Below are 56707 nucleotides of genomic sequence, written 5' to 3' on the forward strand. Positions count from 1 at the left end.
CACAAGGTTAGGCAAGTCACTTACCACGAATCAAGCTCAATCAATCAGTCACAATGCCTTTCCCACGAATATCCGGCTCCGAATGGCCCAAATCTAGCCAAAAGCAATTACATATCATAAATACAACCATAATTGATTCATCTAATTAATGAAATCAATACTTTAACAAAAATTCCGAAATTCGCCCTAAAACGTCGACCCGAGCCCACGTCTCGGAATCAGGCAAAAACTACAAAATCCGTAAGCCCATTCACTCATGAGTCCAACCATACCACATTTATCAAAATCCGACCTCAAATGACCACTCAACCCCAAATCAAACTCTTCAAATCCCTAGCCTCCAACTACCAATTTCCACCTTAAATACATACTAACTTGATGGGAAAATAAATGGGGAAGCAAGATTATTGATAAAAAATAAGCACAAGGGACTTACCTCAAGAAACCCCTCAAAATGCTCCCAATAAATCGCCAAACCCGAGTTCAAAATGTTGAAAATGAGCAAAAATCGCGAACCTTTGCATTTAAGTATTCTGTCCAGAAATCTCGCACCTGCGGACTCTCTGTCCCATCTGCAACGCCGCATCTACGACGCCGCACCTGCAGAAATGCCATCGCAGGTGTGGATTCCACTTAGAATCCCAGGTTCCGCTCCTGCGGCTATGCGACCGCATCTGCGACTATCGCAGGTGCGAAAATGCATCGCACCTGCGGTTCCTACCCAGCTTCTTCTTGGCCGCATCTGCGGCTCCTCCTTCGCACATGTGATCCCGCACCTGCGCTCTCCCCTCTGCAGGTTTGAAAATACCAGAAACAAGAAAATCTTCAACAACCAGCCTAAGTCCAAATTCAATCCGTTAAGCAACCGAAACACACCCGAGGCCCGCGGGACCTCAACCAAACATAAAAATAAGTCCTAAAATACCATACAAACTTAGTCGAGCCCTCAAATCACATCAAACAATGTTAAAAACACAAATCACCCTCTGATTCAAACTTAATGAACTTGAAACTTTAAACTTCTACAAATGATGTCGAAACTTATCAAATCACGTCCGATTGATCCCAAATTTTGCACACAAGTCGTATTCAACATTACGGACCTACTCCAACTTTCGGAATCGGAATCCGACCCTGGTATCAAAAAGTCCACTACCGGTCAAAATCTCCAAAAATTCAACTTTCGCCATTTCAAGCCTAAATGAGCTACATTCCTCCAAAACACAATCCGGACATGCCCCTAAGTCCAAAATCACCCAACGGAGCTAACAGAACTGATGAAACTCCATTCCGAAGTTGTCTTCACACAGTTCTAACTACGGTCAAAATCTTAAGACCGGCCGGGACTAAGCCCCGACTAAGCTTCCGTTTTAGGGACTAAGTTTCCCAAAACACTCAGAAACCAAAAATAAAATCTCCCGGCAAGTCACTTACGCAGAAAAAGAAACGGGGGAAATAGTAAATAGGGAATTGGGGCTATTACTCTCAAAATAACCGGCCGGGTCATTACACAAAAGCGAGAGCCCATCCGCAGAAGTGAAAAGAGGTGGCCTGGGCAAGGACCGCACCTCCGTGGATTCTTTCGCACAAGCGAAGCCGCATGCGCAACTGCAGTTGCGGATATTGCTGGGGTAGTGAGGGCTTTTATTACGGGATTTAGGCCTTTTTCCACACATTTGCATTTAGTCTTGGGAGATTTTGAGAGCTCATTGGAGGAGGATTTTCATCAATATCCTAATGTAAGTAACTCGCATCCATTTTTGAGTTAATTATGCGAGTGTTAGCTAGATTAAACATGGAAAGATTGTGAAAACTTGTGGAAATTATTAAGAACCTAGGGTTTTGATAAAAATAAGATTAAACCACGAAAATGATTATGGGATTAAGTAAAAATTATATATTTGGGTTTGTGAGGTTATGGATAACATTTATCTTCGAAAATTTTCGAAATCCGAGCACGTGGGCCTAGGGGTGAATTTTAGAAATCTTTCAATTTGGGTTGGGTAATCACTCTAATAGCTAAATTATGAACTTGTGAGTGTATATTGATTGATTTAAATAATATTTCGCTAGCTTCGGATTGTTTGGCAGCAAGTTGAGGCCTTAGAGTGAATTTGTGGGCCGAAAAGTGAGCTTCGAGATGAGGTAAGTCTCTTTCCTAACCTTGTAAGAGGGAATTTACCCCATAGGTGTTTTAAACTACTATCTGCTTCTAATTTTGGGGGCTACGTATGCACGAGGTGATGAGAGTCCGTGCGTAGCTACAAATCATGCTTAAGACCAGGTAGTTTTATGACCCAAATCATGAAGTACTTGTATTGTTTGCACTCTACTTGTAATTTAAGTGCCTAAATTATATTGAAACTTGATAAAGGATTCGTAAAGACCGAATTTTACTTACTTTGAGTTTTGGCGGGTTACTTGACCGTTAATAAAAATTGTGCCTCCTTGTGATTACTCTTGTGATAGCTCTTAAATCGGGTATTCATAGAGTATTCTCTCTTCTTGTGGAGCCGGCCGAATTCCTCGGCCGTATAATAGATGCATCTATGGTTCGTGTCGTTCGACCTTCGGTGGTGTACACATTATTCTGGATCGGGCCATACGACCTCGGAGCCCGATTACACTTGATATTATATTTTTGACTCGAGAGGTTATAAATTATTTATTGGACCAAAATTGTTGGATTTAGTACGTATCAGTTGGAGATATTTAAATTGACTATAAGTGAAAAAATCATTTATTCACTTCTTGCTATTGTGTTATTTTTATTATTTACATATTTCATGCCAATTTAGAACTTCTGTATTTTATTTGTTGGCCCATAGTAAGTGTCGATGTCGACCCCTCGTCACTACGTCTTCGAGGTTAGACTGAATACTTACTGGGTACATGTTGTTTATGTACTCAAGCTACACTTCTGCACTAATCGTGCAGGATCTGAGGCAGGTTCATCTGGTATTCATTCAGGCGCGCACCCCCATTACCCTGAGGCATAGTGGTGAGTTGCTCTCCGAGTCCGTTATGCAGCACCCACTGTCTTTCTCTTTTGAATTTACTTTCTGTCTATCTTATTTCAGATAGTAGCATAGGTTTTTTGTATATTCTACTAGTTGCTCATACACTTGTGACATCGGGTCTTGAAAATATGTTAGTAGACACTTTATGGTTTTGGGTATTTATTTCACCGTATCTTGCTCTTTCATTGGTTCACGCTTTACTTTACTATAATTTTCTACTTATCATTTACTTAATAAATAAAAATCAACTACTTTAAAATTATTAAAAAGAATAAATACATGGCTAGTTCCCCGTTGACTTGCCTAGCGACGACGTTGGGCACCATCACGGCCTATAGGGAAAATTGAGCCATGACACCTAATGCTTGCTACAAATATGGTAGAATAGGACATTATGCCAAAGATTGCAGAGTCAAGGATAAGATTATGAACCTTGACATAGATGATAATATTAAGGATTCTTTATATAAGATTTTGTTAAATTTGTCTCTTGATAATTCTACTCTAGAGATTAGTGATAGCGAGGATTCATCAACTGATGAAGACTCAAAGGTTTTACACGAGGAAAATTATATTTTCTCAAGTGATGAATGTGGACCCTGTAAATAAAATCAATGTTTGTAATAACAGCACAGATGATGAGTTTTATAATATTTATTCTCAGTTTAAGGACTTAGATATCAACGTCCTGACCAATGATAACTTATTAGAATTACTCAGAGTTATTAAAGACTCAGAGTTAAGGTCCCAGATTATTTATAAAATGGAAAGATTATCCACAAGTCCAGAGATTGAAGAAATTCCTTCTCAAAGAGGCCACATACAATGTCAGAAGTCAAACGAATTTGAAAGAAAAGACTCAGGCCATTGATACGCCAACAACTATTCAGGACTTGAATGATGAGATTAATAATCTCAAAAAAGAGATCTTCAGACTCAAGGCATCAAATGCAACCTTGGATAAAAGAATCTCTAAATTGGAAGATCCTAATATCCTTCAAGAATTCATTATTGATATTACTGAGACCAGTGCTTCTAATAATATTGCAAAAATAATTTTTTAAAAAGAATTGGTTTTGCAGATGATGAATTTTTACAAAAACTTGAATTAATTACTAACCCATTATAGGTCGTGATGGATTGATTATAATTTCAAAAAAGAGTTTACTGCTTTTGTCACGATCGAAAACCCATTATAGGTCGTGATGGAACCCAACGTCGCCATTAGGCAAGACAACGGTAAACTAATAACTTAATTATTCATTTTATTATTTTTGAAATCGTAAATCTTGATAGGTGGAGACATAAATGTCTTAAATTTGTAGATTAATATAATTTAAATATTATACGAGTAAAAGTGTATCGAGGTTAAAAAAACCATAAACAAACTCTAGATTCATCCCAAAACCCGGTGTCACAAGTGCATGAGCATTTACTAAGGAGTCTATAATAATACAACATCTGTCCGGAATATAAATAAGAGAGGATAAAGTAAATAGTACGATGGAGACTCTGTGGGCTGCGGTACGTAGCCTGGAATGCAGCTCAACATAAAGTCTTCTCAGCAGCTGCACCTACGCGCCAAGATGACCACCAATTAAACCTGTCAGATCTTGCACATTTAGTGCAGAAGTGCATCATGAGTACGTAAATCAACGCGTACCCAGTAAGTATCTAGCCTAACCCCGACGAAGTAGTGATGAGGGGTCGACATCGACACTTACTAGAGGTCCAATAAAGCAATATGATAAATCATAAGCAGATATGAAGCACAACAACAAAAATGGGGTAAAAATGTAAGTTACATAACTTTCCAAAAATTTCTTTTAAAGATATAAATTTCTTAGTCTCGTATTCTATCTCAATAGCTCAGATGTATCAAGTGCCAGTATCAAAAGGATAAGCAATACGATATAAATTGCCAAGCTTTAGTGGAAGGATAATCTCGTGAATATTCGGACGGCTAGCGATATAACGCACGATTATGCCGAGGTCATACGGCCCAATCTAGAATAATGTGTATACTGCCGAGGGTCGAACAGCACGAACCATAGATGCATCTATTATACTGCCGAGGCATTCAGCCCTCTCCACAAGAAAGGAAGAAACTTATTGAATTACGAGTCACATGCTTACAACATAGATACAAGGGCATAGTAGTGAATACACCCCTTTACGTTTATCAAATATCTTGGCAACAACTCAAAGTGGTAAAGCTCGGCCTAATATAAATATGTTTCTCAATCAATTTCAATTAATTCTAATTAATTAAGCTAGCAAAATGAGTCCAAACAATTAAAATATTATATGATAAAGTCCTAAGTCTACCCGAATATAAACATGCTTCAGCTACGTATAGACTTTTGTTACCTCGTGCGTACGTAGCACCCATATCTAGTAGCATACAACAATTACATCACCTAAAGGGTAGTTTGCCCCTCACAAGGTTAGACAGGTGACTTACCTCGCTCTGAAGTTTCAAAACCGGCTGCAATGCCTCTCTAACACCTCAAACCAATGCCCATCGATCCGAAACTAGTCAAACAAGGTGCAAATCGATCAAAATTTACTCCAATTCGTATAATTTAACAATTTATAATAATTCTCAACTCCGCTCGAAAAGTCAACAAAGTCAACCCTCAGGCCCACATGCCCGGATTCTGAAAATGCTTGAAGATAATCACTACCCATAGCACCACGAACTCGAATATATAGTTTATTCCTAATTCCATGTCCAATTTCGTGGTCAAAATCCAAAAATACTAAATTCCAGGGTTTCTTCCAAATCCCACAAATTTCCACAAATTTCATGTTAAATCCATATATGAACCATGTGTTTAACTCACAATGTGTAGGAATCTTTTACCTAACGATTGATGATGAAAATGGCTCTTCCAAATCGCCTCAAAAATTACCCAAGCAAGAGAGTAAAGAGTGAAATGAGCAAAAACAATCCCGATTTAAAACAATTCTGCCCAGGCCCGTCCTTCATCAAGTTCGCGTGCCTATGGTCGCATTCGAGAAAGCCTGACAGTCCACAATATCACGTTCGCGTCCAAGCCCACGCATTTGCGATGTCCAACTTGCCCCCAGCCTGGAAATCCTCCTTCACGTTTGCGGTTGTTCTTCTTCATTCGCGAAGGGAACACTACAAGCCCAGCAACTCACCGCATTCGCGACTACCTTATCGTGTTTGCGTAGGGTAATGTCCCCCTGACCCCCAGCTATCCTTCACGTTCGCGAGTCCTCCTTCTTCGCGTTCGCGTAGGGTAAGGAAGCCACCAATTTTCCTTCTTCGCGAATGCGTGACTCCCTTCGGTTTTGCGAAGAACAAAACCAGAACCAGCGACAACAGCAGCAAAACGAGGAGAAATGACTCGAAACCATCCCGAAACACACCCGAGGCCCCCATGACCCCGTCCAATCACACCAACAAGTCCCAAAATATAACACAAACCTGCTCGAGGCCTCAAATCGCACTGAACAACATCAAAACTACGAATCGACAATCAAAACCTTCATTCAACTTTCAAACATTCAAACTTGGACGAACGCGTCCGATTCATACTCAAACATTCTGGAATAACGCCAAACTTTACGTACAAGTTATAATTCATGATACAAACCTATTCCAAGGCTCGGAACCTCAAACGAATATCGATAACACAAAATTCCACTTCAAATCAAACTTAAGAAATTCTTAAACTTTCAAAATGCTAAATTTCCATAATAAGCGCCGGAATGCTCCCGGACCACTCGAGTCTTAACCCGAACAAATGCCCAAGTCTGAAATCATCATACCAACCTATTGAAACCTTCAAATCCTAATTTGGAGGTCATTTACTCAAAAGTCAAACCTTAGTCAACTCTTCCAACTTAAAGCTTCTGAATTTAGAATTTTCATTTCGAAACAACTCTGAACTTCCCGAAATTCAATTCCGACCACACGTACAAGTCATAAAACATGAAGTGAAGCTACTCACGGCCTCAAACCGCTAAACGACACACTAGAGGTCAAAATGACTGATCGTGTCATTATATTCTCCCCTACTTAATCATATGTTCGTCCTCGAACGTGTTAAGAACCGTTTTGGAGTTGTCCAAAATCACTGTTCAACACCTCGCGCACCTACCCGTGCCACCACAACCCATGTGACCACATTAGCTCGATCTAGACTTAAGATCCTCCCTATAACCTTAGCTAACAAGCCTTAGAACTTAATTCCAACATCCGGAATTCTTCATGAGACCCGGTTTTTAATATACGAACACTGCATCAATCACTACACACAGTACCAAATAATGATCATGAACATATGTTGAAATCACACCATGCACCACATAACCATAATAACATCCTTCGACAACAATAGCTGCAATTTTACAAATCTGATGCCTGCAATACACCTCATAACACATATAAGCCCTGTTCCAACTCTCGCAATACTTCCACGACGAAAGAGATGTTTAGAAACTCGTAAATACCTAACCAAATCAATAAATCACAGAGTACCTTTACCTGACAAGAACCATTACCTCATTCTAAAATGAATAACGATATTTTCTCTCTAATATACCCTACATAAATCCGATCGCACTGATCTCAGATCCAATAACCTCGTCTCACATAGTACAAGCTACTCAGGCAATAAGCCACCTCAAACAGCATCTAGAATCTCATACAGCGCCATCAAAGTGCCAACAAGCTACAACTCGAATATGATCCATAGGGAAGAAAGAACTCTGGCAAAGAACCATCCAGCCCGCGTAATGAATAAAACAACCAAACCGATATTATGGCTCTATCTACGAGAGGGGAAACAAGGTACTCAAAATAATTATAAGAAAATTTACTTACCACCTCATTGTTACAGCGTGCAACCTGATCCAAACATGGCACTGTTGCGGCCTGCAACCCAATCCAAACAAGGCACTGTTGCGGCGTGCAACCCGATCCGAACATGGCACTGTTGCGGCATGCAACCCGGTCCAAACATGGCACTGTTGCGGTGTGAAACCCGATCCAGACATGGCACTGTTGCGGCGTGTAACCCGATCCACACAACATACATGTGGCACCGCGCCACCAGATCCATACAACGTATCCGTGGCAGCGTACCACCCGATCCACACATAACAATCAATAAGGAAATACCCATCAAGCCGTAACGCTTATACTTACGAAATTCCCGAATATTGACCACAAGCACGGCAAATGCATAATACAATCCCTGGGGAGATGGATAGCATCATACGCTACAAAACCCAAGAACGACCAAGGTACAATAAATGACTTGTATCTCGAGAGCCATCTTGCTCATATAACACTACAAACTACATGGGATCCCAACACATGTGCAAATAATCAAGCCGTCTCACAACCCACCTGGCACAATATAGTATTACATGGAATAGATGATGACTGGAATAACATCCATTGCCCGAAGACTCCTCCGTAAGCAATGCTATGCCGAATGAACACATTTGACCTGATGTAGAGCACTCATTCACATTAGACCCACCAACGGAGCTCAAGCCGATTCTGATCATACCATACTGGTCCAACAACCTTTCAAGGATCCACAATAGCCCTATTCATGACACACACGAGCAACCGTCCAATCCGAAACAAACTACCACAGTCCACAACCAAATTAATAGAGCGCTTTTCAGGCATAAACTCTCACATTAGCGATAGTACTAGAATCTCCATACTTGGTTTCAATCCTTAACAATCAAGTGACTAACATGTCATGCTCATACGATATTCTAGTGGGTTATACTCCCACGACCTTTTCCATCAGGTAGAAAATTCTACACATCCATACCTCCAACCATACAAATTCTATAAAGCAAATCTAGGATCCGCAAATCAATACACAATGCCTACCATTCTCAGGCAACACTAAGATAATGCCAGCTTACTCTAAACATCTGAATTCTTCCCTGTTCATCCAAGTTCGTGATATTCTTATCAACACTGAGCAACAACCTTGATCCTCAACATCCAATTCCCATGGCGCTCACTGCACCTATCATGCCGCTATGCAAGAGTACAAGAATTCATCTTAACCACTAAACTATTAGTAGAATAAACACTTCATTGGCTAGAAACTTTTCACTTAACTCATTTAAGAAGAACCATCGCAACACGCAACTAAATTCCCATAACTGTAGAAAATACAAACCTCCAGTCATGGTCTAAACCGCCAAATCTTTCGGGATCCATTTACACATAACAAGGCCATTTGAATCAAATACCCCCCAAATTAATCAAACTATGGTGTCTGTCAAGCCCACACGTACCACCACAAACCACTTGTATAACTTAACACGCCGAAGAGACTAATCATTGCCACAATCATGCTGATATAAACCATTACTAATCGACCCCACTTATTCCAATTTACTCTTCACTTGCCTTAGAAATAATAATAGCTCCATTCAAAAACATAATGAAACTCAACCAACACTCATCCCGAGTGACCCAAAACACGAGATTACATCGTCTCAATACCCATGAACCATCTCATACCCTCCTCATGCGCACAATGGCATCTCCAATTGGTACACTTATTCTAAAAGACGTTTCGCGAATTTGAAGTTGTTTCTCCCATTTCTCCAATACCGTCCTGCAGACCCGACGATAACATAGAAAAATCCCCAAGTATTCTTCACACTCTGCTGCAAAATCCTGGTCTGTAGTCATATAACAAACCCAAAAATTCTTAGACACCACGCTTGCATTCTTGAACCCATTAGAACCACTGTTGAGAGTCACTCACCATGACCTGGTCCCGAATATAACAAAACTTCAATGCTCTGTTAGCACATGAACACTCCCAAGGAAGCAACCGGATGGATTCGTTTCCTTGTACATCACATTCACAAGAAGCATAAACTCTGAGTCTTCCAAAAACCTGCACATGAATCAATAAGGCAAAATAGAGCACACATTCATCAGGTTCTTTGCTCGAATTACCCCTGATGTTTTCATTTCTCAAACATAATAATCTACCAATGCACCGATAATTAGAAACCATACAAGCAGACAACCACGTGATTCAATCATAGACGGTGCCCCCCCACCATTTTGCTTTAAGATACAAGCACATAAAACTTGAACCTACAAATATTCCAACTTCTTAATCACCACGATCTCGCACTGTTAACCAGCTAAATTTCTCGTAATCTCTTGTTTAAATTTTCAGGAGCATTCCGAATTATCAGCCACAATCGCATATTCGACCTCCTACTGGGTAGTAAGTAGAATACTTCATAGAAATTTCATCAAGAATCACGCAACAACTAACTTGCTCACAGGAGATAGCCCACCTATGGAATCCCATACCAACATCTTCCAATGACGCTGCACTAGGTACAACTACTACGAAATCAGTAAACCCTCCTAATCCCATGCTCGTCCACCCATTGTAAAAGTCTGTTCATTCCCCATTGACATCAACTAAAAGTCCGACAATACGTTTCAAAATTGAAGTCACATTGCATCCAAAAATGATTATCAAGTTTTCACGCCCCTCTTTATTTCAAGCAAACTCCTCTCTGCCATATTCAATCTTCGTCATTACAGTAGCCACTATCCCAAATAAAATCCATAGACCTAGTCACTTTATACCATGAATCCTAAATCGCTCTAAACCTTTTCAAGGCACGTGGGTATCCTACCACAAAATCCATACGCTACTCTGCCACTCCCACTTCGATTAAACCATCTTTTTAAGCAACTTCTCGACCTCTACTGTTCATACTTGAATTGCTAGCAATTCAATCACCGCGAGACACCTCCCATCATGTCATTCCTCCTCCTTTGCTGCCAAAATACTACCTCAAATCATAATCTTTCTTTGTAGCACCCGAACTGATAAATTGCAACCAACTCTAATCCTCCCCAAAGATCATCTTTCTCGAGCCATCAACACTAGAAACAATGATTCGACCCTGAAGCCACCTCACACTGCCATATCTAATAATCACTGCTCAGGCACCATCCCACAACACCCTGCCCCGAAGGCAATTCAAAGGAGACCATAACACTGAGGAACCTCAATGCATTCCAACAAGGACGACTACACCACGTCACAAATGAGAATTTCCACCAAATTTTTAAATATCTGATCTCGCTACTCCCTCAACCTATTCCTGAACATCCATAGTCCAATTGCCTCTCCTCTGCTGGAGTTAAATGTCGAACCTCTAAACCATGAACCGAGTAGTCCTCCTTTCAAGTTATTCATTGTCGCGGTACATAAATAAGCACCTTACCATTTACACAAACACCGCACGGTAAACAATCATGAATATCATAATGCACCACACATAGCCGTGAAACCGTAGGCAACACTAATATTGCACTGAAATGATAGAACATCCCTGCACGAGGCGACGACAATAGCCCAATCAAATAGGAAAGGAGAAATATCCTGCACCACATCTGCAGTACCATTGCAACTCCTCGATGCCCAATTGGTAACAAGCGCTCCACATTGAATAAGATTGTGTAGGAAGGAAATGAAGGCATAAGCTTCAATGGAATCAAATCGCACGACGAGGAATCAAGAAGGGAAGTTCTCCTAAATGACCTGTAGCCTCTCGAAGATAAGTACAGACGTCTCCGTACCAATACGCAAGACTCTACTAGACTTGCTCATGACTCGTGAGACCCAAATGAACCTAGGGCTCAATTACCAGGCTATCACGACCGAAAACCCATTATAGGTCGTGATGGAATCCAACGTCGCCATTAGGCAAGACAATGGTGAACTAATAACTTAATTATTCATTTTATTATTTTTGAAATCGTAAATCTTGATAGGTGGAGACCTAAATGTCTTAAATTCGTAGATTAATACAATTTAAATATTATACAAGTAAAAGTGTATCGAGGTTAAAAAACCATAAACAAACTCTAAATTCATCCCAAAACCTAGTGTCACAAGTGCATGAGCATTTACTAAGGAGTACAATAATAATACAACATCTGTCCGGAATGTAAATAAGAGAGGATAAAGTAAATAGTACGATGGAGACTCTGTGGGCTGCGGTACGTAGCCTGGAATGCAGCTCAACATAAAGTCTCCTCAGCAGCTGTGCCTACGCGCCAAGATGACCACTAATTAAACCTGTCAGATCATGCACATTTAGTGCAGAAGTAAATTATTAGTACGTAAATCAACGCATACCCAGTAAGTATCTAGCCTAACCCCGGAAAAATAGTGACGAGGGGTCGACATCGACACTTACTGGAGGTCCAATAAAGCAATATGATAAATCATAAGCAGATATGAAGCACGACAATAATAATGGGGTAAATCTGTATGTTACATAACCTTCCAAAAATTTCTTTTAAAGATATAAAATTCTCAGGCTCTTATTCTATCTCAGTAGCTAAGATATATCATGTGCCAGTATCAAATGGATAAGGAATACCATACAAAATGCCAAGCTTCAGTGAAAGGATAATCTCGTAAATATTCTGATGGTTAGCGATATAACGCACGATTATGCTGAGGTCGTACGACCCGATCTAGAATAATGTGTATACTGCTGAGGGTCGAGCGGCACGAACCATAAATGCATCTATTATACTGCCGAGACATTCGATCCGGTCTATAAGAAAGGAAGAAACTTATCGAATTACGAGTCACATGCTTACAACACAGATACAGGTTCATAGTAGTGAATACACCCCTTTACGTTTATCAAATATCTTGGCAACAACTCAAGGTGATAAAGCTTGGCCTAATATAAATATGTTTCTAAATCAATTTCAATTAATTCCAATTAATTAAGCTAGCAAAATGAGTCCAAATAATTCAAAATATTACATAATAAAGTCCTAAGTCTACCCGGACATAAACATACTTCAGCTACGTACGGACTCTCGTCACCTAGTGTGTACATAGCACTCACAACTAGTAGCACACAACAATTACATCACCTAGAGGGTAGTTTCCCCCTCACAAGGTTAGACATGAGACTTATCTTGCTCTGAAGTTCCATAACCTGCTCCAACGCCTCTCTAACACCTCAAACCAATGGCCATCGATCCGAAACTAGTCAAGGAAGGTGCAAATCGATCCAACTATACTCCAATGCGTATAATTTAACAATTTAAAATAATTCTCAACTCCGCTCGAATTTCAAAAATAATTTAAAATAATTTAACAATTTAAAATAATTCTATACCTAATTCAATGTCCAATTTCGTGGTCATAATTCAAAAATACTAAATTCTAGGGTTTCCTCCAAATCCTTCAAATTTCATGTTTAAATCCATATTGAACCATGTATTTAACTCACAAAGTATAGGAATCGCTTACCTCAAGATTGATGATGAAAATGGCTCCTCCAAATAGCCTCAAAAATTGCCCAAGCAAGAGAGGAATGAGTGAAATAAGTAAAAAAAATCCGATTTAAAACAACTCTGCCAGGCCCGTCCTTCATCGCGTTCGCGTGCCCATGGCCGCGAACACGCGAAAGCCTGACAGTCAACAGCATCACGTTTGCGTCCAAGCCCATGTGTTCGCAATGGCCAACTTGCCCCCATCATGGAAATCCTCCTTCGGTTTCGCGGTTTTCCTTCCGCGTTCGCGAAGGGAACACTGCAAGCCTAGCAACTCACCGCGTTCGCGACTACCTTGTCGTGTTCGTGTAGGGTAAAGTTCCCCTGACCCCCAGCTCTCCTTCGTGTTTGTGAGTCTTCCTTCGCATTCGCGAAGCACAAAAAGGCAGCCATAAATATTTCTTCTTCGAATGCGTGACTCCCTTCACATTCACGAAGAACAAAACCGGAACCAACAACAACAGCAAAACAGGGAGAAATAACTCGAAACCATCCCGACCCGAGGCCCCCGAGACCCCGTCCAATCACACCAACAAGTCCCAAAATATAAAACGAACCTGCTCGAGGCCTCAAATAGCACCGAACAACATCACAACTATGAATCGATGATTGAAACCTTATTTCAACTTTCAAACATTCAAACTTCGAAGAACGCATCTGATTCATACTCAAACATTCCGGAATAACGCCAAACTTTACGTACAAGTTATAAATCACTATACGAACCTATTCCAAGGCTCGAAACCTCAAACAGACATCGATAACACCAAATTCCACTTCAAATCAAACTTAAGAAATTCTTAAACTTTCAAAATGCCAAATATACATAATAAGCGCTGAAATGCTCCCGGACCATCCGATACTCAGCCCGAACATACGCCCAAGTCCTAAATCATCATACGAACCTATTGGAACCTTCAAATCCCAATTTTGAGGTCGTTTACTCAAAAGTCAAACCTTAGTTAACTCTTCCAACTTAAAGCTTCCGACTTTAGAATTTTCGTTCCGAAAAAACTTCGAACTTCCCGAAATTCAATTTTGACCACAAGTAAAAGTCATAAAAGATGAAGTGAAGCTACTCAAGGCCTCAAACTACCGAACGACGTGCTAGAGCTCAAAATAACCGATCAGGTCATTACAAGTTTAGTATATAGTGGTGCAGATTTAAACTATACAAGAGAAGAAATAATACCTTCGAGATATTTTCATAAAACTACTTATAGTTTTAGAAATGTCAATGGGCAACAAATGAGTATTTCTTATAAATTACCAAAAGCATATATTTGCCAAAATAAAGTTTGCATGCCTGAAATATTTTGTTTTGGTAAAAGATATTTCTAATGACATTATTTTAGGTGTTCCATTTTTTCATCATATAATTCCATTCACCATGTGGGATGTAATGGTTTTGCAGGAACATTCAATAAAAAAAATTAGTTTTGAGTTTATAACTCAACCATTCCAAAAGTTTTAAATGAAATTTCTGCTAATATTGCTGCAAAAAGTAGACAAGTTGATTTTTTGAAAAATAAAATTTATAGTCTTACTATATAAGAGATTTACAAAATCTAAAACTTATAGATAAAATTGGTTTTATAAAAAATTAGTTTTCTTTGCAGATATGAGGTGATCACCCAAACCAATTTTGGGATAGAAAGAAGCACATTGTAAGTCTTTCTTATGAAGAAGATTTTTTGAAAGATAATATTCCGACCTTGCCAGATAAACTCTGAATATTTAAAATTATGCAAAAAAGAAATTGATTCTTTGCTGCATAAAGGTCTTATAAGACCTTCTAAGTTCAAATGGTGTTGTACAACTTTTTATGTTAATAAATATGTCGAACAGGAAAGTGGTAAGGTTAGTTATTAATCATAAACCTCTTAATAAAGTCTTTAAATGGATTAGATATCCAATTCCCAATAAAAAGGATTTATTGGACATACTTCATGATGTCAATATATTTTCAAAATTTGATCTAAAATCTGGTTATAGGCAGATTCAAATCTCTGAAGATAATAAGTATTAATCTACTTTTAGTGTTCCAATGGGTCAATATGAATGGAATATTATGCCTTTTGGTTTGAAAAATGCCCCTTCTGAATTTCAGAAAATTATGAATGATATTTTTATACCTTACACTCATTTCATAATTGGTTATATTGATGACATTATAGTTTTTTCAAAAATATATAGAGATACATTTTAGACATCTAGATCTTTTTAAAAAGATTATTATTCAAAATGGTCTAGTAAATTCTAAACCTAAGATGTCTCTCTTTCAAATTAATACAAGATATTTAGGTCATAATATTTAAAAAGGAAATATTGTTCCTATTTAGAGAAGCATTGAATTTGCTTCTTAGTTTCCTGATGTTATAAGTGATAAGACTTAACTTCAAATATTTTTAGGAAGCTTGAATTATATTTCTCCTTTTATAAAGGATCTAGCCAAAGATACCTCGATTATTTATGAAAGGTTAAAGAAGAATCCAAAAGCTTGGACTGATGAGCATAGTAAATTAGTCAAACGTATTAAAGAGAAGGTTAATAACCTTCCTTGTCTCACACTTGCCAATCCAAATTGGGCAAAAGTTTGAAACTGATGCCTTAGATATTGGATATGGAGGAATATTAAAGCAATATTCCCCAAAAGAATAACAAGAATATCTTGTTCAATTCTATTCGAAAAAATAGAATGATTCCAAAAAGAATTATGCTACTATACCTAAGGAAATTCTTGCTATAGTAAAATGCGTGCTAAAATTTCAAATTGATTTATATAATTAGAAATTTATAATAAAAACTGACTGTCAAGCGGCAAAGTTTATCTTTAATAAATATTGTAAGCATGGCGTTTCTAAATAGATGTTTGCAACATGGCAAGCTTTATTAGCTCCATTTGATTTTGAAATAATATACAAAAAGGGATATGATAATAGTCTTCCTAATTTTCTTACTAGAGAATTCCTAAATTTAATAATTTCCTTATTTTATAACAGGATATGAGACCGGATTTCAGAAACTCTCGAGGGAGGGGACGAGGAAGGAAATCAAAACCTTCATATGGCAGAGGAAATATCCTAGCCCAGATAGGAAATTAGCAGCTAATAACTGCCAATATTGCAGGGACATCTGGTCTTAATACAGATCACCCAATGTATAAAGAATTTTTTGATTTTTTAAAATCCAAATAAGATATAGATAATAATCCTCCATCATACTCTTCAGTTTTGGCAGATGATAGCCATGATAACCTTGAGGTTTATAATCAGAAGGAAACAAAAGAATTAATAATTCTTTTGGAATCATTTGATATGAAGTTGAAGGATAATCCCAGGCAAATTTTGACAAGGTATTTTGATATAGCATCATATGCTACTCCTGCATACAAATACAGAATGCATTATGAGTTAATTCTCTCATCCACTGGTTCAGCTGAAATTCAGCATTTTTATCCAGCAAATACGAAGAGAGTTTATAACATCTCTAAAATCATTATGAAGGTCTTGGCCTTGGATGAATGGGGGCTTAGTACATTAAAGGAAAGGAAATATACCCATCCAGAACCGAAGGTCTCAGTTAAATTCAATTACTGGGATTATATTGATATCTTTAATAAATCTTTATTATATGAGAACCCTAAAAAAAATCTTGGTTCATAAACTTATGTTCCAACATGTTTAATCAACAGATCCCAAATTGGTTATGCAAATGGTGGATGTCATATGGTCCCTCTCTGAAAATTCTACCTGAACAATTTAAAGAATTATATGCAGAATTCTATTGGAAACAACCTCTCTATCCTCACAAAGTAGGGGTAAGGTTTGCGTACACACTATCCTCCCCAGACCTCACGGTGTGGGATAATACTGGGTATGTTGTTGTTGTTGTATATGCAAAATGGGTAGATATATCTCCCAAAATTATCAGCATTCAAAAGGAAGATATCTTTTTGTCACGACCCAAAATCCCAAGTATCGTGATGGCGCCTATCATGATACTAGGTAAGCCAACAACTCACACATACCAACATCTTGAAATTTAAAATATACAAAAATAAGCTTTAAGTAAGTAAAAGTCTCGTAAAATTGGATGAAAACGTCACAGCTCAATACAATATTTCCCAAAACCCGGATGTCACTGAGTACATGAGCATCTATTACAATAACATAGTCTGATATATTATCTCAGAAAGTTTTGAGCATTTGCACTTTGCTCAGTAGTTTGAGGGCATAAGTCACTCCGTATGATGTATTATGACTTATGCGAATCGTCGGTTTTTGTTTTCAGGTTATTCGGAATCAATTTGTAAGAATGAATTTCATTGTTGAAGTTTTAAGTTGGAAGAGTTGATCAAGTTTGACTTTTGTGAATTTAACCTCGGAACAGAGTTTTGATGGTTCCGTTAGGTCCGGATTATGATTTTGGACTCGGTCGTATGCTTGGATTTGCATTTGGATATTTCTAGAAGGATTCATCAATAAATGGCAAAAGTTAGAAATTTAAAGGTTTGGAAAGTTCATAAGTTTAACCGGAAGTTGACTTTGAGGATATCGGATTCAGATTTTGGTTCCGGAAATTTGAATAGCTTCGTTATGTCATTTGGGACTTGTGTACAAAATTTGAGTTCATTCCGAGTTGATTTGATATGTTTCGGCATGAGTTTTGGAGGTTGAAAGTTCATCGTTCATTCTAGTTCGAATTGAGGTGCGATTCATCTTTTCGATGTTGTCAGGTGTGATTTGAGGACTCGAGTAAGTCCATGTTATGTTATGCGACTTATTGTATATTCGGACGAGGTCCCAAGGGGATCGGGTGAGTTTCGGACGGGGTTCCGATCGATTGAAGCCTCATTGAAGCTGCTGGAAATTTTGGGTTGCTGGTACAACCACTTCTCTGGAAGCGTGGTTGACGAAGAGAGCAACCCATCAGAGAAGCAGAAAGGGTTACATTTGGAACTATCGCAGATGTGAAGTTTTTGGCCGCATCTGCATTATCGGAGAAGTGATGGATGGGGCACAGGAGCGGCCGTCTGCGCAGATGCGCGTTTCTTATCGTAGTTGCCGTTGCGCAGAAGCGGATGGAGATTCACAGGTGCGAGGGGTCAGCTGGCTAGTGGAGTCTACAGAAGGGAGCTTGTGTCGCTGAAGCGACGCCGCATAAGCGGCTCATATGTCCGCAAAAGTAGAAATGGCTGGGAAGAATCCTTTAAATCGAGAGTTTGGTCATTTTGTTCATATTTTGAGATGTGGGACTCGTTTGAGGTGATTTTGGAGGAAATTTCAACAAAAAGATTGGGGTAAGTGTTCTACACTCGGTTTTGATTATATTCCGCGATTTTATTTTCATTTTTGGTAATTGGATTATGAGTTTTAAAGAGCAAATTGGGGATTTTAGCATAAAGCTTCATAGAGTGAGTTTTTGAGTTTTGAATGTCGATTTGGAGTCGGATTTGAGTGAAACTAGTATGGTTGGGCTCGTAATTGAATGGGTTATCTGATTTTGTAAGTTTCATGGAGTTCTGAGGTGCGGGCCTGGGTTAGACCTTTTGGTTGATTTTGGGATTTTGATTAAAGATTCAATATTTGTCAATTGGTTTTGTCTCCTTTGGCATTAATTGATGTATTTGAGTTGCTTTTGGCAAGTTTCGAGCCGTTCAGAGGTCGGTACACACGTGACGGCATTCTTGGAGCACCGCTTGGCTTGCTCTGTATTGGATTTGGCTTGTTCGAGGTAAGTAACACTTCTAAACTTTATGCTGAGGGTATGAAACCCAAAATTACATGATATGAGCTTGGTGTTAAGGTGACGCACGTGCTAGGTGACAAGCATGTGGGCGTGCACCGTTTGAATTGTGACTCCATTATTTCTGTGGTATTGTGTAGTTATCTGATCTTATCTGTAACCATGAAATCTCTACGTACTAGAGTTGTTGAGCTGTGATCCATGTTAGAAACCATGACTAGCTACATGCGTATTATGTTGGGACCCGCTGAGGTCATTCTTGCTGTTGAGTTGGTTGTTTACATTGTAATTTCATACTCAGTCATGTTTATTTATTGCATATCATATCTCAGTCTCTGTTGTTATGACACATCGTATCACTATTTTGGGCTAGTTTCATGGCAGTGTGAGCCTGAGAGACTGGAGAGATTGATGACCGAGTGAGGCCGAAGGCCTGATTATGAGTGATATTATGGGATCGGGCTGCACGCCACAACATGTTATATTAATTTATGCATGGATCTGGCTTATTATGGCACTTGGGGTGAAAGGGCCCCTCCGGAGTCTGTACACACCCCCAGTGAGTGCAGTTGATTATATTGAGGGATGGATCTTCCCTAGGCATGGATCTTGCCCGAAGCATTCATATTTGGGGATAGATCTTCCTCGGGCTGGATTGGCCCTATAGAGTACTGAGTGACCCGTGTCTAGTCATTGAGCATGATGAGTGAAAAGTGTGAGACAGTGAGATTGAGTACTCTGAGAGTGTGAGTACATGAGCTCATCACTGAGATACATTGCATTTGGCATGCATACTTGAGATACATCCACAGAGATGCATTTCTTTCGGCTACTCCGGTTTTGGTGTCATTCATGATTTCACCTGCATATTGACATGTAGGCATAGAGATGTATTTTTCCTCATTTCATTTCATAATGAAACATCTTATTTCTTGTTGAAAAGCTTTTTGAAAAAATCATGGATTTTAAACTTACTCATATATTTGGTGATTTCGGTAAAGAATTGGGTTTTCATTAATCTACGTGAAAAGCAGGCCTCTTTTTCTGAAACTGTGAACAAGTTGAGCGTTTTATCTCTGAGTTACTTCTTTTATTACTTTTATTATGTTGTTAGGAACTGTTGTTGGCTATGGGTTTTGGACCCCGACCCGTGTTCCAGCTCGTCACTACTTTCAACCTAAGGTTAAGTTTGTTACTTATTAAGTACATAGGGTCAGTTGTACTCATACTACACTTCTGCACCTTGCGTGCATATATTGGATGTTGATGTTGCTGTGATCGACGAGAGCGGGATTTGAAGATGTCCCTGCGTTCCGGTTGTAGTTGCCTCTTGTTCATGGTAGTCTTAGATTTATAAAAATATGTTTATGTACATTTCGAACAGATGACATATTTATTTCATACCAGCTTTGTAAATTCTAATCTTAGAAGCTCATGATTTGTACTACCAGTCCTTGGGGAATGTATAAGTTTCAGAAATTTTCTTTCACTTAATTGCCTTATTAAATTTCATTGAAATTGGATAGTTGTTAATTGGCTTACCTAGCGGGTTGGGTTAGGTGCCATCACGACTAGTTGGAATTTGGGTCGTGATAAGGTGTTATCAGAGCTCTAGGTTTATAGGTTCTACAAGTCAAGAGCAAGTGTCTAGTAGAGTCTTGCGGATCGGTATGATGACATCCATACCTATCTTCGAGGGGCTACATGGCATTTAGGATAAACTTCCCATCTGTCTTTCCTTATCGTGCGATATTGATTCAGCTTGAAACACAACTCTTTGAATTCCCTCCACGCATTCGTGTATGCATGTGCACGCTCAGTATCAGTTGTCCATCGCAGGCTTGTGATTCCATGGGTAAGGTGTGGGATGTGATTTCAGTGAGTTGATGATGGGCCAGTTTGGAGGACTTGGGGCAGGGGTTTGGCCGTAGCTTGGGTACGGGGATTTCGGTTATGCAAGCACGTTATTTTGGAATTATATGTCCGGTAGTGTCCCTATTAGTGGAAATTATGGCTCGATGAGTGGCCAGATGGCTATATGAAGAGTATGATATGACTGTGAGATGTGTTCAGATGGGTTGAATGTGACGAGATGCATTTTCTTGGGATATGAGAAGGACTATTGGGGGCCTGATTTCTGTCTTGATGTGACGAATAGTCTCGAGTTATGAGTGTGTTGAAAGATTTTCATGTTGTTTAATTATGGAACGAATTAGATTCTCATGTCTTGTTGATGAGTTCAGACTCAGGAAGGTTAAGTGATGGCGTAGTAGTTGTGGCTATGAAATGTTATAGAGAGATGTCGGTTTGAAGCTAAGTAGGTGGGGTTATAACCTGCAAGGTAATCTACGGATGTGTGAACCTTATGATGCAGTGTGAAGAGCTTCTTTCTTTTAGCAGATTATATGTGTTGAGGTTTTAATTTGAACTTGGTCGAGAAAGTTGACCTGATCGTCATGTGGATGTGTGCGAGCATAGTAGATGATTTGAGGTGCCATATGGTTCATTCTATGTAAGCTTATGAAGGATTTAGTTGAATCACCCTATGGTATTATGGCAGTACTAGAGTATGGGCATTGTGAGTTATCGATTGTTTTGATCTATATCTTCGAGCCAAGTGGGGGAGTCTGCCATCGACGATTTGATTGCATGGTTACGTGTTGTACTGATTTTGGTTTGAGGCATACTTGTGAAGATATGACTAGCAGAGGTGGAGATCAAGGATGACTCGAGAAAAGGAATTTCTGGATACAGGTTATTTACACTTCACGGGTATATGGGTATCATTGGAAGATTGAGTTACTATTCTTGAAGGATGTAGTGCGCATGGAGTAAGAAATTGCTCGGTTGCTTAAAGGTGTGGATTACTTCTTTGGGTGTTGTTGTGCTGATAGGGCACAAGATGTTTGCCCAGTTTAGGCGACGCAATTGAGATTTGAGCAGAATGGATGACTCTCGAGAAGGATCTAATGGAGTCAAGAATTATATATAGTAATTGAGAATCTTCCGGACTTATATATGGTTAGAATCTGAGATTTGCATCGGATAATATCGGAACTCGCAGTATTTTTATGTCATTTTCGGTATCAGGAAGGGGAAAGAAACTGTTTTAGATTCGCATAAGGTCCCTTCAGAGTAGGTATCTCGGTTGTGGTGCTTTGGTGTACTTAAGAGAGAATTCAGTGGCTTATGGGCCTTAGGGCGGTGTGGTTCTATGCTAGAGTTCATGGGGTGAGTTTTGGATTAGGGTTGTGGTGTTCTAGCAAGGAGAAGTGTCAGTTTGATGGCGAATCGGAAGGAACTCGGAGAAATAGGACAGCTAGGTATCAGTTCTTTGGGACCTTATGATGTGGTGAGGCTCTACAAGTGTTTTGGTGTAAATACTGTTGGGTTTGACAACCTGTGTGGCTTGGTTGAGTTAGAGAAACTCAGTTCTGATGGTTTGGTTATGGGCAAATGGATTTCAAAGTGATCTCAATGGTTTCTACCACGGTTCGAGGTGTATATTTCCTGTTGGCATGGGGAGCATGTTACGTGTTGTGAGTTTCTCCTGGATGAGATCAAATGGAAGGTTCCTGGATAATTGAGTATGTATTTCTGTTGGACTAAGAGTTGATTATGAGATTCTCATACTTTTCATATGATGGCATGATAATGGTGGTGTGTTGTGTGGGAGTGAGGACTGCATGTGCAAGGTCACAGTCAGTTTTGAAGTGAAGATCATAAATTCTTAGACGACATGGACGGTTTCCGATGTTTAGATGGATGCTATAACTATTTGGTAATTCATGAGAAGGGTGCGCATTTTAGAAGGCGCACTATGTGTTGACTTACAGATGCTTCATTTGGTGTTGCGGTACTCGCCTGATTGATCGACTGCTGATATTCAGATTTTGCTATGTGGCACGGAAGAATTATAGAAGTATTCCTCGTGGAATGATCGTGTATGAGAGATGTGTTAGAGATTTGGGAGGTGGAGTTGAAATCAGATATGGTGATTCATGTGTTCTACAGATTCGGAGACCCGAAGTTCTCAAAAGTATATTGTTTCGTGGGTGTGGACAGTGAAAATGTGTCCAAAGCTAGCCAGATGATAGTATATATTATTGTTAGGTCATTGTGGAATTTTGGAGGATTATTTATCTTTGTGGATGACCAGAGTTAATTTGGGTCCCATTGGTAAGCCCAATGAGGATGCGTATTCTACACCAGGTCGGATTGGTCGACTCCGTACTGCTATTATTGGCGGATGTGCCATTCGGTTAGAGTGGATCTTATTTGTGCTCTGATATGATCTATGTGTTACTCCTCTACGCTACGAGGGGTTGTGATTTGTTGGTTATAAGCACACATGGTGCAGATCTGTTTGGGGCCTTATAACGAAATTTGATCAAGATTATTATTGGGATGTGGAATGGTTGATTGTGCCTTGGTTAAGGCATTTTTCGGTTGTGGTATATTGTGTTATTTGCTTCTCCGGGGTTATGGTCATGCACCCTAGGCACTTGATGTCAAATTGCACGTGGTTGTTGATTTTGAGCATGGTAGATGGAGGTATTTCATATGGACCAGTGTTTGGATTGGGTCACGCATTGCAACTGGGATACGTCGGGATATGATCCTTTGTTTTAGATTCGTGTGTTTTGGTTATACTATGTATGATGGGTTTGTAGCATTGCGGCTGTGGTGGTACTTGTTGAAGTTGTGGGATGGTCCCCTCATTTAAGTCATTAGCCATGATTAAGTACATTGAGTTGTTGCTTATTGGTGCACGGATTGCACGAGTTATGATTCTAGGTAGCATTGGTGTGGCATGTCAATATGATAGATGGACTTGATAAAGTAAGTTCATTGGACCTAGAATGGGTGCTATCGGATCTGTTGCGGTATATTTGGAAAGATAATTTGTTGATCGGCTTAGAAATAGGCTATAATACTTGTCGAAGGAGAGGGAGCTCCATGGTTGGTTGATCTGATAAGTGAATATTAGTTTCTACGTGTTTCTTTCATCATTGGCAGTGTATGAAGGTTTTAAAATGAGGTTTTATTTGAAATGAGGATCATTACCGGTATTGGGTATGTTCTGAGTAGCTGCTGTGGTCAAAAGTTATTACTGTAAGCATCTGAGTTATGTGGTACATCATGTGATTACATCTTAGGTTATGTTTATGGCTCGATACAACTTGTTCACACTTATACAATGTATAGGTGCGAGATTCAGATCTTATAAGAAATTTCGGATGTTAGAAATTGGATTATGTGGTTTACGGGCTTAGGTTAAAGTAATGATCTTCAGTATGTTGTGTTGGCGAGCCTATATGGAATAGGGTGATGTGGGATCACCCCCGGGTATGTGCATGGTAAGGTTACACGGCAGTTTGATGGCTTTGGAACAACTCTTGGCATGTTCGAGGATAAACGTATTTTTAAGTGGGGGAGGATGTAACGACCCGACCGGTCGTTTCGAGCATTTGTACTTCGTTCGGTAGTTTGAGGGCATGAGTCGGTCCGTATGATGTATTATAACTTATGCAAATCATCTATTTTGATTTTCAGGTTATTCGGAATCGATTTGGAATAATGATTTCAATGTTGAAGCTTTAAGTTGGAAGAGTTTACCAAGTTTGACTTTTGTGAATTTAACCTTGGAACAGAGTTTTGATTCTGTTAGGTCCGGATGGCGATTTTGGACTCGGGGGTATTCCTTGATTTTCATTTGGATATTTCTTGAAGGATTCAACAGTAAATGGCGAAAGTCAGAAATTTGAAGGTTTGGAAAGTTCATAAGTTTAACCGGAACTTGACTTTGAGGATATCGGATTGGATTTTGGTTTCGAGAATTTGATTAGCTTCGTTATGTCATTTGGGACTTGTATGCAAAATTTGGATTCATTCTGGGTTGATTTGATATGTTTCGACGTGAGTTTTGGAAGTTGAATATTCAAAGTTCATTCTAGTTTGAATTGAGGTGTGATTCGTCATTTCTATGTTGTTACGTGTGATTTGAGGACTCGAGTAGGTCCATGTTATGCTATGTGGCTTATTAGTATATTCGGACGAGGTCTCGAGTGGCTCGGGTGAGTTTCGGACGGGGTTCGGATCGATTGAAGCCTTATTGAAGATGCTGGAAATTTTGGGTTGTTGATGCAACCTTTTCTGCCGAAGCTTGGTCGCAGAAGAGACTCCGCAAAAGAGAGCAGCCCATCGCAGAAGTGGAAAGGGCTACGTTTGGAAGAATCACAGATGCAAAGTTTTTGGCCGCATCTGCATTATCGTAGAAGCGATGGATGGGGCGCAGGAGCGGATGTCTGCGTAGATGCACGTTTCTTATCGCACCTGCGGTTGCGCAGAAGCGGGTGGATATCTGCATGTGCGAGGGGTCAGCTGGCTAGTGGAGTCTGTAAAAGCAGAGTTTGTGTCGCAAAAGTGACGCTGTACAAACGACTCATATGTCCGCAAAAGCGGAAATAGCTGGGCAGAAGCCTTTAGATCGAGAGTTTGGTCGTTTTGTTCATATTTTAAGATGTGGGACTCAGATTGAGACAATTTTGGAGGCAAATTGCATCACAAGGATTAGGGTAAGTGTTCTACACTAGGTTTTGATTATATTCTGCGATTGTATCTTCATTTTTTTGTAATTGGATTATGAGTTTTAAAGAGAAAATTGGGGATTTTAGCCTAAAGCTTCATAGAGTGAGTTTTTGAGTTTTGAATATTGATTCGGAGTCGGATTTGAGTGAAACTAGTATGGTTGGGCTAGTAATTGAATGGGTTGTCGGATTTTGTAAGTTTCATCGAGTTCTGAGATGTGGGCCCGGGTTGGACTTTTTGGTTAATTTTGGGCTTTTGATTAAAGATTCAATCTTTATCGATTGGGTTTGTCTCCTTTGGCATTAATTAATGTATTTGAGTTGCTTTTGGCTATTTTCGAGCAGTTTGGAGGTTGGTACGCGCGTGATGGCATTCTTGGAGCACCGCTTGGATTACTCGGTATTGGATTTGGTTTGTTCGAGGTAAGTAACACTTCTAAACTTGGTGCTGAGGGTATGAAACCCCATATTACATGTTATGTGGTTGGTGTTGATGTGACGGGCATGTGGGCGTGCACCGTGTGAATTGTGACTCCGTTATTTCTGTGGTACTATGTAGTTATCAAATCTTATCTGTAACCATGAAATCTCTATGTACTAGAGCTGTTGAGCTGTGATCCATGTTAGAAACCATGTCTAGCTACATGCATTCTCTATTGGGACCCACTGAGGTCATTATTGTTGTTGAGTTGTTTGTTTACATTGCAATTTCATACTCAGTCATGTTCATTTATTGCATATCATATCTCAGTCTCTGTTGCTATATATTGACACATCATAAAATCATTTTTGGGCTAGTTTCATGGCATTGTGAGCCCGAGAGACTGGAGAGATTGATGACTGAGTGAGGCTGAGGGCCTGATTGTGACTGATATTATATGATCGGGCAGTACGCCGCATCATGTTATATTGATTTATACCTGGATCTAGCTTATTATGGCGCTTGGGCTGAAGGAGCTCCTCCGGAGTCTGTACACACCCCCAGTGAGCGCAGTTGATTATATTGAGGGATGGAGCTTCCCTGGGCATGGATCTTGCCTGAAGCATTTATATTTAGGGAGGATCTTCCCCGAGATGGATTGGCCCTATACATTACTGAGAGACTGACTGTCAGTTGATATATATATATATTTGGAACGGATCTTCCCTGGGATGAATTGGCCATATATAGTACTGAGTGACTGAGCGTGTCGAGTGATTGAGCATGATGAGTGGAACGTGTGAGACATTGAGATTGAGTACTCTGAGAGTGTGAGTACTTGAGCTCATCACTGAGATACATTGTATTTGGCATGCATACTTGAGATACACGCATAGAGATGCATTTCTTTCTGCCACTCCGGTTTTGGTGTCATTCATGATTTCACCTGCATATTGACATGTAGGCATAGATATGTATTTTTCCTCATTCCATTTGATAATGAAACCTCTTATTTGTTGTTGAAAAGGTTTTGGGAAAAATCACAGTTTTCAAACTTACTCATATATTTAGTGATATCGGTAAAGGATTTGGGTTTTCATTGATCTACTTGAAAAGTAGGCCTATTTTTCTAGAACTGTGAACGAGTTGAACATTTTATCTCTGAGTTACTTCTTTTATTACTTCCATTATGTTGTTATAAACTGTTGTTGGCTATGGGTGTTGGACCCCGACCTGTGTTCTAGCTCGTCACTACTTTTAACCTAAGGTTAGGTTTGTTACTTATTGAGTACATGGGTTGGTTGTACTCATACTATACTTCTGCACTTTGCGTGCAGATATTAGATGTTGATGTTGATGTGATCGGCGAGAGTGGGATTTGAAGACGTACCTGTGTTCTGGTTGTAGCTGCCTCTTGTTCATGGTGGCCTTAGATTTATAAAAATCTGTTTATGTAAATTTCGAATAGATGATGTATTTATTTCATACCAAATTTATAAATTCTAAGCTTAGAAGCTCATGATTTGTACTACCAATCCTTGGGGAATGTATAAGATTCAGAATGATGGAGGCTGGAGTCTCCCAAATCTCTCTAGTCTATTCTTCTCCTCATCACTCATAACAGGACCCACCTGGGCCTGAGCAACTGCAACTTGTTGGGCTGGTAGTACCCCCTGTGTCTGAAGTCCCTGTACCACTTGCTCTAGAGTACGGGCGGCGGGAGTCTTAGTACCTCCCCCGGCCTGAGAAGTGGCTGGCGTGGTCTGAATAGAAACTGCCTGAGCAATGCTAGTACAAATAGTCATTATCTGGGCTAAAGCCTCCTGAAGGTCTGGAATCACAATGGGCACAGCTGGTGCCTGAGCTGGCCCCACTAGCTCAAACACATATGGAACCTGCTCCTTAGCTAGAGCAACTAGTGGATCTGCATATGCTGCTCTAGCTGATGTACGAGCTGCACCTTGGCCCCTACAGTAGCCCCGACCTCTCATGGCCCTAGCTGGTGGTACTGGTGGCCATTTGCCCCGTCTGGTAGCACGTTTTCTCACCATCTGTGACAGAACAGAATAATAGAAGTTTAGTTCCCGGAATCAACAAATCTGCACGACAAGAATTCAAGAAAGTGAAGTGTTTACTAAGGGTTCGGCGGCCTCTTGAAGATAAGTATAGATGTCTCCGTACCGATCCACAAGACTCTACTAAACCTGCTCATGACTCGTGAGACCTATGTAACCTAGGCTCTGATACCAACTTGTCACGACCAAAAATCCCAAGTGTCGTGATGGCGCCTATCATGATACTAGGCAAGCCGACAACTCACATATACCAACATCTTGAAATTTAAAATATACAGAAATAAGCTTAAGTAAGTAAATCTCATAAAACTAAATGAAAACGTCACAACTCAATAAAGAATTTCCCAAAACCCGGGTGTCACTGAGTATATGAGCATCTATACAATAACATAATCTGATACGATGTCTAAGAATAGTAGAACAGAATAAGTAAAACTGAGAGATAGGGGAGGAGAGTCAAGGTCTGCGGACGCCAAAACAGCTACCTCGATAATCTCCGAACACCAAAACTCCGAGATCAGAAACCACCATGCCCAAAAACACCTAGATCTGCACACAAAGTGTAGGGTGTAGTGTGAGTACAACCAACTCAATAAGTAATAAGTCTAACCTTTAGACTGAACGCAGTGACGAGTCCAAACAACGCGGTCCAAATACAGAATTTAAACAGTACAAAATTTTATAGAACTGATGGTAGGCTATAATCATGTATTAGTTGCTTATTGCACTCTAATTCACTGCACCTTACTTGTTTTGAGCTTTAATTGGTAGTGTTTTCCACTTATTGTGTATTTTATGCCTTGTAGGAGTGATTCCGAGTGATGTAGATGTTGTGGAGATAATTCGAGCAATTTGGAGCTTTGAAGTCTGAGTAAAAGCCAAAAGGATTAAGCCAAGATCGTGTTCGGGGGTCTAGGACCAAGTCTAGATGTCCAAAATAAAAGTTTAAGCCATACTCTGAGAATTTCCCACTGCCGCGACGCGTGGGGCGTCGCGGTTGTGTTTTGGATGATTTAATTGTTGCATCTATAAACACTTGTTTATGTAATTGAGAGAGGCATAACTTGTGATATCTTTGCATTATATTGTTGGTTGAGTTCATTAATTCTTCTTCGTAATAGAAAGAGGCTAGTTGAATAATTGATTAAACCTAGTTAGGAGAATAATTGAAAGAGGTTTTCCTAAAGACCAATCCACTACGCATGCTTGCATATTTTTACGTGCTTAAATTGGTTCATCTCGTGAGGTTAAGACTTAATCGAGAGAGGAGTTTTTGCTGAACGTTTCAACTAATAATTGAGTGAATTCGAGAGACTCACTTGAATATTATAAATTAATTCTCTAGAGTTAGATCCCAAACAATTATCTTGCACCTATCCTATCAACCCCTATTCTCTCCCACTAATAACTTCATTGCTTATCTTTGTTTTGATTGTCATTAGTCAATAGCGTTAGACTCTTAGTTAATTTTAGTTAGAAATCATATACTTCTCAATTGTTGATCATCTTGGATAGCAATCATGCTAGATACTACGAGAATACTATTTAAATCCAATCCATGTGGATACAATATTATACTATACTATATTTGACTAGCGAGTGTAATTGAAGTATGTGTTTGTGTTCATCAAATTTTGGCATCGTTGCCGGGGATTGGCAATCAACAGTGATTGAAATAGTTTGTAGTGCTAATTTAGGAATTTTTTCTTTTTATTTTTATTTTTCCTTTTTTACGTTTGGTGTTCTTTGACTGCGCACATGTTACAGGTTGAGGTTGGCGCATGACTCGAGCTTCTTCAAAAGAAGTGCTACCATACGAGCCAGAGATAGAAAAACAACCGTGACAGCTGAGTAAGGAAGGAAATCTCACCGAGACGTTAGAAAATGTTGGGTAGTCCTCAACCAAAGAATTTATGGCTGGAAATGGTGAAGATAATGTAGATTTGGTTACGAGAGAAGCAGCCGAACAACAAAAAAAGCTGCACGGGATGCTTAGGAAGCAGCTATTAGAGATGCACATATTATCTATGTAGAAGAGAGGGGTTGGAGAATTTCTCAGAATCAACCCTTGGCTGCAGACTAGTTCAGAAATATAGCTTCTATGCATGGGAGATCACTGGGAGATTATGCTTGACTGGATCAAGGATTATCAAGTGTTAGACTACTCCAATTGCAGGAAACAACTTTGAATTGAAGCAAGGGTTGCTTTAAACCCTTCAGAATTGTTGTGTCTTTAGAGGAAAAATAAACGGAGATCCAAATACACATCTAATGGACATCGAGGAGATTATGAACACCTTTCAATATAATGGTGTGTTACATGATATAGTCTACTTAAGGGCATTCCCCTTCACACTCAAAGATGATGCGAAGAAGTGGCTTCGAAGCTTACCGATGAGATCAATTAGAACATGGGAGGCGATGACTAGGAAATTCGTTGATAATTATTTCTCCTTAGCTAAAACGAGCAAGTTTAGAAGAGAAATCCTTAACTTCTGCCAGAAAGAGAATGAGACTGTGTTTGAAGCATGAGAGAGGTTTAAGGAGATTGTTAAAAAGTGTTAACATAGTGGAATTTAACTCTGGATGCAACTCCATGACTTTTGAGATGGATTGACACCAGCCTCACAAAGAACATTGAGCAATGCAATTGGAGCCCGTTGAAGAAGAAGACTCTGGAGGAAATAGTTACAATTCTTGATGAGTTATCTAAAGATGCAAATCAGTGGCCCTCTGAGAGTGTCGAACGAAGAAGAGCAACTGGTGTTCACCAAGTTGATGCTAACAAATCTGTGCAGGTACAACTCGATGTTATGGATAAAGAAATAAGGAAGCTAACCTTGACTACAATACAGAGTGAGCCGCATGTAGCTTGTGATATATGTGGAAGAGGATACCCTACTCATGAATGTCAAGCTTCAACTGAGGAAATGAATTGTTACATCCCGCATTTCGTACGTTAAAGTTTCAACGTAAGTTAATCGATGTAGACTCGAGAATGAGATTATTTTGAGATCATAAGCATGTATGCTATTTGTAAAAAGAGATAAGTAAGTGTTATAAAGGTTAGAGGGTTAACGAATTGAAGAAATTGAGTATCGCCGAAGTTTGTTATTTTGTGATAAAATGCGATCCAAGCTATAATACCCTTTATTTATGGATTAGTGCTACACAGTACACCACACGACTATGATAGTAAAGTATATTATAGTAGGATATATAAAGTGTGTTAAAATTAAGTAGTATCAGCTTTTGGTTGGTGAGCTCCACATCTTCCTGGAGTATTGCCGAGTCACGTTCTATATATGTTACTTTATTTTATAAGGATGTCGGGGACACTGTCCCGACTTAAATGTTATGGTCATGTTTTTTTAGAGGTTTTGCAGACAATGTCTTGTGTATAGCTTTAGGTATGACATGTCAACGGCCTTGTCGGCCCTTATGTATCTATATAAATCCTTTTGAATTAGTTATGTGAGTTAAGTTCTAATATTGTTAATTATATATATAGATGTGGCCTATCATGGCCCGTGATGAGTCTTGTAGAAAAAAAAAGATAAAGTACGTGGCGGTCGGTTGAGTAGGCACCGGGTGCCAGTTGTGGCCTTCTGATTTGGGTCGTGACAAAGTGGTATCAGAGCAAATTTGTCCTAGCGTTGTCTGCAAACCGTGTCTAGTAGAGTCTTGTTTATAAATGTGTTGTGCACCACGTTGTATAAACAGGAAACTACAGGGCATTTAGGGACCGGTTACCCTTCCTTCTTGATATTAGATCATGCAATAGAGCAGAGTCATAGGGAATAAAGCCCTTAACCTTTGACTTGTTTTATATATACAACAATGCCTATGACCAGGAAAGCTACAGCTAGTCAGAAGGGTAAAGCAGTGGAAGATGAGGGTATGAGTAGAGTACCAATGTCTAGTAAGGGCCAGAGTGAGGCCCCGAGGGGAAATACGACACCCTCGCATAGTTCTACGATTTCACCAGCACCGAAGAGATGAGGAGGAACCCAGTACCTCCACCTATTATTCAGGATGAGGATATGGATATGCGGTGTACACTACGGTTGTTGACTAGATTGGTAGCCGCTCAGGCTCAGCGCCAGGTAGGTATAGGTGTTGGTCACGTTAACAAGGTTCTTAGTGCGAGAATTCGAGACTTCATCAACCTAGACCCTCTAGTGTTTACCAGATCCAACAAGGAGTAGGACCCGCAAAATTCTATTGATATGATGCAGAGGACTTTAAGGGTGATGCATGCATCAGACACTGACTCAGTAGAGTTGGCCTCTTGCCGATTGCGGGATGTTGCGGTTCATTGCTATAAAACTTGGGAATTGTCTAGAGGGACAAATGCATCTCCAACGGTATGGGAAGTGTTCTCATGTGCTTTCTTGCATCATTACTTGCTGACAAAGATTCGTCAGGCAAGGGTAGATAGGTTCTTTGGCTCTTAAACAAGGGAATATGAGTGTGCGGGAGTATAGCCTCCAGTTAGATTCCTTGGCGAGGTATGCCCCCTCGATTGTGGCTGAAATGAGTGACCGAGTGCATCAGTTTGTGGTAGGACTTGGGCCACACCTAATTAATGAATGCTTCACGGCCGCTCTGCTGGATGGTATGGATATTTACCGCATCCAGGCTTATGCTCAGAATTTGGAGGATCGGAAACGACAGCAATACGAGAATCGTGATGAGGGTCAGCATAAGAAGGTTAGGTCTGCTAGGCGACCTAAGGATTTTTCAGGTGATCTTATGTCACCATATCCTGTTGAAAGTGTCCGACAATTGCAGAAGCCGTATTATGAGGGATCTGTCTATTCTGAGTCAAGTCAGGGCTCGAGAATTTTGGGTTTTCAGAATCGGAGGGATTCAGCGCAGATGAGGGCGCCCCCTCCACGGTGTAGTCAATGCGGTAGAGCTCATTCTGGACAATGTCGTCAGGGATCTAATGCATGTTATATCTGTAGAGACCCTAGTCATTACATGAGGGATTGTTCTATAAATGACAGAAGAAGGATGGTTCAGCCCACCAGATCTATAACAGTCTCATCCTCTTCAAGAGCGAGGCCCTCAAGAGCGAGGCCCTCATGCATCAGCTGCTAGTAGTAGAGGCAGGGGTGGAGCATCTAGCTCTGACGGTAGTCAGAACCGCATAAATGCTTTGGCAGGTCATCATGACCTAGAGGCTACACCGGATGATGTGTCAGGTACTGTGACTATGGGTAGTGTTCGATCTTATTAACGCAAATTGTCTAGTTAATATGATTAATATATGATTGAGTTGGCATTACCTCTGAAGGGTTAAGGGAAACCAAGGCTAGATTGAAAGCAAAGTATGAACCCGGTTATTATGATTACAATTAGTAGGTGTCAGCGCTTAGAAGATAGATTAACAGAATCGTAGGTGACGAATGGATTAGGAAGTAGTTTTAGGGAGGGACGACGTCCTGACCCCGTGAGAGCCTGATATTTGTTTCATTAGAGTATAGCCCAGGAAGATATATACATTTATAATTTATGAGTATGTATGTACATCTCGCAAGTTTAAACATTCGAGGAAGAATGTTTCTAAGAGGGGAAGGATGTTACATCCAGCATTTCGTACGTTAAAGTTTCAACGTAAGTTAATCGACGTAGACTCGGGAAAGAGATTATTTTGAGATCATAAGCATTTATGGTATTTGTAAAAAGTGATAAGTAAGTGTTATAAAGGTCAGAGGGTTAACGAATCGAAGAAATTGAGTATCGCTGAAGTTTGTTATTTTGTGATAAAATACGATCTAAGCTATAATACCCTGTATTTATGGATTAGTGTTATACAATACACCACATGACCATGATAGTAAAGTATATTATAGTAGGGTATATAAAGTGTGTTTAAAGTAATTAGTATTTTAAGTAATTCAAAATAATTCTTAATTATGTAGATAATTGGGTAATTAATGAGTTTAGTGGGAGATTAATTAAAAAATTAGCTAAAGACATAACGCGGCATCCCCCCCCCCCTTCCAAAAATGACGTGTGACTAATATGTGACATTTATGCCACATGTAACAATCTTTCAATATGGTGGAAAGTGAGGTGGACCCCACTTTCCACTTATTCATATTTTTGGATGGATTTTACCAACACAAATATATGCATATGTGCAAGCACATGATCTGCTCCATGTAAAAACAAAAACAAATATATAATAATTTGACCACATTTCAAGATGCTTATCTTGCTCTTGTGAAATTAAGTATATTAATATGATTCATTTTTACTGATGGAGAAAAACAAGAGCCTAAAGACATATCAAGACAGTGCAAAGTGGTTTTATGTACATATATATATATATATATATATATATATATATATATATATATATATATATATATATATATATATATATATTTAGCAAAGAAAATGCTTGTTGCTGGAGATTAGAAACGGTCCTGGAGGGATTTGAGCTACAAAGATAGATTTGAGATTAGAAACACTCATTGCATTAGAACAAGCCTTGAACGTAGATGTGTATTTCCATATCGATTTTTCTCAAAATTGAAGAGATTGTTCACATTAAAGGTATGTTAAGGATAAAGCTGCTAGTAGTAGAGGCAGGGGTGGAGCATCTAGCTCCGGCGGTATTCAGAACCGCATAAATGCTTTGGTAGGTCATCATGACCTAGAGGCTACACCTGATGATGTGTCAGGTACTGTGACTATGGGTAGTGTTCGATCTTATTAACGTAAATTGTCCAGTTAATATGATTAATATAAGATTGAGTTGGCATTACGTCTGAAGGGTTAAGGGAAACCAAGCCTAGCTTGAAAGCAAAGTATGAACCCGGTTATTAAGATTACAACTAGTAGGTGTCAGCGCTTAGAAGATAGATTAACAGAATCTTAGGTGACGAATGGATTAAGAATTAGTTTTAGGGAGGGACGACGTCCTGACCCCGTGAGAGTCTGATATTTGTTTCATTAGAGTATAGCCCGGGAACATATATACATTTATAATTTATGAGTATGTATGTACATCTCACAAGTTTAAACATTCGAGGACGAATGTTTCTAAGAGGGGAAGGATGTTACATCCCGCATTTCGTACGTTAAAGTTTCAACGTAAGTTAATCGACGTAGACGCGGGAATGAGATTATTTTAAGATCATAAGCATTTATGATATTTGTAACAAGTGATAAGTAAGTGTTATAAAGGTCAGAGGGTTAACGAATCAAAGAAATTGAGTATCGCTGAAGTTTGTTATTTTGTGATAAAATACGATCCAAACTATAATACCCTTTATTTATGGATTAGTGCTACACAGTACACCACACGACTATGATAGTAAAGTATATTATAGTAGGATATATAAAGTGTGTTAAAATTAAGTAGTATTTTAAGTAATTCAAAATAAATCTTAATTATGTGGATAATTGGATAATTAATGAGTTTAGTGGGAGATTGATTAAAAGATTAGCTAAAGATATAACGCGGTAGCCCCCCCCCCTTCCAAAAATGACGTGTGACTAATATGTGACATTTATGCCACATGTAACAATTTTTCAATATGGTGGCAAGTGAGGTGGACCCCACTTTCCACTTATTCATATTTTTGGATGGATTTTACCAACACAAATATACGCATATGTGCAGGCACATGATCTGCTCCATGTAAAAACAAAAAATATATATAATAATTGGACCACATTTCAAGATGCTTATCTTGCTCTTGTGAAATTAAGTATATTAATATGATTCATTTTTACTGATGGAGAAAAACAAGAGTCTAAAGACATATCAAGACAGCGCAAAGTGGTTTTATGTACATATATGTATACATTTAGCAAAGAAAATGCTTGTTGCTGGAGATTAGAAACAGTCTTGGAGGGATTTGAGCTACAAAGATAGATTTGAGATTAGAAACGCTCATTGCATTAGAACAAGCCTTGAATGGAGATGTGTATTTCCATATCGATTTTTCTCAAAATTGAAGAGATTGTTCACATTAAAGGTATATTAAGGCTAATCCTTCATTTTGGCATGATCCAAGTAACGATACATAAACATGATGCTATTTCGTAAGTGTTTCTACTCTTAGCAGTTAAGGATGTCTACATTATTCATTCCTGTAAAGCGATATTCAAGAATGTCTAAGTATGTTTCTAGTTCCCTATTGAGGAATTTGATAAAGATGTTAATATTAATAATGTTGTGATATGCGCATCTTCATTTACCACCGAGCTACGGCCGGTAGGGCAGTTACACATTTACCACCGAGCTACGACCGGTTGGGCAGTTATACATCTACCATCGAGCTACGGCCGGTTGGGCAATTATTTATTATTATTTACCATCGGTTGGGAAGTTATGCATTTACCACCGAGCTACGGCCGGTATGGCAGTTCCCACTAATCAGTTGGGCAGTTAACGTCACGAAAACGAGGTAACTAGAACTATTACATTGTAGTTTTATTTATATATATGAGATGGGTTTAATTCTATATGCTACGGTCCTCAGTGGTAAGTCAGAAGTTATAAGTTGACTCTTATCTCTCCCTGAGATAGTATCTTATTATTATTACATTTCATTTCTGCCTTACATACTCGGTATATTCTTCGTACTGACGCCCCTTTTCCTGGTGCGCTATGTTTCATGCCACGCAGGTATAGATAGGCGACGTGAGGACCATCCACTGTAGGCTGCCTCCAGATATCAACTTTTGGTTGGTGAGCTCCACATCTTCCTAGAGTATTGCCGAGTCACGTTCTATATATGTTACTTTGTTTTATGAGTATGTCGGGGACACTGTCCCGACTTAAATGTTATGGTCATGTTTCCTTAGAGGTTTTGCAGACAATGTCCTGCGTATAGCTTTAGGTATGACATGTCAACGGCCTTGTCGACCCCTATGTATCTATATAAATCCTTTTGAATTAGTTATGTGAGTTAAGTTCTAATATTGTTAATTATATATATAGATGTGGCCTATCATGGCCCGTGATGAGTCTTGTAGAAAAAAAAAAGATAAAATACGTGGCGGTCGGTGGAGTAGGAACCGGGTGCCAGTCGTGGCCCTCTGAATTGGGTCGAAACAAAGTGGTATCAGAGCAGTTTTGTCCTAGAGTTGTCTGCAAGCCATGTCTAGTAGAGTCTTGTTTATAAATATGTTGTGCACCACGTTGTATAAACAGGAAACTACAAGGCATTTAGGGATCGATTACCCTTCCTTCTTGATATTAGATCGTGCAATAGAGCAGAGTCATAGGGAATAAAGCCCTTGACCTTTGACTTGTTTTATATATACAGCAATGCTTATGACCAGGAAAGCTACGGCTAGTCAGAAGGGTAAAGCAGTGGCAGATGAGGGCATGAGTAGAGTACCAATGTCTAGTAAGGGCCAGAGTGAGGCACCGAGGGGAAATACGACACCCTCGCATAGTTCTCCGATTTCACCAGCACCCAAGGAGATAAGGAGGAACCAGTACCTCTACCTATTGTTCAGGATGAGGATATGGATATGCGGAGTGCACTACGGTTGTTGACTAGATTGGTAGCCGCTCAGGCTCAGCGCCAGGTAGGTATAGGTGTTGGTCACGTTAACAGGGTTATTAATGCGAGAGTTTGAGACTTCATCAACCTGGACCCTCCAGTGTTTACCAGATCCAACAAGGATGAGGACCCACAAAATTCTATTGATATGATGCAGAGGACTTTGAGGGTGATGCATACATCAGACATTGAGTTAGTAGAGTTGGCCTCTTACCGATTGTGGGATGATGCGGTTCAGTGCTATGAAACTTGGGAATTGTCTAGAGGGACAAATGCAACTCCAACGGTATGGGAATTGTTCTCATGTGCTTTCTTGCATCATTACTTACCGGCAAAGATTCGTCAGGCAAGGGTAAACAGGTTCTTGGCTCCTAAACAAGGGAATATGAGTGTGCGGGAGTATAGCCTCCAGTTTGATTCCTTGGCGAGGTATGCCCCATCGATTGTGGCTGAACTGAGTGACCGAGTGCATCGGTTTGTGGTAGGATTTGGGCCGCACCTGATTAATGAATGCTTCACAACCTCTCTGCTCTATGGTATGAATATTTACCGCATCCTGGCTTATGCTCAGAATTTGGAGTATCAGAAATGACAGCAATACGAGAATCGTGATGAGGGTCTGCGTAAGAAGTTAGGTCTTCTAGGCGACCTGAGGATTTTTCAGGCGATCTTATGTCACCATATCCTGTTGAAAGTGTCCGACAATTGCAGAAGCCGTATTATGAGGGATCTGTCTATTCTGAGTCACGTCAGGACTCGAGAATTTCGGGTTTTCAGAATCGGAGGGATTCAGCGCAGATGAGGGCGCCCCTTCCGCGGTGCAGTCAATGCGGTAGAGCTCATTCTGGACAAAGTCGTCAGGGATCTAATGTATGCTATACCTATGGAGACCCTAGTCATTACATGAGGGATTGTCCTATAAATGATAGAAGCAGGATGGTTCAGCCCACCAGATCTATAACAGTCTCATCCTGTTCAATACGCCCTCAAGAGCGAGGCCCTCAGGCATCAGCTGCTAGTAGTAGAGGCAGGGGTGGAGCATCTAGCTCCGGTGGTAGTCAGAACCACATAAATGCTTTGGCAGGTCATCATGACCTAGAGGCTACACCGGATGATGTGTCAGGTACTGTGACTATGGGTAGTGTTCGATCTTATTAATGCAAATTGTCTAGTTAATATGATTAATATATGATTGAGTTGGCATTACCTCTGAAGGGTTAAGGGAAACCAAGGCTAGATTGAAAGCAATGTATGAACCCAGTTATTATGATTACAACTAGTAGGTGTCAGCGCTTAGAAGATAGATTAATAGAATCGTAGGTGACGAATGGATTAGGAAGTAGTTTTAGGGAGGGACGACGTCCTGACCCCGTGAGAGCCTGATATTTGTTTCATTAGAGTATAGCCTAGGAAGATATATACATTTATAATTTATGAGTATGTATGTACATCTCGCAAGTTTAAACTTTCGAGGAAGAATGTTTCTAAGAGGGGAAGGATGTTACATCCCGCATTTCGTACGTTAAAGTTTCAACGTAAGTTAATCGATGTAGACGCGGGAATGAGATTATTTTAAGATCATAAGCATTTATGGTATTTGTAACAAGTGATAAGTAAGTGTTATAAAGGTCAGAGGGTTAACGAATCGAAGAAATTGAGTATCGCTGAAGTTTGTTATTTTGTGATAAAATACGATCTAAGCTATAATACCCTGTATTTATGGATTAGTATTATACAATACACCACATGACCATGATAGTAAAGTATATTATAGAAGGGTATATAAAGTGTGTTAAAAGTAATTAGTATTTTAAGTAATTCAAAACAATAATTAATTATGTGGATAATTGGATAATTAATGAGTTTAGTGGGAGATTAATTAAAAAATTAGCTAAAGACATAATGCGGCATCCCCCCCCCCCTTCCAAAAATGACGTGTGACTAATATGTGACATTTATGCCACATGTAACAATCTTTCAATATGGTGGAAAGTGAGGTGGACCCCACTTTCCACTTATTCATATTTTTGGATGGATTTTACCAACACAAATATATGCATATGTGCAGGCACATGATCTGCTCCATGTAAAAACAAAAAAAATATATAATAATTTGACCACATTTCAAGATGCTTGTCTTGCTCTTGTGAAATTAAGTATATTAATATGATTCATTTTTACTGATGGAGAAAAACAAGAGTCTAAAGACATATCAAGACAGCGCAAAGTGGTTTTATGTACATATATATATACATTTAGCAAAGAAAATGCTTGTTGCTGGAGATTAGAAACGGTCTTGGAGGGATTTGAGCTACAAAGATAGATTTGAGATTAGAAACACTCATTGCATTAGAACAAGCCTTGAACGTAGATGTGTATTTCCATATCGATTTTTCTCAAAATTGAAGAGATTGTTCACATTAAAGGTATGTTAAGGCTAATCCTTCATTTTGGCATGATACAAGTAACGATACGTAAACGTAATGCTATTTCATAAGTGTTTCTACTCTTAGCAGTTAAGGATGTCTACATTATTCATTCCTGTAAAGCGATATTCAAGCATGTCTAAGTATGTTTCTAGTTCCATGTTGAGGTATTTGATAAAGATGTTAATATTAATAGTATTGTGATATACGCATCTTCATTTACCACCGAGCTACGGCTGGTAGGGCAGTTACGCATTTACTACCAAGCTACGGTCGGTTGGGCAGTTATTCATCTACCACCGAGCTACGGCCGGGTAGGTAGTTACCACCGGTTGGGCAGTTATTTATTATTATTTACCACCGGTTGGGCAGTTATATATTTACCACCGAGCTACGACCGGTATGGCAGTTTCCACTAATCAGTTGGGCAGTTAACGTCACGAAAACGAGGTAACTAGAACTATTATATTGTAGTTTTATTTATATATACGAGATGGGTTTTATTTTATATGTTACGGCCCTCAGCGGCAAGTCAGAAGTTATAAGTTGACTCTTATCTCTCCCCCAACATAGCATCTTATTATTATTACGTTTCATTTCGGCCTTACATACTCGGTACATTCTTTGTACTGACGACCCTTTTCCTTAGGCGTTGTGTTTCATACGACGCAGGTGTAGATAGGAGAGGTGAGGACCATCCACTGTAGGCTGCCTCTAGATATAATCTTTTGGTTGGTGTGCTCCACATCTTCCTGGAGTATTGCCGAGTCACGTTCTATATTTGTTACTTTGTTTTATGAGGATGTCGAGGACCCTGTCCCAACTTATATGTTATGGTCATGTTTTGTTACAGGTTTTGAAGATAGTGTCCTGTGTATAACTTTAGGTATGACATGTCAACAGCCTTGTCGGCCCCTATGTATCTATATAAATCCATTTGAATTAGTTATATGAGTTAAGTTCTCATATTGTTAATTATATATATAGGTGTGGCCTATCATGGCCCGTAACGAGTCTTATAAAAAAAAAGACAAAGTACGTGGCGCTCGGTTGAGTAGGCACCACGTGCCAGTCGTGGCCCTCTGATTTGGGTCGTGACATAAATGTTTTGGGAAACTACAATTTTAATGCAATGGGTTAGAGGCACATCCAGTTTTTCATGGAGTTCCCCTGGGGGTACTACGAATGCATGGCAACAAAATAACTCTAGACCCTAGGGATAAGCAGCTCCAGTATACCAAAATTAGCAGAGGCAGCAATTTCAGCCACAACAACCCATTCAGCCTGGTCTAGATGATCTAATGAAGGCCTTCATTATCATGACAGATGAGAGGTTGGATGCCCATGGAAAATCTATCAAAGAATTGGGCACATTTTTTCGAAACCTGGAGAGGCAGGTTGGGAAACTTGCAACAATATTATCTGAGAGGGCTCCAGAAACTCTCGCCGCTAATACTGAAAGAAATCCTAAAGAAATAGTGAATGATGTAATCTTGAGAAGTGGGCAGATGTTGAAAGATCCCATGAAGCACGGGCAGGTGTTGAAAGATCCCACCCCGATCCAAAATGATGTGAAACTTGAAAAAGAAAGTAGGGAGCATGAAAAATGATGTTGATAAAAAGAAGAAGGGACAGATAAAAGCTAAGAAACAAAAGAAGGGAGAAACTTCGAGAAGGGAGGAATATGATGAGAGTGAGCATATGCCTGCTTTACCTTTCACCCAAAAGCTATATAGAGAAAAACTGGACAAGCAGTTTGGGAGATTTCTGGATGTGCTAAAACATGTTCATGCAAAATTGCCATTCACAGAAGTGATCTCACAAATACCTGCTTATGCCAAATTCTTAAAAGAGATCCTTACAAAGAAGAGGAAAATAGAGAAGAACTCGGTGGTGAAGCTCACAGAGCATTGCAGCGCGATATTTCAAAATAACTGCTACAAAAGTGTGGAGATCCAGGGAGTTTTACTATACCTTACTCATTAGGAACTATAAATTTTGACAAGTCTTTATGTGATTCTAGTGCCTCAATTAACTTAATGCCTCTATCTATTTACAGGAAGCTATAGAAGGATATTGGAGAGATAAGGTCGGTGCCAATATCGTTACAGCTGGTTGACCAAACGACTTTAATACCCGAGGGGATAGAGGAAGATGTGTTAGTTCGGGTGGATAAGTTCGTATTTTCTGTGGATTTTATAGTGGTGAATATGGAGGAGAACAAGGAGGTCATCCTCATCCTAGAAAAATCATTCTTAGCGATGGGTAGAGTTATATTAGATAAACATGAGAGAAAACTCATGCTTAGAGTGTTGAGTGGAAGGTAAAGGGCTCAAAAGAGATGGTTGCACTGAGCGAGAAAGATAAGTGTGGGGTGTACCCCAAAACGGCGGAGAAGAAGATGTCTCCCTGGATGTGCACATTAGTTCGAAGGCTAGGAGTGGAGCCCGACTTTGACTCAGACCCGAGCTAGATATTCAGGGAAGTTTTCTTTGCCTTATACTTTTTAATTGTGTGTCGTGGGGACATGCCAAAACTTAAAGTGTGGGGTAGGGGATATTTGTATGTATGTATGTATATTAGTTTTCTTTTTGTTAGTTGTAGTAGTAGAAAAACTAATATTTGTATGTATGTATGTATATTAGTTTTAGTTTTTGTTGTTTTAGTAGTTAGTGATAGAAAAAAATTGAAAAATAAAACATAAAAATTTTAATTTTTTTTAATATTTTTGATTTTTGCCGACGATTGATTTCATCGACAGGTTTCTTGAGGGATTAAAGTCGGAAGGAAAAAGATAAAAAGATTTTCTTTTGTAGGTAGTGTAACAATTCCCCATTTTTTTTCTTTGTGTTGCGGTTCTTTTTCAAGGGTTTTATTTGAACCAGGTGTAGTTAGTTTTTATTTCTTTAGGAGTAGGAAACCTTGTGCTATGAATTGAATTGAAGGCAATATCTCTTAACTTTATTATACCTTGAGAACAGTAAGTGTGTTAGTTGTAACCTTAGGCTCAGTTTTTGACTCTTGTATAAGTACCTTAAATTGTATGATCTTAACTTTGCTTAACTACTTTGACTAAAGTGTCTTGATAGTCCAATATTGAGTGAGTTATGTGCCATGTGTGTGAGAGTTTTTGTATTATTTTGTGCATTGCATTTGATGTCTAGAACATGCCCCGTGTGTTTGCAAAGCGAAATAGTAGTTTTATGCAGTCTGGGATATGATATATACATTTATTTGTTGAGCCAGTTATATTCTTCAAGCCTATTTGTTATGTATCCTAGTTAACCCCGTTGATCCTGTAATCATGTTTCTTTGGCAACCACATTACAAGTCTTACCCATTTGTTTGAATTGACCATCTATTTGAACCTTGTACCTCTCGTGAACACTTGAATTTGTTATGAACTTTGTAAAAGTTGAAGTGTGGGGTAGTTGGTTTGGCTTTTGAGTGGAACTATTGAAACAAGGAGAAAGGTGCAATGTTTTGGAAAGGTAAGAGCCACTTAAATTAAAAAAATAAAAAAAACATAGATGTATTGTTGTGGAAAATATTCTTTGATAGTGGTGATACTTTATGTAATTGCGCTGAAAGAAGTAGGGAGTTAATGTATATTGATGTGAAAGTGGAGTTATGGTCTGACATAAGTGTGGGGTTTTGAATAATGAAATGTATGTATTAAAGTGCTTAGGGAGGTGTGGTCACTCTTATATCTAAATGTATCCTACCCACACCACAGCCTACATTACAACCAAATGAAGTCCTACTTGATCCTTGACTGAATGGGCTCAATTAGTTGAGTAGTACACTACGGGCAAGCTTATGGTACATCTTTTGCGGCACATGAATGTTGTTTCTGAGAGTGAGTGAATACTTTCTATCTTGAGTTCCTAATTGTTCTTAAATTCTATTACATGTGGAACTACTCTCTATTGTTGTGTAAGGATTCACTGTGCTTTACTACTTTTGAGCTTTAATTAATAGTGTTTTGCCCTTATTGTGTGTTTTATGCCTTGTAGTAGTGATTCCAAGTGATGCAGATGTTGTGGAGCTAATTAGAGCTATTTGGAGCTTTGAAGTCTGAATAAAAGCCCAAGGTATTAAGCCGGGATCATGTTCGGGGGTCGAGGACCAAGTCTGGACGTCAAAAATCAAAGTTTAAGCCCTACTTTGAGAATTTCCCACGGTTGCAGCGCGTGGGGCGGCGCCGTTGCCTATTTCCTGATGCTTGATAGATTTTGACTCTCTAGATATCCCCACTAATGTCCAGCATGGTGCGTCGCTCCATGCGGCACACCTGTGTATTATTTACAGAGTAAATATCCTATTTCGGCTAGGAAAAGGTGATTTCGTTTGGACCCGACTCTACTTGGTATAAATACAAGGAAAAACATTATTTTTTGGACTTTTGACACATATTCGGCCTAAGGAGGATAAAGAGGAGTTGGAAGAACACGAGCACAAGGATTTTATCATTCCTTCCTTACTCAAGAACCCGAGTTTGGATTGAATTTATGTTTTCTTATGCTTTAATTTTATTTCTGATGAATTTCTCCATATCTATGGAGTAGTTCTCTTTAGGGTTTGATGGATTTGGTGTATTGATGATTATTTGTGGATTATAACTCTAGTTTATGTATTGAAGCATTTTTGGATTATTTAATTATTGTATCTATATTCACTTGTTCATGTAATCGAGAGAGGCATAACTTGTGGTATCTTTGCATTATATTGTTGGTCGAGTTCATTAATTCTTCTTAGTAATCGAAAGAGGCTAGTTGAATCATTGATTAAACCAAGTTAGGAGAATAATCGAAAGAGGATTTCCTAAAGACCAATCCACTACGTATTCTTGCATATCTTCACGTGCTTAAATTGGTTTATCTCGTGAGGTTATGACTTAATTGAGAGAGGAGTTTTTGCTGAACATTTGAACTAATAATTGAGTGAATTTGAGAGACTCACTTGAACATTCGAAGTAAGTTATCTAGAGTTAGATCCCAAACAATTATCTTGCACCTATCCTATCAACCATTATTCTCTCCCACTAATAACTTTCTTGCTTATATTTGTTTTGATAGTCATTAGTCAATAGCGTTAGACTCTTAGTTAAGTTTAGTTAGAAATCATATACTTCTCAATTGTTGATCACCTTGGATAGAAATCAAGCTTGAAACTACGGGAATACTGTTTAAATCCAATCCATGTGTATATGATATTATACTATACTATATTTGACTAGCAAAGAGAATTTAAGTGTGTGTTTTGCGCTCGTCAAGAATATATCGCAATAATATCTCAAAGAAACTCATAATTTGCAGGTAACAATACAAGAATATAGACATGCTTCCAGGTTTAACAGTTAAGTTCAATACAGGAAAAATATGCCAAGTCCGAATGATATGAGGAATATGACATATCTATATCTACATGCCAATGAGCATGTTTTATGTGATGCAACATAATGAAAGCATCGCGTACTCACACTCTCAGAGTACTCAACCTGACTGCCTCAATTCGCACTCATCACAATCAATCACTCAGCATTGTACAGGGCAGATCCAGCCCAAATGCTAATAAATCATGCTGCGGCGTGCATCCCCATCCCATCGTCAATCAATAGCGAATGCACTCACTGTGGGTGTGCAGACTCCAGGGGGAAGATCCAGTCCAAGCACTACAATAAGCCAATCATGGCATGAATCAATAAAGTCTGTTGCAGCGTGAACCCCGATCCCATAAATATCACTCACAAACAGGCCCTCGGCCTCACTCTTGGGCTCACAACACTTATGCTAGGTAGCCCAAATCAATAATACATGATGTGACAATTTATGATAACAGAGACTGAGATATGATATGCAATGATGAATGCGACCAAGTACACTGCAATTAAGCAAATAACTCAACAGCAAAGAACGACCATTGCGGGTCCTAATAGTACTAACACAGCCTAAACATGATTTCTAACATAAATCACAGCTCAAGTGCCCTAACACATAGAGTACAATAATAATATTCAAATAAGATAGCTACACAGTTCCGTGGAATCAACTGAATCACAATTTCTACAGTGCATGCTCACACACTCGTCACTTAGCATGCGCGTCACCTCAACACCAATCACATAGCACATAATTTTAGGGATTCATACCCTCATAACCAAGTTTAGAAGCGTTACTTACCTCAAACCATGCAAATCTCTACTCCAACAAGCCCTTGCCTCGCAAATCGGCCTCTGAATGCTTCAAATCTTGCCACAAATAGTTTGATACAATCATCTCAAGCTATAGGAATCAATTCCATATGAAAGTGCTAAGTTATTAATCAAAAGTCAAAAAGTCAACTCAAAAGTCAACCCCGAGTCCACATCTCGAAATCTAATGAGAGTAACAAAATTTGAAAACCCATTCAACCACAAGCCCAACCATACAAAATTTACTCTAATCCAATACCAAAATCTTGCTCAAATCCTCAAAATTCGGCCTGATAAGTTTTCTCCATTTTTTCCCAAATTGTTTCAACACAAATCACTAATTAAATGATGAAATCAAGGATATATTCATGTAATTTAACCAAAACCAAGTAAGAATCACTTTTCCCAATCACTCCCTATAAAATCTCTCCAAGATTCGCCTCACTCCGAGCTCCTAAAATCAAATTGAGAAAAATATTCGAACCCTCATTTTTGAGACTTTAAATTCGGCTCAGACATCCCTTCTTCGCGATCACGAAGTACAAACTCAATTGCCCCAGAACATAACTTTACGCAATCGCATAAACACCCACACAAAGTTATCTGCAAAATTTGTTGCAAAACATAGTTGATTTGATAGGGTTCAGATGCTCGGTTGTGAATTTGAAAGTTCTTGAGTTTCTTTAAAAATTTCACGCATTTTGATGTCTGATTCGTAGTTATAGGTGTTATTATGGTGTTTTGATCATGCGAGCGAGTTCGTATGATATCATTGCATTTGTGTGCATATTTGGTTTGGAGGTCGAGTGGCTCAGATGAGTTTTGTATAGGCTAGGGTTATTTTGACCAAGCGAGCTCGTGGTTGACTTTTGTTGACTCTTTCCAAAACATTAAAGATTGAATCTTTTTCATTTGTGGGTAGTTTCTAAATCTTATTTTCAATTATTTGAACTATATTTGGTTAGATTTTATTGGTTTGGAGGCTAATTCTAGATGAAAAGTCGCGGTTGAGCATTGATTTTGTTACGAGTGAGGTAAGTATCATAGTTAACCTTGACTTTAGGGATTAGGAGTTGTTGGTGTATTTGCTACATATTTTATGTGTGGAAAAAATGTATATATGAGGTGACGAGTACTTATGCATTATCATTGGGTTAAAACATGTGGGTGGAACTTGTTTCTTTGTATTTTATTATTTTGTTAATTATGATATTCATGCTTCGGTTAGATTATTACTTCTTTGATTATTCGTTTCGTAATTATTGCTTATCTCAAAGTTGTTGAATATTTTTGAAAGTTGATGTTTGATATCATGGCACCATATTTTAAGTTAAATTATTCTCTGCATTGTTTATTATTCGAATTCATATTATTATTATTATTACATGGTGAAGATGAGAGTAAAAGCGCGAAGGGTGATATCATTCCATTTCATTAATATTATCATTATTATATGGTGAGGAAGAGAGTAAAAGAACGAAGGATGATGCTATACCATTTCATTGATATTATCATTATTACATGGTGATGAAGAGAGTAAAACCACGAAAGGTGACGTCGTGCCATTTCATTCATATTATTATCATATTGTAAGGACGAGAGTAAAATCACGAAGGGTTATGTCGTGCCATTATATTCATGTTATTGCATGGTGAGGACGAGGGTAAAAGCACGAAGGGTGATGTCATGCCGTTATAATCATATTATTGCATGGTGAGGACGAGAGTAAAAGCACGAAGGGTGATGCCGTGCCATTTTCATACTATTAACTTGATTGAGTTTCTAGGTTTTGGTGATTTACTTGGTTATTTCGTGATTTCATACATGTCGTATTTGTTATATCTTCCCCTTTTATCATGTCCCCGCCCAGTTCATTTTCTATTATTGTTGATGCTTTATATACACTTGCACATGTTTATTTATGTAGTTGTCTTGTCGTAGCCTCGTTACTACCTCATCGAGGTTAGGCTCTGCACTTACGGAGTATATTGGATCAGTTGTACTCATACTACACTTCGCACTTCTTGTGCAAATACTAGTATTGGTCCTAGCGGTGCTCACTAACTTTCTGCTCGGATTCAGTTGTAGTTGGAGACTTGAGGGATAGTTGTACCGCACCTGCGGAACTCACTTAAGTTCCGCCACTCCACTTCTGCCCCCTGAAGACCGCACCTGCGCATGCGGAACGCATCTGCGGACGCATTTCTGTGCACTAATGTCCACTTCTGCAGAAACACCTGACCCCTTCATGACTTGCTCAGTTCTGCTTCTGCGGATCTCCTCTCGTATCTGTGATCCAACAGCCCCAAACTCACCTCCGCATCTGTGCATTGCCAGCCGCACTAGCGGCCCATTTCACACAGGTGTGGTTGCACTAGACCTGATCACACCAACACTTCCACCAGTCGAAATTCAATCCGTTTTCAATCTGAATCACACTCGAGGTCACCGGGACCCCATCTAAACATACCAACAAGTCCTAAAACACAATAGGAACTTAGTCGATGCCTCAAATCACATAAAACATCATCAAAACTACGAATCGCACCCTGATTCAAGACTCATAGAACTAATGGATATCTAACTTCTACAATCGATGCCAAAACCTATCAAACCAACTCCGATTGACCTGAAATTTTGCACACAAGTCATAAATGACATAACAGACCTATTCAAATTTCCGAAACCAGAATCCGAGCCCGGTAATAACAAAGACAACTCTTGGTCAAACTTCTCAACTTTCCAAACATACAACTTTCTAACTTTTGCCAATTCAAGCCAAAACGACCTACGGACCTCCAATGCAAAATCCTGATATACTCCTAAGTCAAAAATCACCATACGAAGCTATTGGAACCACCAAAACTCCATTTCGTAGTCTTTTACTGATAAGTCAACATCCGATCAACTCTTTCTACTTGAGCTTCCAACCTTGGGACTAAGTATCCCAATTTATTCTAAAATATCCTCGAAACCAAACCAACCACCCCAACAATGACATAACAACAAGCAAAAATAGAATAAGCAATAAATGGGAAAACGGGGCTACAATACTCAAAATGAACTGTCGGGGCGTTACATTCTCTCCCTCTTAAATAAACATTCGTCCTGAAGTCTAAAACATGAGACGGATCATCGAAATACTTCCGAAGCATGGAAACATTAAACACTGGATGAACACTCAATAAACTAGGTGGCAATGCAAGCTTGTAAGCCACCTCTCCAATCCTCTCAAGCACCTCAAAAGGGCCAATATACCAAGGGCTCAGCTTGCCCTTCTTCCCGAACCTCATAACACCCTTCATGGGTGAGACTCTAAGTAATATCCTCTCTCCCACCATGTAAGCAATATAAGGAACCTTCCGATCAACATAACTCTTCTGTCTAAACTGTGTCGTGCGAAGCCGATCCTGAATCAACTTAACCTTCTCCAAAGTATCCTAAACCAAGTCAGTACCCAATAGCCTAGCCTCACCCGGCTCATACCAATCAACCAGAGACCGACACTGGCTCCCATACAAGGCCTCATATGGAGCCATCTGAATACTCGATTGGTAGCTGTTGTTGTAGGCAAACTCTACAAGCGGTAGAAATTGATCCCAAGAACCCTCGAAACACATGACATAAATGCATAGTATATCCTCCAATATCTAAATGGTGCACTCGGACTGTACGTCCATTTGAGGGTGTAATGTTGTACTCAACTCAATCCGTGTGCCTAACTCTCTCTGCACTACCCTCCAAAACTACAATGTGAACTGCGTGCCCCGATCTGAAATAATAGACACTGGCACACCGTGAAGGCGAACAATCTCAAGGATATAGATCTCAGCCAACCACTCCAAAGAATAGGTAGTCCCAACTAGAATGAAATATAAAGACTTTGTCAGCCCGTCCACAATCACCCAAATAACATCATATTTCTTCAAAGTAAGTGTGAGCCCAACTACGAAGTCCATGGTGATACGCTTCCATTTTCACTCCAGAATCTCAAGCCTCTGAAGCAAACTGCCCGGCCTCTGATGCTCGTACTTCACCTGCTGAAAATTCAAGTACCGAGCTACAAACACCACTATATCTGCATTCATTCTCCTACGCCAATAGTGCTGCCTCAAGTCTTGATACATCTCCGCGGCACCCGAATGAATACTGTGAATGGTGGGCCTCCTCAAGAATCAACTCACGTAGCCCATCCACATTAGGCACACAAATCCGACCCTGCATCTGCAACACCCCATCATCTCCAGTAGAAATATCCTTGGCATCATCGTGTTGAATCGTGTACTTAAGGAAAAGCAAAAAGGGGTCGTCATACTGACATTATCTAATACGATCATGTAAAGAAGACCGAGAAACTATGCCAGCTAGAACCCGGCTAGGCTCCGAAACATCTAATCTCACAAACTGATTGGCCAAGACCTGAACATCTGATGTAAGTGTTCTCTCACCAATAGGAATATACGCGAGGCTACCCATGCTCACCGCCTTTCTACTCAGATCATACCAGTTGGACCATCTTAGGTCCTGGAGGGATTTATAGCCACTCAAGTGCTTCAAGATGCTCTAGTCCTCTTAGTGGGTCTTATGGAGAGTGTGGCCCGGGGTTGACTTTTGTTGACTTTTTCCTAAAACATTAAATATTTAATCTTTTTCACTTGTGGGTAGTTTCTAAAGCTTATTTGAACTATTTAAACTATATTTGGTTATATTTGATTTGTTTAGAGGCTAATTCTAGAGGAAAAGTCGCGGTTGAGTATTGATTTGGTTGTGGAGTGAGGTAAGTGTCATGGTTAACCTTGACTTGAGGTATTATGACTTGTTGGTCTATTTGCTATGCATTATATGTGTGGGGATAACATATATGTTAGGTGACGAGTACTTATGCATTGTTATTGGGTTAAAGCATGAGGGTGGAACATGTTTCTTTGTATTTTATTGTTTTATAAATTTTGATATCCATGCTTAGGTTAGATTATTATTTCTTTGATTATTCGTTTCATAATTATTGCTTATCTCAAAGTTGTTAAATATTTTTGGAAGTTGAAGTTTGATATCATGGCACCATATTTGAAATTAAATTATTCTCCGCATTGTTTATTATTCGAATTCAAATTATTATTATTACATGGTGAGGATGAGAGTAAAAGCACGAAGGGTGATGCCGTGCCATTTAATTTATATTATGATTATTATATGGTGAGGAAGAGAGTAAAAGTACAAAGGATGATGCCATGCCATTTCATTCATATTATCATTATTACATGGTGAGGAAGCGAGTAAAAGTACGAAGGGTGATGTCATGCCATTATATTCATATTATTGCATGGTGAGGATGAGAGTAAAAGCACGAAGGGTGATGCCATGCCATTTTCATATCATTGACTTGACTGACTTTCCGGGGTTTGGTGATTTACTTTGTTATTTCGTGATTTCATACATGTCGTATTTGTTATATCTTCCCCCCTTTAGCATGTCCCCTCCCAGTTAGTACGTTATCATTTTCTGTTATTACTGTTGCTTTACATACACCTGTGTAGGTTTATTTACCTATGTGTCTTGACGTAGCCTCGTCACTACCTCATCGAGGTTAGGCTCTACACTTATGGAGTACATTAGGTCGGTTGTACTCATACTATACTTCTTTAGTTCTGCTGCAGATACTGCTATTGGTTCTAGAGGTGCTCAGTAGCTTTCTGCTCGTATTCAATCACAGTTGGAGACTTGAGGTATAGATGCATGGCGTCCACAACCCTTAAGTCCCCTTCCCTTTTATCCTTACTATTTTATTGAGTTTCAAAAAGTTGTACTTGGTTCAGACCTTATTTGTTGCACTCTATATTCTCATGTATTCGTAACTCTAGGTTCTGGGATATGTTTAGATTTCATTGTTCGGTGTTATATTACTCTACTTCAGATATTTATCATTATCATTCTTAATATTTTGTTTTTAACTATTAAAATCGGTTAGTTATCTATTTCACGTCGGCTTGCCTAGCAAGTGGATGTTAGGTGCCATCATGACCCTGAGGTTGGGATTCCGGGTCATGACAGTTGCTTCTTATTCTCCTTTCTACAGCACCCGGAGTCTCGTTCTTGTTGTATTTACTTTTCTGTCTATCTTACTTCAGACATTTGTATATGAGGTTTTTGTATATTCTATTAGTTTGCTCGTGTACTTTTGACACCGGGTTTTTGGGAAATTCTAGTAGATATTCATGATATTTGTTCATGAATTTCACTACTTTACTCTTATGTTTACTTTATGTTTTATGTTACTATGGTCACTTACTCTTTGTTTCTTTATTAAATAAAATCAATGACTTTAAAAATATTAAAATAAAGAAGTAAATAGATAGTTCGCCGTTGGCTTGCCTAGCGGTGACGTAGGGCGCCATCACGGCCTATAGTGGGAATTAGGTCATGATAGCTTGATATCAGAGCATTAGTTTTACATAGGTCTCACAAGTCACGAGCAGGCCTAATAGAGTTTTGTGGATCGGTGCAGAGACATTCGTACTTATCTTCGAGAGGCTATAGGGTATTAGGAAACTTCTCTCTCTTCATCTCCTATCGTGCATGTGATGTTGTGCTAAGTATATTTCTCTTATTCTTTGATAGATGGTGAGAACACGCGCAGAAGATGTACCCAGCGGTGGAAGATCTACTCCCCATGGTGCTAGAGGCTAAGGCAGAGGCCAAGGGAGGGCTCCAGCTCCTGCTATTGAACGAGGGCGTCCTAGAGTTGCTCCTATTATACAACCAGTAGATCCAGTGGAGGATCCTGCCATTGAGGCGCCTACCCGTGAGCTAGCCCTGGCAGATTTCATGTCCATACCGGGATTTTAGGAGGTCATGGGTTGCGGTTCATGGAATCTATGACATAGGCTAGTTTATTTCCAGCGTACCTAGCCATATCTCAGGCGGGAGGGGGAGCACAGATATCTGTGACCGATTATGAGGTGAGATTCTCTGGGTTTTCTCGCCATGCACTTATGGTACTCCCCACCAATGCAGAGAGAGTGTGGAGGTTTATTGCGGGCTTGCACTATGGTATCTAGGTTACTATGGCAGAGAGATTGAGATGGGGACTCCTTACCAGCAGGTTGTAGAGATATCTCGGAGGATCGAGGGAATCCATCAGTTGGGCCGAGAGCATGCACCGAGGGACAAACGACCTTGATATTCTGGAGGGTTTAGTGGTGCTCTGTCTGGGGTCAAAGGTCAATTTATTGAGGGGCAAGTGTAGAAGGCCCACGTATTCAGCAATAGCCCCTTCTCGGGGTGCTCCACTGCGGCCCTATTTCAGTGTCATTCTAGAGAGCTGCTACTGTCCACCGGCTATTCAGGGTTCTTCTAGTGAGTATTCAGGTTTCCATGATCAGATCTAGGGTTAGCCATATTCCGCACTGAGAGGTTGCTATAAGTGCGGGGAGCTTGGTCATATGAGGAGATTTTTGCCCCCGACTTCGGGGCAAGGCAATGTAGTACGGCCAACAACCCATGAACACCGCACCAGCTACCGCACTAGCCGTCCAACCTACCTGAGGCGGAGGTCAGGTGCGTAGGGGTCGCCCTAGAGGTGGAGGCTAGTCACGTGGTGCTTCAGCTAGGTTCTATGCTTTTCTAGCTAGACCAGATGCAGTAGCCTCAGATGCCATGATCACATGTATTATTTTTGTCTCCGATAGGGATGCCTCAGTACTATTTGATCCAGGGTCTCCATATTCATATGTTTCTTCTCTATTTGCTCATTATCTGGATGTCTCTCATGAGTCCTTGGGTGTTCGTTTATATGTGTCCACGCCAGTAGGCAATTCTGTTATTGTGGATCGTGTTTACTGATCCTGTATTGTTAGTTTCTATGGTTATGAGACCAGAGTGGATCTTGTATTGCTTGACATGACCGACTTTGAGGTCATCCTGGGCATGTACTGGTTGTCTCTGTACCATGCCGTTATTAATTGCCATGCCAAGATTGTTACCTTGGCGATGCAACATTTGGGTAGATTGCACTGGAGGGGTTTATCTATCAGTACATATAGTCGGGTTATCTCTTTCTTGAAGGCTCGACATATGGTCGAGAAGGGTTGTTTGAATTATTAGGCTTATGTTCGGGATAATGCTGTAGAGACTCCCGCAATTGATTTAGTGCCCGTGGTGCGGGATTTCTCCGATGTGTTTCCTTCTGATCTACCAGGCATGCCACCAGATCGTGATATCGATTTCAGTATTGTTTTGGTGCCAGGTACCCAGCCTATCTCTATTCCACCATACCGCATGACTCCAAAATAGTTGAAGGAATTGAAGGAACAACTTGAGAAGTTTCTAGCGAAGGGGTTTATCAGGCCGAATGTGTCGTCTTGGGATGCACCGATATTGTTTGTGAAAAAGAAGGATGGGAGTATGTGGATGTACATTGATTACTGCCAGTTGAACAAAGTTACCATTAAGAACAAGTACCCATTGCTGCACATTGATGATTTGCTTGACCAGTTGCACAGTGTTAGGGTGTTCCCTAAGATCGACTTGAGATCTGGGTATCATCAGCTGAAGATTCGTGCTTTAGATGTTTCGAAGATGGCTTACCGAATTAGATATGGGTACTATGCCTTTCTAGTGATGTCCTTCGGCTTGACCAACACCCTGACATTATTTATGGATTTGATGAACTAGTTGTTCAAGCCATATTTTGACTCATTTGTTATTGTCTTTATTGATGACATATTGATCTACTTGAGTAGTATGGAGGAGCACGAGCAACAATTGAGAGTTGTGCTTCAGACCTTATGAGAATAGAAGCTATATGCTAAGTTCTCCAAGTGCATGTTCTAGTTAGATTTTGTGGCATTCTTGGGATATGTTGTATCAGGTGAGGGTATTAAAGTAGATCCCAAGAAGATCGAGGCAGTCTAAAGTTGGACTTGTCCTACCACAGCGACCGAGATTATGAGCTTCTTGGGGTTAGCAAGTTATTATCGTGAGTTTGTGGAGGGCTTCTCGTCTATTGAGGCACCTTTGACTATATTGACCCAGAAGGGTGCTTTGTTCAGATGGTTCGATGATTGCGAGGTGAGCTTTCAGAAGCTCAAGACCGCATTGACTATAACACCGGTGTTAGTTTTGCATTCCAGTTTGAGGATGCATATTGTGTATTGGGACGCTTCACACGTTGGCCTGGGTTATGTATTGATGTAGAAGAGGAGAGTTATTACATGTGATTCGTTAGTGGAAGCCCTGCGAGAAGAATTACGATGTGCATGATTTGAAGTTGGCCGCGATAGTTCATGCCCTCAAGATCTGGAGGCATTATCTCTATGGGGTGTCCTGTGAGGTCTACACCGATCATCATAGTTTGCAGAATTTGTTGAATTATAGAGATCCTAATTTGAGGCAGCACAGGTGGCTTGAGTTACTGAAGGACTATGATATTACTATCCTTTACCATCCGAGCAAGGCGAATGTGGTTGTGGATGCCCTAAGCAGAAAGGCCGAGAGTATGGGTAGTTCGGCATTCATTTCGGTAGAGGAGAGGCCATTGGCTTTGGTCATTCAGTCCTTGGCTAATAGACTTGTGAGGTTGGATATTTTAGAGCCCAGTCTAGTTTTTGCATGTGTTGTGGCTCAGTCTACATTATTTGAGTGGATCAAGGCTCGTCAGTAAGATAATCCGCACTTGTTGGTTCTTAGAGAGATGGTACTACAAGGTGGTGCCAAGGAGGTTACTATCGGTGAGGATGGTGTTCTGCGAATCCAGGGTCGCCTATGTTTTCCTAATGTTGATGGATTAAGGGAGAATATTCTAGATGAGGCACATAGTTCTCGGTATTCTATTCATCCAGCTGCTACGAATATGTATCGTGACCTAAGTCAACATTATTGGTGGCGCCGGATGAAGAAGAACATAGTTAGGTATGTAGCAAGATGTCTAAATTTCCAGCAGGTTAAGTATGAGCACCAGAGGCCAGGTGGCCTACTTCACCAGATGGTTATACCCGAGTGAAAATGGGAGCGCATCAATATGGACTTCGTAGTTAGGTTGCCACAGACGTTGAGGATGTATGATGCCATTTGGGTCATTGTCAACGAGCTGACCAAGTTGGCACACTTTATTCCAGTTGTGACTACGTACTCTTCAGAGAGATTGGCCCAGATTTATATTCATGAGATTGTCTGGTTGCATGGTGTGCCTATATCCATCATTTCAGATAGAGGCTCTCAGTTTACTTTGCATTTCTAGAGAGTGCTACAAAGCAAATTGGGCACTCAGTCAGAGCTTAGAACAACCTTTCATCCACAGACCGACGGGCAGTCAAAGCGGATAGTTCAGATTCT

The 56707-nt window shown here is 39.6% G+C and overlaps 1 pseudogene; it reads right to left on the bottom strand.

Annotated features, from left to right (window-relative positions):
• Window positions 1–30686: 30686 nt before the first annotated feature.
• On the bottom strand, window positions 30687–30785 carry LOC117275657 (small nucleolar RNA R71; annotated as a pseudogene).
• Window positions 30786–56707: the final 25922 nt, after the last annotated feature.

The sequence above is a fragment of the Nicotiana tomentosiformis genome, chromosome 9 (assembly GCF_000390325.3).
Source record: "Nicotiana tomentosiformis chromosome 9, ASM39032v3, whole genome shotgun sequence".
NCBI lineage: Eukaryota > Viridiplantae > Streptophyta > Magnoliopsida > Solanales > Solanaceae > Nicotiana > Nicotiana tomentosiformis.